Raw genomic sequence first — 59,273 nt, 5'->3', positions numbered from 1 at the left:
GGTGTGTGTGTGAGAGACTTCTGATCTGAAGCCTGCATATGGAGAGTCACGTGACAGCTTTTGTGGGAAGAAATTTCTATGCTGTCTTCAACGAGTGTTAGCTAATAAATTGCCTGTGCCAGACACTATACTAAAGATTAAGGCACGGTTCCTCCCCTTCAGGGAAGTATAATCTCGTACCTTGCAACGTTGCGTGGTTGGGAAACCAACATTAATGTCATTTAGGGGTTTGTTAGAAATGCAGAATCTTCAGATTACATAATGGATCAAAATCTGAGTTTTACAAGGTCCCGAGGTGATTCGTATGCACATTAAAATTTCATAAGGGCTGGTCTTAGGCGTTACAGAGCATAGACAAAATTTATGCCCGAGGCCTGTGTCCGAATTTCTTCACACTTACAAGTGGTTCTCTAACAGGAGATTCCAGGTGACATCTAAGACCCGGTCATTAAGAATCCGGCAGGAGTTCCCTGGTGGCCTAGTGGTTAAGATTCTGCACTGTCATGGGTTCAATCCTTGGTCAGGAACAGAGATCCCGCAAGCCACGGGTGGTGTGGCCAAAATATATTAAAACAAACAGATCTTAAGACTCTGGCACAAAACTGTGGTAGATTTACATAGTGGTGCATGAGATGATTTAAAGTTGGTACATAAATGAACATTGTTCTACTTTAATAGTTATATATTTATTTTGAATATTTATTATGGCAAGCAATGGTGGTAATGAGTTTCCTCTTGACATATGTTTGTAAAAGAATAAAAGGTTAGTTTGAACAGCATTAAGTAAATTAACTACAGGTGATATGAAGATAAGGCAAAAATCATGAAGGTGTTATAATGAGTGAAGTTTGAGAAACATTTTGCTGATCAAGTCACCCACCTGCTTAAACTTTTTCAATGATTTCCCATGTTTTTCAGGATAAAGTTCAAATTGATTAACATGGCATACAAATCTCTGTCTCCAGTACTTTTCTTTATTTTTTAATCCCACCACTCTCCCCCACTTTCCCCCCTTGGTGTCCATACGTTTGTTCTCTACATCTGTGTCTTTATTTCTGCCTTGCAAACCGGTTCATCTGTACCATTTTTCTAGATTCCACATATGTGTGTTAATATATGATATTTGTTTTTCTCTTTCTGACTTACTTCACTCTGTATGACAGTCTCTAGGTCCATCCACATCTCTATAAATCACCCAATTTCGTTCCTTTTTATGGCTGAGTAATATTCCATTGTATATATGGACCACTTCTTCTTTATCCATTCATCTGTCAATGGGAAATTAGGTTGCTTCCATACCCTGGTTATTGTAAATAGTGCTGCAATGAACATTGGGGTGCATGTGTCTTTTTGAATTATGGTTTTCTCTGGGTTATGCCCTGTAGTAGGATTGCTGGATCATATGGTAATTCTAGTTTTAGTTTTTTAAGGAACCTCCATACTGTTATCCATAGTGGCTATATCAATTTACATTCCCACAAACAGTTCAAGAGGGTTCCCTTTTCTCCACACCCTCTCCAGCATTTGTTGTTTATAGATTTTCTGATGATGCCCATTCTAACCTGTGTGAGGTGATACCTCATGTAGTCTTGATTTGCATTTCTCTAATAATGAGTGATGTTGAGCAGCTTTTCATGTGCCTCTTTGCCACCTGTATGTCTTCTTTGGAGAGATGTCTATTTAGATCTTCTGCCCATTTTTTGATTGGGTTGTTTGTGTTTTTAACATTGAGCTGCATGAGCTGTTTATATATTTTGGAGATTAATCCTTTGTCCGTTGATTCATTTGCAAATATTTTCTCCCATTGTGAGGTTTGTCTTTTCGTCTTGTTTCTAGTTTCCTTTGCTGTGCAAAAGCCTTTAAGTTTCATTCGGTCCCATTTGTTTATTTTTGTTTTTATTTCCATTACTCTAGGAGGTGGGTCAAAAAAGATCTTGCTGTGGTTTATGTCAAAGAGTGTTCTGCCTCTGTTTTTCTCAAAGAGTTTTATAGTGTCCGGTCTTACATTTAGGTCTCTAATACATTTTGAGTTTCTTTTTGTGTATGGTGTTAGGGAGTGTTCTAATTTCATTCTTTTACATGTAGCTGTCCAGTTTTCCCAGGACCACTTATTGAAGAGACTGTCTTTTCTCCATTGTATATCCTTGCCTCCTTTGTCAAAGATTAGTTGACCATAGGTGCGTGGGTTTATCTCTGGGCTTTCTATCCTGTTCCATTGATCTATATTTCTGTTTTTTGTCAGGACCACATTGTCTTGATTGCTGTAGCTTTGTAGTATAGTCTGAAGTCAGGGAGTCTGATTCCTCCAGCTCCATTTTTTTCCCTCAAGATTGCCTTTCGCTATTCAGGGTCTTTTGTGTCTCCATACAAATTTTAAGATTTTTTGTTCTAGTTCTGTAAAAAATGCCATTGGTAGTTTGATAGGGATTGCATTCAGTCTGTAGATTGCTTTCAGCAGTATAGTCATTTTCACAATATTGATTCTTCCAATCCAAGAACATGGTATATCTCTCCATCTGTTTGTGTCATCTTTGATTTCTTTCATCAGTGTCTTATAGTTTTCTGAGTACAGGTCTTTTACGTCCTTAGGTAGGTTTATTCCTAGGTATTTTATTCTTTTTGTTGCAATGGTGAATGGGAGTGTTTCCTTAATTTCTCTTTCAGATTTTTCATTAGTGTATAGGAATGCAAGAGATTTCTGTACATTAATTTTGTATCCTGCAACTTTACTAAATTCATTCATTAGCTCTAGCAGTTTTTTGGTGACATCTTTAGGATTCTCTATGTATAGTATCATGTCATCTACAAAAAGTGACAGTTGTACTTCTTCTTTACCAATTTGTATTCCTTTTATTTCTTTTTCTTCTCTGATTGCCATGGCTAGGACTTCCAAAACTGCTGAATAATAGTGGCGAGAGTGGACATCCTTGTCTTGTTCCTAATTTTAGTGGAAATCCTTTCAGTTTTTCACCTTTGAGAATGATGTTTGCTCTGGGCTTGTCGTATATGGCCTTCATTATGTTGAGTTAGGTTCCCTCTATGCCCATTTTCTGGAGAGTTTTTATCATAACTGGGTGTTGAATTTTGTCAAAAGCTTTTTCTGCATCTATGAGATGATCATATGGTTTTTATTATGCAATTTGTTAATATGGTGTATCACACTGATAGATTCACATATATTGAAGAATCCTTACATCCCTGGGATAAATCCACTTGATCATGGTATATGATCCTTTTAATGTGTTGTTGGATTCTGTTTGCTAGTATTTTGTTGAGGATTTTTGCATCCATATTAATCAGTGATATTGGTCTGTAATTTTCTTCTTTTGTAGTATGTCTGTCTGGTTTTGGTATCAGGGTGATGGTGGCCTTGTAGAATGAGTTTGGGAGTGTTCCTTCCTCTGCAGTTTTTTAGAAGAGTTTGAGAAGGATGGCTGTTAGCTCTTCTCTAAATGATATAATTCACCTGTGAAGCCATCTGGTCCTGGACTTTCGTTTATTGGAAGATTTTTAATTACAGTTTAAATTTTATTACTTGTGATTGGTCTGTTCATATTTTCTATTTCTTCCTTTTTCAGTCTTGGAAGGTTATACCTTTCTAAGAATTTGTCCATTTCTTCCAGGTTGTCCATTTTATTGGCATATAGTTGCTTGTAGTAGTGTCTTAGGATGCTTTGTATTTCTGCAGTGTCTGTTGTAACTTCTCCTTTTTCATTTCTTATTTTTTTGATTTGAGTCCTCTCCCTCTTTCTTGATGAGTCTGGCTAGTGGTTTATCAATTTTGTTTATCTTCTCAAAGAACCGGCTTTTAGTTTTATTGATCTTTGCTGTTGTTTTCTTTGTTTCTATTTCATTTATTTCTGCTCTGATCTTTATGATTTCCTTCCTTCTACTAACTTTGGGTTTTGTTTGTTCTTCTTTCTCTACTTGCTTTAGGTGTAAGGTTAGATTGTTTATTTGAGTTTTTCTTTTTTCTTGAGGCATTGCTATAAACGTCCCTCTTAGAACTGCTTTTGCTGCATCCCATAGGTTTTGGACTGCTGTGTTTTCATTGTCATTTGTCTCTAGGTATTTTTTGGTTTCCTCTTTGATTTCTTCATTGATCTCTTGGTTATTTAGTAACATATTGGTTAGTCTCGATGTGTTTGTGTTTTTTACTTTTTCTTCCCTGTAATTGATTTCTAGTCTCGTAGAGTTGTGGTCGGAAAAGACCCTTGATATGATTTCAATTTTCTTAAATTTACTGAGGCTTGATTTGTGACCCAAGATGTGATCTGTCCTGGAGAATGTTCTGTGTGCACTTGAGAAGAAATTCTATTCTGTTGTTTTTGGATGGAATGTCCTATAAATATTGATTAAGTCCATGTGGTCTGTTGTGTCATTTAAAGCTTGTGTTTCATTATTAATTTTCTGTCTGGATGATCTGTCCTTTGGAGTAAGTGAGGTGTTAAAGTCCCCCACTATTATTGTGTTACTGTCGATTTCCTCTTTTATAGCCATTTTATAGCATTTGCCTTATGTATTGAGGTGCTCCTATGTTGGGTGAATATATATTTATAATTTTTATATCTTCTTCTTGGATTGATCCCTTGATCATTATGTAGTGTCCTTCCTTGCCTCTTGTACCATTCTTCTTTTTTTTTAATAAATTTATTTGTTTATTTTATTTATTTATTTTTGGCTGCATTGGGTCTGCGTTGCTGCGCATAGGCTTTCTCTAGTTGCAGCGTGCAGGGGCTACTCTTTGTTATGGTGTGCGGCTTCTCATTGCAGTGTTTTCTCTTGTTGCAGAGCATGGGCTCTAGGCACACAGTCTTCAGTGGTTGTGGCACGTGGGCTCAGTAGTCGTGGCTCACAGGCTTAGTTGCTCCACAGCATGTGGGATCTTTCCAGACCAGGGATTGAACTCATGTTCCCTGCGTTGGCAGGTGGATTCTTAACCACTGTGCCACCAGGGAAGTCCCCTATTTGTAATTTTATTGATTTGAGTCTTCTCCCTTTTTTTCATGATGAGTCTGGCTAATGGTTTATCAATTTTGTTCATCTTCCCAAAGAACCAGCTTTTAGTTTTATTGATCTTTGCTATTGTGTCCTTCATTTCTTTTTTATTTATTTCTGATCTGATCTTTATGATTTTTTTCCTTCTGCTAACCTTGGTTTTTTTTTTTGTTGTTGTTGTTCTTCTCTCTCTAATTGCTTTAGGTGTAAGGTTAGGTTGTTTATTTGAGATTTTTCTTGTTTCTTGAGGTAGGATTGTATTGCTATAAACTTCCCTCTTAGAACTGCTTTTGCTGCATCCCATAGGTTTTGGGTCATCGTGCTTTCATTGTCATTTGTTTCTAGGTGTATTTTGATTTCATTTTTGATTTCTTCAGTGATCCCTTGGTTCCCTAGTAGCATATTGTCTAGCCTCCATGTGTTTGTATTTTTTACAGTTTTTTTTCCTGTAATTGATATCTAGTCTCAGCGTTGTGGTCAGAAAAGATGCCTGATATGATTTCAATTTTCTTAAATTTACTGAGGCTTGATTTGTGACCCAAGATGTGATCTATCCTGGAGAATGTTCTGTGTGCACTTGAGAAGAATTTCTATTCTGTTGTTTTTGGATGGAATGTCCTATAAATATTGATTAAGTCCATCTGGTCTAATGTGTTATTTAAAGCTTGTGTTTCCTGGGGCTTCCCTGGTGGCACAGTGGTTAAGAATCTGCCTGCCAATGCAGGGGACACAGGTTTGAGCCTTAGTCTGGGAAGATCCCACATGCCATGGAGCAACTAAGCCCGTGCGCCACAACTACTGAGCCTGCACTGTAGAACCCATGTGCCACACTACTGAAGCCCATGCGCCTTAGAGCCCGTGCTCCGCAACAAGAGAAGCCACTGCAATGAGACACCTGCGCACTGCACGGAAGAGTGACCCCACTCGCCCCAACTAGAGAAAGCATGCGGGCAGCAATGGAGACCCAACATAGCCGAAAATAAATAACTAAAGTTAAATTTAAAAAAAAAGCTTGTGTTTCCTTATTTATTTTCTGTTTGGATGATCAGTCCATTGATGAAAGTGGGGTGTTAAAGTCCCCTAGTATTATTGTGTTACTGTGGATTTCCCCTTTTATGGCTGTTAGCATTTGCCTTACGTATTGAAGTGCTCCTATGTTGGGTGCGTAGATATTTACAATTGTCATATCTTCTTCTTGGATTGATCCCTTGATCATTGTGTAGTGTCCTTCCTTGTGTCTTGTAATAGACTTTATTTTAAAGTCTGTATTGTCCTATATGAGTATTGCTACTCCAGCTTTCTTTTGATTTCCATTTGCATGAGATATCTTTTTCCATTCCCTTACTTTCGGTCTGTATGTGTCCCTAGGTTTGAAGTGGGTCTCTTGTAGACAGCGTACATATAGGTGTTGTTTTTATATCCATTCATCCAGTCTGTGTCTTTGGTTGGATTGTTTAATCCATTTACATTTAAGGGAATTATTGATATGTATGTTCCTGTTACCATTTTCTTAACTGTTTGGGGTTTCTTTTTGTAGGTCTTTTTCTTCTCTTGTGTTTCCTGCCTGGAGAAGTTTCTTTAGCATTTGTTGTACAGCTGGCTTGGTGGTGCTGAATTCTCTTAACTTTTGCTTGTTGGTAAAGCTTTTGATTTCTTCATCAAATCCGAATGAGATCCTTGCCGGGTTGAGTAATCTTGGTTGTAGATTTTTCCCTTTCAACACTTTAAATATATCCTGTCACTCCCTTCCGACCTGCAGAGTTTCTGCTGAAAAATCAGCTGATAACCTTATTGGGATTCCCTTGTATGTCATTTGTTGCTTTTCCCTTGCTGCTTTTAATATTTTTTCTTTGACTTTAATTTTGGTTAGTTTGATTAATACGTATCTTGGTGTGTTTCTCCTAGGGTTATCCTGTATGGGACTCTCTGTGCTTCCTAAACTTGGGTGGCTATTTCCTTTCCCATGTTAGGGCCGTTTTTGACTATAATCCTTTCAAATATTTTCTCAGACCCTTTCTCTTTCTATTCTTCTTCTGGGACCCCTATAATTCGAAAGTTGGTGCATTAACTGTTTCCCAGAAGTCTTTGAGACAGTCATTTCTTTTCATTCTTTTTTCTTTATTCTGTTCCTCGGCAGTTATTTCCACCATTCTGTCCTCCAGCTCACTTATTCATTCTTCTGCCTCAGTTATTCTGCTATTGATTACTTCTAGTGTATTTTTCATTTCAGTTATTGTGTTGTTCATCACCATTTGTTTGTTCTTTAGTTCTATGTCCTTGTTAAACATTTCTTATATTTTCTCAATCCATGCCTCCATTCTATTTCCGAGACTGTGGATCATCTTTACCATCATCACTCTGAATTCTTTTTCAGGTAGATTGCCTATTTCCTCTTCATTTATTTGATCTAATAGGTTTTTACCTTGCTCCTTCATCTGTAACATGTTTCTCTGTCGTCTCGTTTTTGTTGATGGGTGGGGCTGTGTTCCTGTCTTGCTGGTTGTTTGATCCGAGGCGTCCAGCACTGGAGCTTGCAGGCAGTTGGGTGGAACTGGATCTTGGTGCCGAGATGAGGACCTCTGGGAGAGCTCACACCAATTAATATTTCCTCGGGCCTGAAGTTCTCTGGTAGTCCAGTGGCTCAGGCTCGGTGCTCCCACCACAGGGGCTCAGGCCTGACCCCCGGCCTGGGAACCAAGACCCCACAAGCAACATGGCGTGGCAAAAAACAAACAAACAAATAGAAAAACCCTAAAATAGACAAAGCCCAAGGCAAATAATAAAAACAAAACCAAACAAACAAAAAAAGAAAACACAAAACCTGAGACAAATAACAAAAACAAATCCAAGCAAACAAAAAGCAAAGCAACAAAACAATATGGTTAGCAAAAAACAAAACACCAAAACAAACAAGAGGGCCCTCAAACCATAACCAGTAATAGAAATGAAACTAAACAGAAAACAAACAATAATACAAAATAAAAAAACAAACTAAAAGAAAAGCTAAGAGAAAAGACAAACACTAAAATGACAAAAACAAACAAACAAAAGATAAAAAAGCAAAAAAATAACAAAATGAAAGAAAACAACACAAAAATATCAAAAGAACAAACCACTACCACCAAGAAAACAAAAACAAAAACAGACAACAAGTGGAAAAGAGCAGAACAATAACAGAATAAAAATAAAATAAGAAAAATAAAAAATATATTAGAAAAAAATAAAAATGAAGCAATGACAAAATGAAAGAGGATAACAGCAAAAAATAAAATAAAATTGAAAAAATGAAAAATTCCCTGGTGCCTCTGCTATCAGTGTCCTTGCCCCTACAGTGAGCTACATCCAATCCCCGCCTCCCCAGGAGGCCCTCCGAGACCTCTAGGTAGGTCTCTGGACCTGCTGTGTCAGCCCCACCTCTGCATGTGTTCCTTTTACCAGCATCTGCTCCTGAACCTGGCCTGGAGCACACATGCTCGTGTAGGCCAGGTGGGCACAGGCTTCCACAGGTGTGTCCACAGGGGCCGGGACAGCCAGAGGAGGCTTTGGAGGGTGGTGGCACTTGGCCCGCCTGGACCCATGTGGCCGGAGGAGGCTTTGTCAGGGGTGGCCCATGGGCCACCACAGAGGCTTGGACGGGGGAGGGCTGGTGCTCGGGTCCGCTGGGACCGCAGGACCCTCAGAGGCTTTGGCGGACACGGGGCTCAGGCCTGGGACCTGTGCAACCATACTAAAATTCCTAATATGCTTGAGGCAGGAACAGACGGATGTCAGGAGTTTGGGTCTGGGAATAGTGCTCTGTGGATGGATTGTGCTCTCTCAGCTCCTTGGATTGTGGCCTTAGCCTTAAACCTTGGGGTTATAGTGCTAGCAAGAAGGGCTCCTTTAACAGGAAGGATGATTGAGAGCCACCAGTGTGGGGACTGGAGACAGGAAGGGAGCTTGGCCTACAGGGTCGAAGATTGGGGGTTCCTTGTGTGTAGCGGGGAACCAAGCTTAGGCAATTGCAGGTAGAGAATGTCAAGGAGGGTGGGGTGGGGTGGGTATAGGAAGAAGAAACTGAAGGGAACGGGAGCCAGGCTTTCTAGGTAGCGTCTTGCACATGCACCTCAGGGTGGCAGTGTTGCACAACTGTGCTGATTTTCTGTAGCTGTTTCTGCAGGATCCTTAGGGCCTCACTGCAGCCTGCTCACAGTTAAGAACCTGTCTGTTAGATCTAGCCTGATGGCTGTTTTCTATTTGTTTGTTTGTTTTATTTTATTTTTTCCCAGAATTTGAGGGGAAGCAGGCCCATCCTGTGTACTCTTTCCCTGAGTGAAAAGCAAGGCAAATCCCCATGTAAGAAGGCTTCTGCAAACCTGTCGCAGTCTAACTGAGGTGGCAGAGCCAGATCCTCCCTGTAGCGTTGTGTGTCTAAGTTGAATACGTACCTGAATCACTTGGAAGTATGGTTAGCAGGTGGGTTCTAATTCTGTGTGTAGGTCTTGGTGGGGTACAAGCTCTCTGGTGATGTTGATGCTGCTGTTTCAGCAGCACACTTTAGAGCCATGCTCTAAAGTTCTGCAGAGACTCCTTTTCTGCTCATTCCCCCCACCTTCTCTGTGAAGGGGTAAGTGATTTGGTATAAAACTTTCTGTGTAGACAATTTGAGCCAGGAGCTAAGAAAAAGGTCACTCACAGAAGGCTGGGTCTTGCATATGGGTTTTTGTTCTAATTAGCACAGGCCCAGTGAACACTGGGTATTGATCTGCTTGTTCTTTTTTCAGTCTTGTGATGCTTAGAGGTTTGGGCAGAAAATGGTGATTGTTTCAGATTGAGGGCCACTGAGGAGCCTAAGCCATTGAGCATCTAGGAACAAAAGCATCCTGGAGGGCTTCCCTGGTGGCGCAGTGGTTGAGAGTCCACCTGCCGATGCATGGGACACGGGTTTGTGCCCCGGTCCGGGAAGATCCCAGATGCCGCGGAGCGGCTGGGCCCGTGAGCCATGGCCACTGAGCCTGCGCGTCCAGAGCCTGTGCTCCGCAACGGGAGAGGCCACAACAGTGAGAGGGCCGTGTACCGCAAAAAACAAACAAACAAACAAAAACATCCTGGAGATCACTGTTGGCACTAATGTGTGCTCACTGTGGGCATCTGCTGTTAGGTGATGAGCTGTGTCCTGTTGTCCGTACTTTATAGATGGGGATGCTTAGGTACAAACTGCCCTTAAGTCTCATAACTCGTGAGTGAAGTGGAGCGGGGATTTGAATCTATCCTTTGGCTACAGAAGTTGTGTCCTTAACCAGTATGCTGTGGCTGGTAGAACTCTGAGCCTCGCCCTTCCTCCCCCTCCAATAAAAAGGAAAAATAAAGCCCCCAAGAAGTCTATCAACTTAGTGGAGCTGTTTCTTAGAACCATACCTTTTGCCTCAGGCCTGCCCTGGTTTTTGTAGCTGCTCTGTTTGAGCATCTGCTGTGCAGGGAAGTGTTAGTTATGGCTCCATCTCATGAGAAGCACTGGGTTCTTGTGAAGTTTTTGAAGAAATCCTCTGTCAGACACTAGACATACACAGGAAATGCTGTTTATTATTTTTCATATGCAAGGCACTGTACAGAAGTTGAAAATATGTCTTTTTATGGGGCTTACTCTAATGGGAGGGTCTTGTGTGAAAATAGACATGACAATATGGTTTGCTCTCCCACAGGGACAGTACGTGAAAGTGCCACTGGAGACCAGAGGAAGGCCACCTGTGGGCATGCTAGGACAGGTGGGTTTCAAGGTGTCCAGAGTTAAGGGACCAATGTGTGCTAGGGCATGGGGTGTAAGCAGTGTTGGGATTCAGGGGTAGGTGAAAAGGAAGGTAGGAGAGGTTGGATGGATCATTCAGGATCAGGCTGGAAGAGGGGCTTAGGTGTCCTAGTGTTAGAAGGGAGTCCATTTCCATCATCAGTTTTGATCACTCAGGACCTTGAAGGTGGTTGACTAGAAGCAGGGAGATCAGGAAGCCTGTTGTGGGTAAGACATGAAGGCATAAGCCAGATGGGGGTAGTGAAGTTGAAAAGGAAGGTGTTTGGATATAAGCTGGAAGACTGACTAAATCTGGGCTTATGGAACAGGCTAGGATTTCTTGTTTTCTGGTTAGGCTGCTGTTGTTGCCATATGTCGAGATACAGGGGTAGTAAAAGGAAGACAACTTCAGTTTGGGAAATGGTAAGGTCCTTGAAGAACATAAGTGAACAAACACATCTCAGGGATTGAATAAGGCTTGGTTTATAAGATTTAAGAAGACTTGGTAGAAAAGGGCTGAGGGTGAAATGGGGAACATCAGCATTTATTTTATGGGGTGGCTGACTAAAGAAGATAAGCCCAGGGGATCCTCAGTATTGGGGCTGGTTCCCGATTTGGGGGAAGCTCAGCTTTCCTCCTGGAGTCCTAAATGGCATTAGGAGCAGTCCCATGTGACTGTGTAGCCTTGACAGTGGTCATTAGCTTAGCTTCTTGGTAGCTTCCTCCTACAGCAAATTACTTGTTCTCTCCTGTTGCTCTGGTGATCTGGTCATCAGAATAGGGAAATGTTACACAGACTCTGTGTGTGTGTGTGTATGTGTGTGTGTGTGTGTGTAGGGAGGTGGGGAATAAAAACTGCATTTGCTAATTCTTGTGTTTAGGGAGGGTATTCCAAGTGAAGTCTTCATACAGCTTTGTTCATTCTGCGCTGCTGTATCATTGTGAATGGTACACCTTGCACCCTCATACCTGGATCCCCGAGTCTGATGATCTGACTCCTAAGGATAGGATATCTGGCCTCCTTGGGGCCTGCCTGTTGCTTTGCATCCACCCCCTGCAGGCCAGAAAGAATTTGGGTGCAAGATATACTCAGGATGTGGTCCTAGGATCCTGGTTCCCTAACAGCCTCTGGAAAGGCCCCTTAAGTGCTGTTTTCTGGAAATAAATATCCATATTTTCTTTTGTTGGCACAATTCCATCAAGAGAAGGAACAGCTACTAGAACTCGTTTCCTAAAGTTCTGCTTTTGTGGTTGGCATGTTTTCTGGGCAAAGTGTGACCTATAACCCCTCTTGCACTAGGTGGGAGGGAGCAGAGGGAGGAGTGACGCCTGCTGGTGTCCGTGCCAGAAGGAGCCCTAGGGACACTCGGTGGCTTGTGCTCTTCTGTCCTGTTTAGATGATACTCTTGTCACTTTTTTTTTCATTTTGCAAATTTTTTTTCCTATGAAAAAGTGAGAGATTGAGAAGCTTGGTAGACGAGTCTGTTTCTAAATGCATCTGTCAAATATGGCCCCCCACAGTTCCAGGCCCTTTGTCAGATGGCTGGAACAGCCAGGGATTGTCTGTGGGACCGCTGCTAGGGAAGATGCCTCAGCTCTGCTCCAGGTCGACCACCAGGTAGGGCTGGGTGTCCCTCAGGGCCTGGAGGAGCAGATCCTTGCAGGTCAGGTTCCAGGCTGGAGCAAAGCTGAAGAGCTTCCTCATCTTGGTAGGATTGGTGCGCTCCGCCCGCACTGCCTGGTACTGGTCCTCTGTCAGGACCTTCCCGTACAGGGCGTCCAGCACCCCATCCACGTCTGTGACCCGCGCAATGAGGGCCGCCCGATGCTGCTCCACAAAGTGCAGTGCTGGGGTGGGAGGGAGGGGAGGGGATGAGCTGGGACCAGGGTGGGTGCTGGAGCCTGTCCCTCTTGAACACTAGGCTTTCTTCAGAAATTGCCCTGAATGCAACCCTAAGCGGTGGGGCTCAAGGTGGGCATGCCACCGGGACTCTACATATAGTGGGATGAGTTTAACTTTGTCTCCCTTTCTCCTCCCAACCAGGCTCGGGCCCTGGAGGTGTGTGAGTAGGTGGGTGGGGAGGGTTGGCCTAGCTTTGCGCTCTCTGGGTGCTCTTGGCCTTGGGACAACAGATTTAGGCTGTGCAGGGGTGCAGTGGGGCGGGGCTGGTGAGGTGCCCAGGTAGGTGAGGTTGGGTGTTGAAGGCTTTACTTAGCTGCTGTCTGGCGAGGGGCCTTCATCTCGGTTGGCACGGTTCCAGGGCCTGTAAGAAAATGTTAAGTGGTGTCTCCAAGTCTTTCTGGGGTCAGGGATCTCCTGGTCTGGAAGCCAAGGTCAGTACCAAGCCTTCCCAGCAGGAGATGCTTTTATTAAAGGGTAGGAGGAACAGGAAGCGAAAGCGCGGGGAGAGGCAAATGTTCGGGTTGGGAGGAGGGTACAGATGAGGGCATACTCGTCTGGACCTCTGCGCGGAGGGTGGAGGAGGTGAGCTCCCCCTTGCCCAAGGTCTCCTGCAGCTGCTCCGCCACCTCCTGCATGCCCATGTTGCGAAGCACGAGCGCCGTGAGGTTGGCCTCCAGATAGTAGCTGACGAGCTTGTCGGTGAGGTCCACAGCATCCATGGGCAGCAGCATCCCCCGTGGGATGTGTCCGCAGCCTTCACGCAGCGGCACTGAAAGCAGCTTCATCTTGAACTTCTTGAGCTCCTCTGCAGTCAGGTTCTCCAGCGCATCCAGGCTGGCATCACGCATGCACCCCATGGCTCCCGGGGTCCCCCACTGTAGCTCACTCAGGCTGTCTGCCAAGCAGGAAGTCTGCTCTGCGGCGGGACCTGGAACTCTCCGCCTTCTCTCAACTCCGGCCTCTGCCCCAGAACATTGCCCTCGGGTGTAAGGTTCCCGACTATCCCGTTCCTTCCCATCCTCTCCTGGCTATCAGGGGGTGCCCAGATCGCATCCTTTGGCTGGTCTATGAGGTGGGACCCAGGAGACCAGGTGGAAAGGGCTCATGGGTGGTGCCTGCCTCTCCAGGCTTGGACTAGCTAGCACACATCAGGAACCTGGTTTATTGGAGTGCTAAGGCTTAGAACTGTGGAATTTTAGAACCCTGAAATCTCCATGTTTCCCTAAACCTTAGCATCCTCTCTGACATGTTATAGAATCAGAGTCATAGAATCCTAACAGCCAGACCATGTAGCTTCCCAAATTCTGGGGAATACTGGGGAGAAATGAGGTGTCAAAAAGAGTGTAGAGATAACTGTGTGTGCTTTATCTCTCCAAACCTCAGTTTCGTTATCTATAAAATGGGGATAATAACACTCACTCTTCCACCTAGTAAATATTCCAACATAACATGGGCTACCTGATGGTACCTGAGACCTTGCCAAATGCTTCCTGGGAGAGCCAGAATTTGGTCCCCCAGGAATTGAATTTCTTGGGAAGTGATGACAAGAGACACTTGCAATGGTTGAGAAAATTCTTGACTGGAGGGAAAGTCATGGGTAGAGAGCAATTCTGGGGTCAGAGGGCTTGACCCAGAAGAGCAGATGAAAGGTGGCGTGGGATGGCATTGGAGGCCAAGCTATGCCCAGAATCATTAACTTGACCTTAACATGGCTGGGAAGGCCCTGCTGGTCTGTCCCTGTGGACCTCACCAGCCTTGTCTTGCACCACACCCTGCCCCCCACTCCACCTCTGAGTTCCAACCACACTGGCCTCTCAGTTTCTCAAATCTGCCAGGCTCCTTTGCTTCTCCAAGCCTTTGCACATGCTGTTCCCTCAGCCTGGAGCTCTCTTCCCTCACTTTTTGTCTGACAAACTCTCAAGACTTTAGGTCTTAAGTTAAATGCTACTTCCTCTGGGAGGAAGTATATTAACGTGTATATGTGGAATCTAGAAAAATGGTACAGATGAACCGGTTTGCAAGGCAGAAATAGAGACACATGTAGAGAATGAACGTATGGACACCAAGGGGGGAAAGCAGGGGAGGGGTGGTGGTGGGATGAACTGGGAGATTGGGATTGACATATATACACTAATAAGTATAAAATAGATAGCTAATAAGAACCTGGTGTATAAAAAAAACCCAAAATTCCAAAAAAATATATAATGATAAAGGGATCAATTAACTAAGAGGATACAACATTTATAAATATTTATGTACCCTACCTCAGAGCACCTATATAAAGCAAATATTTAAAGAACTGAAGGGAGAAGTAGACAGCAATACAATAATAGTAGATTCCCATCACCAGCCTCTAAGGCAGTGTGCATACCTGTAGCAATATCCTGCAGCCATGGAATTGCACACTGACAGCTGGGGCCCCCACAGCTGCCTGAGGACTCAGCTCTGGCCTTATCTCCTGTCACTGGCCTGCACCATTAGGCTCACCTGCAGCTGTCCCCATAAACTGTGTACCTGCACCCAGCCAGCTAGATCCCCATTAAGCCTCCATTGCTGTGCGTGTCTGATGTGAGATCCTGCAGGCACAGAATGTACATATACCAACATCCAGGGCCTCTGAAGCTGCCTGTGTACCCTCACGTGGCCCTGGCCCTTGTTCCTGGCCCTGGCCCCTACCACTGTGTGTGTATCCGCAACCAGCCTCTGCCATTACTTAGGCACCAGTTGGTGGTATGTACACACCACCACCAGCTCCATGCCACTGCTGCCTGCCCTTGTATGTAGCCTCTGGACCTGGAGGCACCACAAGGACCCCAATAGCCCTTGTAGCCATTGCAGATACCCCACTATGCTCACCAAGGACCACATAGTTGTCAATGCTGTGGACCCCTGTGGCCTGACCGGGAGAGACATCATGCCCCCATTCCCCACCCTGTACCCAGAGCTGCCACATGCCCCTGCCCTTGGCAGCCTGCGCCACTAGATACAGAGTCACAACAGACTCCAGCATGCTCCCACCCACAGAAGGTCTTTCATTACCAGAGTCAGTCCATAAAGTCTGGAAGAGGTGACTATTTCTTCAGTTGTGCAGACACCTACACAAGACTACCAGGGTCACAAAGAACTGGGGAAACATGACACCTCCAAAGGAACATAGCAAACTCCCAGTAACTGTCCCCAAACAAATGGAGATAATTTAATTGCCTGGCAAAGAATTCAAAATAATTATTCAAAAGATGTTCAGAGAGCTCAAGAGAACACATAAACAATTTAATGAAATCAGGAAGACAATACAAGAACAAAACGACAGGTTCAACAAGGAGACAAAAAACAATCCCATTCACAGAAGCATCAAAAATAATAAAATAAGGAGTAAATTTAAAGAAGTGAAAGATCTATTCACTGAAAATAAGACATTAATGAAAGAAATTGAATACACAAATAAATGGAAAGCTATCCCATGTTCGTGGATCAGAAGAGTTATTGTTAAAATGTTCCTACTGCCCAAAGTCATCTATAGATTAAATGTAATCTCTAGGTTGCCATGGCTAAGGGGTGAGGGAGATGGAGAGAGGTTGGCAAAAAAGTACAAACTTTCAGTTATAAGATGAATAAGTTCTGAGGATCTAATGTAAAACATGGTGACTATAGTTGATAATACTGTATTGTATAATTGCAATTTGCTAAGAGAGTAAATTGTAAGTGTTCTTACCAAAAAAGGAGAGGGGGCAACTTTGTGAAGTGATTGATATGCTAGTGAACTTGAATGTGGGAATTCTTTCACAAGGTATACATATATCAAATCATCGTGTTGTACACTTTAAATACAGTACAATTTTATTGGTCAATTATACCTCAGTAAAACTGGGGGAAGAGAAATTAAAGAAGACCTAAATAAATGAAGACAGCCCATGTTCATGAAAAATTCAATATTGATAGCATTGCAGTACTCCCAAAATTGATCTACAGAGTCAGTCAATTCCCAGCTCCCTTTTTTGCAGAAATGCACACACTGATCCTAAAATTCACATAGAATTGCAAGGAACCTTGGATAGCCAAAAATTTCTTTAAAAAGAAGAACAAAGTTTGTGGTCTCACACTTCCTGATTTCAATACTTTCTACAAAAGTGACAGTAATCAAAGCAGTTTGGTACTGGCATAAGCATAGATATATCTTAATCTAATGAAATAGAATTGAGAATCCAAAAATAAGCCCGTACATCTATGGTCAATTGATTTTCAACAAATTAAATAACAGTCTTTTGAACAAACAGTGCTTAAACAACTAAATAGGCGTGAGACTGGAAGACAAGAGTACAGCCAATTTTGAAAAGGACCCAGGGAACGACCTTGCTCAAGCAGGCTTCACAGATCCCTTAAAACAAAGTGCCTAAAGCTTTCCAGTTCCCTGAAAGATATAGATAAAGGCCTGGCAGACATTCCCAAGTTGCTTTTGCAGGAGGCAGATCCCCACCAGATGAGAACTGCTGACCGCAAGTGCATAGACCCCCACACCAGTTGACGGTTCTTGAAACTTCATCTTGATGCCAACCAATCTGAGAATCGAGCACAAGCTGATCGGTCACCTGCTGCCCCCTCCCTCACACTCGCTTTAAAACCTGTTCCCTGAAAGTCCTTGGGGAGTTGGCACTCTTTTCTGCCTTCTCCCCTGTGCACAAACTATCCTTTTAATAAAAAGCTTTGCTTACCTAAGAGCCTTGTGGGAGTGAAATTCATTTCTATGGTATTGCTGTCCAAGAATCTGGAGAGGGCCTGGTAACAGGCACACGCAAAAGAATAAAGTTGGACTCTTACCTCACAATATATACAAAAATTAATTAAAAATGGATCAAACACCCAAAAGTAAGAGCTAAAACAATAAACTCTTAGAAGAAAACATAGGTAAATCTTCATAACCTGGATTCAGCAATGCATTCTTAGATATGACACCAAAAGAAAATATACATTAATTGGGCTTCATCAGAATCAAAACTTTTGAGCATCAAAGGACAAAAATGTGAAAAGACAAGTCATAGAATGGAAAACATTTTCAAATCATATGTCTGATAAGGATTTCACGTTATGAACGAATAAAGAACTCTTACAACTCAACAACAAAATGACAAACCAATAAAATAAAAGGCAAAACGATCTATAGACATTTCTCCAAATAAATTATACAAATGGCCAACAAGCACATGAAAAGATGCTCAACATAGCTGTTAGGGAAATTTAAACCAAAACCACAATGAGAAACCATTTACCCACTAAGAGGGCTATAATTTTAAAAACATTTTAATTTTTTAAACAGAAAGTGTTGGCAAGAATGTAGAAAACTGGAACCCTCACACACGGCTAGTGGGAATGTAACGTGGTATATAGCAGCTGTGGAAAAGTTTGGCCATTCCTCAAAAAGTTAATCATATAATTACCATATTGTAATAGCGGCCTCCCCAGCCCGAACCCAAACTGTGACGTGCCCTTTCCTCCTCCCTCTCTGGCGCCGGCGGCTGCGCAGTTGGGGCAGGGGCTGCTCCGCTGCTCCTCTCCGCGCTCCGGCTGGGCCTAGCCCACCGGCCTGGCCCCGCACCTGCCGGCCACCCACTGCGCAAGCGGGCAGGCGGGCGGGAGCTCCGCCCTGGGGACACCCGCTCCCAGGCCACGTCATCAGTCATGAACTGATCGGTGAGGCCAGCCCCGGGTTGAGCCCAGGGGGCCCGCCGCCTCAGACAGCGATCCCAGGAAAGGGTGTGTCAACAGCCTCCACGTGGCCACCGGGGTCTCAGCGGCTTTTGCGCCTCGCTTCACCTAGACCTGGAGGACGACGTTGCTGGAGCAACCTGGTACTTCTTCAGACCCGGCGGCTTTCTGGGGTCGCACCTTTCTACTCAGGGTGTGAGACCTGAGAGGCTGGCGCGAGCTGTAGCAGCCCCGCTCAGCCATTGGTCGGTGCCACAGTGGCCCCGCCCCCTCCCCCCTCTGGTATATAAAACGAGCCCGAATTCGGACTGAGGTAAGGTGGATTTTTGAGTCACTAGTCTGCCGTATTCTCGGTCTGCTAGCTTTCCCATTAAAATCGTTATTCCTTATTCCAACAACTCCTCTCCCGATTTATTGGCCTGTCGTGCGATGAGCAGAAGGAGCTTAGGCTTGGTAACAATATGACCTTGCAATTCCATTCCTAGGTTTCTAGGAACGGAAAGCATATGTCAACACAAAAACTGGTACACAGTAGCATTATTCATAATACCCAAAAAGTGGAAACAACCCGAAAGTCCGTGAGAATGGATGAACAAAATGTGGTGTTATCCAAAATGTAATACATGACACAACACTCATGAATCTTGAAAATATGCTAAGTGGAAGAAGCCAAACACAAAAGACCATATATTATAATGATTCTATATATAAATGTGATGGAAGAAATTTTCACATATTGAGTTATGAGGCAGTCATTCTAGCTTATACAGGATTTAACTTGAATTTTATGCTAGCTGAAACAGGATATTCGTAGCCTATCAAACATACATAGTACATCTGCTTTAATCATTAAAGAAAAGGGTACCTGAAGTAAAGAATGTCCTTTTTAAAAATAAAGATTAAATGCCTCCCTTCCTGGGATGTCAGTGCTGCATACTTCTTAGATAAGACTCCCTTCCCAGGTGCCAAGGCCATACTGACTCATTGTATACAGGCTGATCTGTTTTTTTTGTTTTTGTAAAATCTTGAAGGAATGTATTCCTGACTTGTTTGGTGTTCTTTGTTCTGATGAGATATAAAACTATGCGGAAAATGCTTCTCTGGAGCAGTTCCTCAGAGTTATCTGAGAGACCGTCTGCCGGACGATCATCCTCAATTTGGCTCTAATTGGCTTATTGATTATTTCCATCCACATAAGAAATGCCCAGAATTGGTAAATCCGTACAGACAGAAAGCCGATTTGTGGTTGCCAGTGGGGGGAATGAGGAATGACTGCTCATGAGTACAGGGTTTATCTTACGGAAGATTAAAGTGTTCTGGAATGAGTGGTGACAGTTTCACAGCATTGTGAATGTAATAAAAGCCACTGAATTCTAATACTTTAAAATGGTGAATTTTACCTCAATTTTTTTAAAAAAGAAAAATCCTATGGGATGGGTAAAATGATATTCCTACATAATAGCTGAGATTCAGAGGTCAACTCATTTGTCTAAAGTCAAATTAAAATTAAAGCTGACTGAACCTCCCAAAACCTTCCTTCTAATCACTGTTACAACCAAAATAAAAACAGTTAAAAATTAACTCTAAGTCCCTAGTGGGTTTTTGCGTGTTTGTAGGGAGTTGGGGCGGGGAGGGGAGGGGCGGGGGGAGGAGAGGAAGCACGCTCTTGGGCTGGAAGGAGGATTGGGGGGGGTAGGCGGAGCATCCCGATTTGGAGGGCTTAGGGAGGAGGAGGAAGGGCGAGGAGGTCCGTACACTCACGGCCGAGGCCTTGGTAACTGCTTTCGCCCCGCCGTTGAGGGGCGCCAGTCGACAGAGCGCGGTACCTCCTTCCAACGCTTTACCGAGCGCCCCGCCGGCGGCCCCGCGGACAGGTTTGCAGCCTCTTCCCCTCACAGACCCCTCAAAGGCGAGGCCCGATCCCGTACCAGTCGGGCGGGAGGACCCAGCAATCGCTGCCTCGGCCCCTTTCCCGCCCACGGACCCTGGAGCCCCTACCTTCCTGGCAACCTGCCAGCTGCTGGCTCGCCCAACCCACCTGTCTCAGGTTTCCCAAATATTTTACCACTTGCTCTTCCTGGCCCACCATACAGTCCCCCACTTCCCGAAGACAGACTAGGAGTGAGACACCTGCCTTGGCATTATTAAAATAATGAAACTACTATTAGTAGTAATGACTTAATAGAAAGAATATTAATAAACTTATTAGTAATGTAGAGGCCAGTAACCAGGATGCCTTGCCTGCCTGTTTAAGGGGAAACCAACTCAATAAGCAAGATAAATACTTTAATATGACATTTAAAAATTTTTTCAAAATAAAAAACTTAAAAGTACCATGAGGTGCTATATGGGAGGCTAAAACAAAAGGAAAAATCAGTACTCCTGATCCTAGCTTTATTTAAAATGTTGGTAGTTTCGTTATCATGGAATTCTTTTAGTGTTTTTTTTTTTTTTCAATATTACATTTAAAAAAAATTTTTTAGGGGCTTCCCTGGTGGTGCAGTGGTTGAGAGTCCGCCTGCCGATGCGGGGGACACGGGTTCGTGCCCCGGTCCGGGAAGATCCCACATGCCGCGGAGCGGCTGGGCCCGTGAGCCATGGCAGCTGAGCCTGCGCGTCTGGAGCCTGTGCTCCACAGTGGGAGAGGCCACAGCAGTGAGAGACCCGCGTACCGCAAAAAAAAAAAAAAAAAAAATTTTTTTAATCTTCAGTACTGAGTATCTTGAGTTCTGAGTATGTCCCTAAATTTTGCGCTGGAAGTGAGTACTTCAGTCACTGTGCTTGGCTTACCCTAGTGACAGCCCTGCCCTACTGTCAGCTTCAGTGTGGTAGTGGCAGTACAGAAGGGTAGGGAAGTGCAAGTGGCCACCTTCTCCCCAGAGTCTGTGGAGGCTTAGCAAGGAGCTTCCAGAGGTGTAGGCACAGGGGCCTGTAAACCCTCTAGGCGTGTCCCAGCACAAGGTCTCAGTGGAGGGCAGGGAAGGAAGAGTTACACCAGCATCCTGGTTACTGGCCCCTACATTACTAATAAGTTTATTAATACTCTTTCTCTTAAGTCATTACTGCTAATAGTAGTTTCATTATTTTAATAATATAAACTAAAAAGCATCAATAATATTTATATAATACAATACTTATTAAACACCTACCAGCTAAACACTTCACAAAATGATTTCATTTATGCCTCACCACAACTCTGGGAGGTTGGTTCTAATATTACTAATACTATCTGATTTTACAGTGCAGGAAACAGGATCAGAGTGGCTAAATCTCTTGTTTAAGGTCATCCAGCATGTACAGTGGCAGAACTAGGATTCAAATCCAAACTGGCTGACCACAGAGCCTTTACTTGGGAATCACAAAGTACAAAGTTCCTAATCCTCTACCTGGAAATGACTTGGGGATTTCATCTCCAAAGCATTAGAACTCCAATAAAAACCTTAGAAACAAATTGAGATGTTAGGATATCTGCTCTTCCAATGTATCACATCAATGAGTTAAAAAAAAACAATATGATAATTTCCACGGAAGCTCCTTGTAAACTAAGCCTAGAAAGGTATTTATTTACATGTTATACAAAAGTATGCTAACTCCATAGCCCAGCCAAGTGGTGTGGCACCAGCAACCCCCTTCCCTCTGGACAATTTGGGCCAATGTTTGTTGTACACTGGTTAATCTGCTGTCAGTCCACACTGCAAAACAGCTTCTAACCTATATTCTAGATCATTGATCTTCAGTTGGCCACCAGACCTGTGCTGCTCCCCTGGAATTCCTACCAGCCTCCCCAGAACCACTGCTGCTACACCAGGCTGGGAAGGAGGAAGAAGGCTGCCCTCCCCTTTTATGATGACTTCTTTCCAGACCCTTGAGCTAAAACCAGACCACCATGTTTGGCAGCTAAAACTTTGCTGAGGACCTGAGTGATATCACCCAAAGCCGTATGAGGAAGATGGTTTGAGGTGACTCACAGACCTACTGTCTTTTGAATAATCATGCATTTATTTTGATGCAAATTCAAAATGATTGAAATAGCATATTAAACTACAATAGCAGGCTAATTTTGCTCCTAGTGAAGCTAAAAGGAGTAGTAAAAATTTTAACACAATATATTTAAAGTAAATAATAAAAGATCTCAAAGAGGTATTAGAGCTTCAACAGAACCTGGCAGTTGGACTCCTAGCATATGTGATCACCTAAGAATTCCCTTCTACCTGCCCAGGTTGTGCAACTCCTGATCCTAACCAGATATTGCATATTGTATAACTTTCATTTTGGAAAGGCTCTGGATACTTGGGACCAGTTAGTTCCCTGGGTCTCCAGTCCCAACAGAATTAATTCAATCAAGACCAATTTTCCCAGCGCTACTTTAGTGAGGGCCTGGGTGATGGTACGCAAAGCTTTAAGAACACGATTTGAGGTGATTTACAGACTAGTCCTGTTCCTACAGGATTTGCTAGAAACAAATACAAAAGCTTTCTACTTGACCAGGGCTCAATTTTTAAATACACAATGGAAACAAACAAAAAACCATCTGGCTTTCCTATTTCATTTCTCTTTTAGTTGGTGAGTATTTGGTTTTGCTTTTTTTTCCTCAAGAATAATGAGACACACTGCTATTTTCTTTATACCTCTGTCATTTTTTAAACCCAATAATTGTTACGTCATAATAATTATAACAACACAAATAATGAGCCGTAAACATTTCCGTAATCCCAGCAGCCCTGGGCCTGCATTTCTAAGGATGGTGAACTGAAGAAACAAATTTGTGTAATTGAAATAAGCTTTTCCAACCACCGCCACATCTTCTCTGTGTTTTGATGATATAAGAGGTTTTCATTTATTATGTGGCTACTCTGTGCCAAGCACTGTGCTAAGTACATTACATGTGATTTATTATTTCATTGGTACATATTTTGACACTTACTACTCTGTCTTTCATTATGATGTGACCATTTCCTAAGAAGTGCCCTATGTAGCTCCCAGTGAAAATATCAGGGGAGCACAACTTATGCACTGGAGTCTCCTGACTTGTGTCCCAGGCTACACTCTTGCTCATTTGTTTCACCCTCTGCATTGGTACAAGAGCCTTCTATCTAAATGTTTAATCTCTTTAACCATGTAATTCCCTTCCAAAGAATCACCCTCTTAGCTGCTTGACTTCAAGAAGCATCCCAGTTTTATGTCTTGGTGCTCCTAGATATCAGTCCCTGGTTCCAGTCCAACTCTGTCATCAAGGAGGAGACAACATTCCTTCCACCCCTGGGTTTAACCTAGCCCGAAATGCCCTCTTACACCCTCTCTGCCAATGTAGCCTAATGGCTAGGGGTAGAGTTCTGGAGTCTCACTTCAAGGGCAGATCCCAACTCCTCTGCTGACATGACAACTTATGCACTTGGCGATTTGTGACTAAGGCCATTATATCTTGTCCTGGGAACTTCCCCCTTTTCTAAAGATGAAGGTTAGTTCAATTAATTAGCCCAGGAGAATACTGTGCACTCGAAGCGGTCAACAGCCCGGGATCTCGGGGTGGGGATGGGGTAGGGGTGGGAGCGAGGTTGGGATAAGAGACTCCAGATGGGGACAGAATTTAAAGGAAAATGTTTTTTAATAACCTTCTATCTCCTTTCATCTAAGAGCTCCTAAAAAGCAGGCAATAATTTAAGAAATAAGGGAGCCCATCATTGTTTGCCCCCATCTCCCTCTGTCTCCTCTTTCCCAGGCAGCAGGACCTAGACAGCAAATAGTGGAGTTGGGGGGAGGGAAGAAGGTAGGGCGCCAAACTAACATGTTTTGCAAGGAATGTGACTACAGCTAACTACAGGAATTGAGAAAGTGGACCCAAGAATACTAACTGCCAGCCAGCCCGCCGCGTCACCTCCAATCTTCCGGAACCTGTGTCTGGAGCAGACCCAGCTCGCCCACCCCTGCGGATGGGGGTTGGAGGAAACCGGCTTTGCTCCGCCCCCGGAGCTGGGCGGTGACCTGTAGGCGGCAGCGCGCCCTGGGCGCTCTCGCATAGGGCACAGCGCTGGAAGCGCGGATCCCCGTGAGCTCGCGGAGGTAGAAGGTCCGCGGCGACATGAGCTCTGTGCCAGCGTTCCTGAGCGCGGCAGATGTGCAGGACCACCTCCGCAGCTCCAGCCTACTCATTCCGCCTCTGGAGGCGGCTCTGGCCAACTTCTCCAGCGGCCCCGAAGGAGGGGTCATGCAGCCGGTGCGCACCGTGGTGCCCGTGGCCAAACACAGTGGGTGAGTGAGGAAGGCCGGGCCAGGGTCTGGAGAAACTGGAAAGGAGGAAGAGGAGGGGTGAGAATGGAAGCAGCGGGAGGAAGGAAGGGAGGGCTTACCTAACCACTGCTAATAACAGCTCCCACCTGATTTTTGCAACCGTGTCAAGTGGGCGCTTTACAGGAATTACCTTGTTTAATTCAACACACTCCATATATAGGTAGGTATTGATGCAACATTTACTGATGGGAAAACCGAGACTCAGAGAGGTGAAGTGAAGTACCCAGGGTTACGCAGCTAGTAAGTGGCAGAACTGGGGTGACTTTTCTCATCCAGAGCCGGATTCTTGAATGTACTCAGCATACTGCCAAAGGGAATGGCAGACGGATGGGGGTGGGGGGGCGAGGGAGAAGGCCAGTAGGGCATTGAGCCAGGAAAGAGAAACGAAGGGACATGGGGACTTGATAGGATACCTCAGCATTGACCGGAAGGGGTTGAAGCTGCTCTCTCTCTTCTTGTAGTTTCCTGGGGGTCATGCCCGCCTACAGTGCAGCAGAGGACGCCCTGACCACCAAGTTGGTCACCTTCTATGAGGGCCACAGCACCACCTCCACTGTCCCCTCCCATCAGGCCACTGTGCTACTCTTCCAGCCGAGCGATGGCTCCCTTCTGGCGGTGAGCAACTCCCTGGCCAGGGGTGGGTCAGGGCCCCTGTGCACAGAGCTAGGCTCAGAAGTTAGTTCTCTGTTGACCAGGGGGAGTTTTGAGTGTGACCACCCATGACCCTCTCTGAGTGACTGGATGCCAGTGACAGTGAAGGTTATCTGTGACTGTGTATCTGATTCCAGAACTGCCTAAGGATGCATAACCCAGCACCAGAGCCCACTGCTGCTTTAAGTGTGTGACAGTGTGGAAGTAATAATCTCGTCATTCTTGTAATGTTCTTGTCCTATACCGGTTACTCCAAATATACAGCTTGCACAAACCCAGTAGCCAAGGAAACGTTTTTTTAGTGCATCTCTGCAATGTGGAGTTACGTGAGTTACAGAGTAGGGGTGCTCTCTAATACCTGGGAGTTTTTCTCTAAGGGGTACACAATGACCTGTTTTAACATTTAATGATAATATAATATCAAAAAATAGTAGTAGTCCAAATTTATTAAGCACCTTGTGTGCGTCAGGCACTGTTCTAAATACTTTGTATGTGTTAATTCTCTTAATACTTAGAACCACTCTGTGAGGCAAGTAAATTTATTATCTCCATTTTGCAGATGAGAAAACTGAGTCATAGAGCAACTATGCCAAACTTACCAAAATTTACATAGCTCATAGTGGCATGGATGGACTTCACACCCACTCTGTGTAAGTCCAAGGCCTATACTGTCTTAAGACTATGCTCTACTGCCTTTCTCACTGCTGTTTACTGAGCACTTATCATGTACCAGGCAGGAGAAATTGGTCTCATTCAATTCTGACCACACTCCTCTGCGGGAGTTTTTATTACACCCTCACCTCCCCACCCGCTTTCTTTTGAGGTTCCTGAGGCTCAGAGCATTAGAGTCACTTTGCTTGAAGTCACACAACTGGTTAGTGAAAGTGCTTTGTGCCCTCCAGCCTAGCTCTGAGGCCAGCCGGTTGAGTCCTCATCAGGGACAGACTCCTTAATCCAAACCACCCCTGGATCCTTAGACTCTCCTCAGAATTTCTGGTTCCCCAAGGAAGCTGCCCATTTATTACTCCCCTGAAAAGAGTATGTAGCTCTTCCCAGTCTCTGCTCATCCAATGGAAATGGCATCCATACTACCTACCAACAGTGCTTCCCCAGGAAACTGGGACCACCTCAGGCTTTGGAACTAAATGACAAGGCCTGAGATTCTTCCTGAATCCGATCAGTAGCCAAGCAACTGACTTCCATGTCCATAAAATGAGAGTACTGATACTACTTGGTGAGGACCAATTGAGATGATTAATATAAACAGAGAACAGTGCAAAGGATGGGAGTTATTACTAGCAAGGCGTAATTCAGAATCACCTGGGGAGCTTTGAAAAACAACAGTGTGTGGGTCCCATCCCTAGTGTTCAGATTCAGTCAACCTAAGGGTTGTGTCTGGTCATCTGTATCTTCACAAACCTCCCCACATGTGCAGGAGGAGTTGAGAGCCCCTGAGATAGAGTTTCAGGGCCCTTGCACAGATGTCAAGTGACTTACTCTTATTCCTGAAGTTTCTCCTTAATTTGATGTTTTGAGAATCCCAGGGCAAGTAAAGCAAATGGGCAATTCTTGAGGGCTCACCATATGCTAGATGTTTTCATGTATGCCAGTGCATTTAATCTTCACAAAAACCCTCTGAGTGGTTGCCATGATCTTTGTTTTTACAGGTAGGAAATCGGTGCTTAAAGATTAACATATTTTTTCAAAGTTGCATTTCTTTTTTTTTTTTTTTTTTTGCGGTACGCGGGCCTCTCACTGTTGTGGCCTCTCCCGTTGCGGAGCACAGGCTCCGGACGCGCAGGCTCAGCAGCCATGGTTCACGGGCCCAGCCGCTCCGCGGCATGTGGGATCTTCCCGGACCGGGGCACGAACCCGTGTCCCCTGCATCGGCAGGCGGACTCTCAACCACTGCACCACCAGGGAAGCCCAAAGTTGCATTTCTTGTAAGTGGAGGGATTGTATCCAGGCAAAGCCTTCTCTTTATAGAATATTATGATGCTTCCTAGGGCTAACGCTTCTAGAGCTTCTTCTCTCTGCTTAAGTGGTGGATAGGGGTGCCCCTTGTTCACTGTCTCTCCTTTCCTCCAAGGTCATGGATGGAAATATCATAACTGCAAAGAGAACAGCTGCAGTGTCTGCCATCGCCACCAAGGTGAGATTAGTGCCTGGCTGTGCTGAGCTGGTGGGTGGGATTGAGTGTCTCAAGTTTGAATGTCTAAGGTAGAAGTGAGGAGCTCATTTGGAACTTCTTTGGGCATAGCTGGAACTTCATATGCCATATATGGGATGTCAGCTGAGCACAGTGATTCACGAAATGATTGGCTACCATTTAATGAGCCCAAGATTCCAGGTACCTCACATGTGCTATTCCTGATCTTCACACCAACCTTGCAAAGTAGATATGATTATCTTCATTTGCCAGGTATAAGGAATATGGCTCAGAGAGGTTGTGTGAGTTGATCAGGGTCACACAGCTAACAAGTGGCAGAGCAAGAATTTAAAACTTGATCTCTCTGACTCCCAGGACTGCTTTCTTTCCCCTCTACCACACTGCTCCTGGCAAATCAGTGTGGTTGCCCCATAGGCCAGAGTCAGTACTGCACAAGAAGCAGAGGGAGAGATAAACAGATCCAAGCCACACAGATGTATCCATTCAGCAAGTATTGACTGAGATCCTACCACATATCAGGCACTGTTCTAAATGTCAGAGATGTGGTACTGCACGAAACAGAGAGTTACATGCAGAGGGGAGGTGGGACAATAAATAAAATAAAAAATAAAATACATAGTATGATTTGCTAAAAAAAATAATTAACCAACAGCAAACCCCTTTTGAGTTTACTAATAGGCTAGGACTTGCTTTAAAAAAAATAACACGCCCACCCCCACCACCAGTTAGAAGGATGAAAATAAAGCAGAATTGAGAGCATTGGGAAGGGGTGATATTTTAAATTATCGAGGAAAGACCTCACTGGGAAGGTGATATTTGAGTAAAGACCGAAAAAGAAGTAAGTGAGTGAAACAGGAAGAGGGGAGGATTTCTCCAGGCAGAAGGAAAAGCAAGTGATAGAGGTGATGATATTTCTAAGCAGTGCCAAGGCATCCTACAAGAAGAACAGTATTTTTAGAGGCTAGGGTTAAGAAGACGAGGTATCTGTAGGAACAGTTAAAGGCTGGAACTTTCACATTAAAGGTCTGGGAATGCCGGTTTATGAGGCCTGAGCATAAAGGAAATGTGGGGTCTATCGGAGGGTTGGAGGAGAAAAGACCAGGTGTTCAAATTGTGAGTGTGTTAAGGTTTTCTAAACACATGATGGGGAGGGAAGACTGTGGGGATAAACCTGGTAATTATATAGGAAGGGAGTAGACTACAGTGTGCAGCTTGATGAACTGGCTTTGAAAAATTATATGCAGACCCAGTTCAGATTGAAATGATCAAGGGACTCTGAAGTATGTTCCCTGGTAACTTAGGAACAGAGCGACTCTAACAATACTGCCCTACCTTTGAAAAGGACTTTGATCTTTTCCAAAATAATTTCCAAACCATTGTTTGAAATAAATCACTTTTTGGATTTCTGGGAGGAAGGCAGAACAAGTATTACTGGCCTCATTTTGTGCAGAAGGAAATGGAGTCTAGGGTTTCCTGTAGTCAGACAACCCAGGTAGCTGTGCGTCTTCTCGTCCCAGATCAGTAGTTTCCAACCCAGGCTATGCAGGAGCAGCAGCATCTGGGGAATTTTTTTTTTTTAAATTCAGATTCCCAAAACCACTGAATTGAAATCGCTGAGGGTAGGGCCTAAGAAACTGGGTGTTTTGGTTTTTTATGGTATCTGGTTGATTCTGATGATCAACCAGGTTAATTCTTCTGTCAGAGGTTAAAGGTTACTTTACAGGATACTGCAACAATTTCTGAAGCCCACGTGTACTTCCAAGAATAGATTCATATTAACTGAGAACAGAAAAAAAAATTAGTTAAGGAAAAATTACATAATTCTCCTTATTGGACAGGAGCATAAGATTACTAGTCTTGTGGATATTGTCATTTTGAAAACTTTTCAAATCAAGGTTCTTTGAACTATAGTTGATGGCACAAAATGCTATCTCTCCTTCTGCAGCTACAGGAGACATCATCTCTAATCACCTGCCAATATTTGAGACTCCTTTTTGCAAGTGATTAATAATTAAGAATACTTTCATTTTTAAGGTTGCACTCCAGAATCTCAATAATTAGCATTGCAAGAAAGAGCAGCCCCAAGGAGCTCAATTTTTATTAAATGAAATAGAGGAAAGGCAGAAGACGGTCTTATTAAATATGGATGGTTTGAGGAGCAAGTGTTGTCATTCCTCACTGCCAGTTGTTCTTAACTGAAAACAATTTGGCCAGCTGCCCCAGAGACAATTAGCAATGTCTGGAGACAGTTTTGGTTGTTGCAACTGAGGACATAGGGGGTGCTAATGGACAGAGACTTGGGATGCTTCTCAACATCCTATAATGCACAAGACAGCCCACCCACCTGCCAACAAAGAATTATCCAGCCCACATATCAGTAGTGCTGAGGTCAAGAAACCCTGCTGTGTTTCTCATAGGTAATGGTAGATATGTGCCAATTCTGTGCAAATAAGACTGTCTCTGTTTTCCCGGGGCTTACATACCAGTACAGGAAAATAAATTTGTAAACAAACAAGTGCTATGAAGTGGTGAAATCTGTCAGGGTGCTCAGAAAGACTTTACGGCAGAGTTGATCAGAGAACCTCACTCACAAATAAAGACACACATACACCCTTAGCAGGTGCCACAAATGCCATCTCTACATCCCTCTTTAAAGGAAGACGGAGGCTGAGTCAGGATCAACAGAGAGTGGGCACAGCAAATATAGCTGAGAACCTAGGCTCCCAAGGATTCATGGATTCCAGAAGCAACTAACAGCTCTCAGAAGTAGGTGTGGCTTATCACGCCCCTGAGATAGGGTAGCACAGCAGAAAGCATGTGGGCTTTGAGAATGAAAGATGTGGTTTTAGAGCCGCACTGTGCCGTTCAGTAGTCATAGGGCCCTGAGTAAGTTACTTAACCTCTCTGGACCTCAATTTCTTTATCTGTAAGAGGAGGATAACAATGGGAGTATCTAGCTCATAGGGTCGATTGTCTGGACTAAATGAGATTATGAGGCTTAAGCACTGGCATATATTAGGTACCCAATGAAGGCTCCTTCCCTCCCTCCCCACTCTGGGGAAACGGAAATACACAATGACATCTCCTTGATTGCCTGAGAGGTCTTGAAGTTCACCTGATTCTCAAACTGTATTTGATCTTCTCCTGGCTCCTAGAGTCTCCCTTGACCTTTTCTATCTCATTTCTCTCAAATAGTTTTTGAAACCCCCCAGCAGTGAAGTGTTGTGTATCCTTGGAGCTGGCGTCCAGGCTTATAGCCATTATGAGGTCTTCACAGAGCAGTTCTCCTTTAAGGAGGTAGGTCCAGGGAGGGTTGTGGAGGAAGTAGCAGTGACCTTTCTCTGTACTCCTTTGTTACAGTGTGGGTTATGCTGAAATTGTCAGGTTGAGAGTCCCACCATCTAGACCATTCTTTTTTTTAATATAAATTTATTTATTTATTTATTTTTGGTTGCATTGGGTCTTTGTTGTGGTGCACGGGCTTCTCATTGTGGTGGAGTCTCTTGTTGCAGAGCACAGGCTCTAGGTGCACGGGCTTCAGCAGTTGTGGCACACAGGCTTAGTTGCTCTGTGGTATGTGGGATCTTCCCAGACCAGGGATCGAACCCCTGTCCCCTGCATTGGCAGGTGGATTCTTAACCACTGCACCACCAGGGAAGTCCCTAGGCCATTCTTTTTTTTTTTTTTTTTGCTGTACGCGGGCCTCTCACTGCTGTGGCCTTTCCCGTTGAGGAGCACAGGCTCCGGACGCGCAGGCCCAGCGGCCATGGCTCACGGGCCCAGCCGCTCCGCGGCACGTGGAATCTTCCCGGACCGGGGCACGAACCCGCGTCCCCTGCATCGGCAGGCGGACTCTCAACCACTGCGCCACCAGGGAAGCCCCCTAGACCATTCTTTTAACGATTTGCCCAGAAGTCCCACTGGACGTGAAGAGTTGGGGGAAAGGCCTGAATCACCCCCTCCAGTTTCTCAGTTTGCAGGGTATGCCGAAGTACGCAGAGAGCCTACTCGGTTACTTAAAGGATTGTGTCATATCCATTACATACATTCAGGTGTTCTTTTGGCCCCTTTCTATTGTTTCTCTTAGGAGAATCTGGGGTCCTTAAGTATTCAGGCTTAGGGATTCAGGAGCTGGGAATGAGGCCTAGAGAGCAGGAGGCCACAGCATGCCTTCTGCAGCCTAGATGTTAGTCTACTTTTCCCCATTCTGGCTGGCTCACACTTCCTATTATTTTTGATACATTTGATGCTACTTTTATTTTTTTCTATGTGTGTGAGGGGTGGAGTATATTTAAGGTATGATTTCTTGTGATAAAAATAATACTTCTGCTTTGAGAAATGAAGACTGTAATGAAGAAAACAAAAGAAAAATTCCCTTTTATCTGTTTTCAAAGACAAGTAGTTAACATTTCCAATCTCTCTCGTCTGCTTTTTGTAACATAGCTGTATGGTTTTTCTCTGCTTTTTTTATTAAAGTATAATTGACATACGACATCTTATTAGTTTCAGGTGTACATTGTAGTGATTTGATATTTATATACATTTCGAAATGGTCACCAATGTAAGTCTAGTTACCATCTGTCACCATACAAAGTTATTACAATATTATTGACTATATTCTCCATGCTGCACATTATATCCCCATGACTTAATTATTTTGAAACTGGAAGTTTGTACCTGTTAATCCCCTTCACCTGTTTTACCCATCCCCCAACCCGCCCCCTCTGGAAATCACAAGTGGTTTGTTTATTTATTTATTTATTTAACTTATTTATTTATTTAACATCTTTATTGGAGGTTACTTATTTATTTATTTATTTTACAATGGTGTGTTAGTTTCTGCTGTATAACAAAGTGAATCAGCTATACGTATACATATATTCCTATATCCCCTCCCTCCCTCCCCCACCCCTCTAGGTGGACACAAAACACCGAGCTTATCTCCCTGTACTATGCAGGTGCTTCCCTAGCTATCACTTTTACATTTGGTACTGTATATATGTCAATGTTGCTCTTTCATTTTGTCCCAGCTTACCCTTCCCCCTCCCTGTGTCCTCAAGTCCATTCTCTACATCTGTGTCTTTATTCCTGTTCTGCCCCTAGGTTCTTCAGAACCTTTTTTTTTTTTTAGATTCCATATATATGGTTTAGCATAAAGTATTTGTCTTTCTCTGTCTGACTTACTTCACTCTGTATGACAGACTCTAGGTCCATCCACCTCACTACAAATAACTCAATTTCATTTCTTTTTATTGCCAAGTAATATTCCATTGTATATATGTGCCACATCTTCTTTATCCATTCATCTGTTGATGGGCACTTAGGTTGCTTCCATGTCCTGGCTATTGTAAATTAATAGCTAGGACACAATGCTGCAGTGAACATTGTGGTACATGTGTCTTTTTGAATTATGGTTTTCTCAGGGTATGTGCCCAGTAGTGGATTGCTGGGTCATATGGTAGCTCTATTTTGAGATTTTTACGGGAACCTCCATACTGTTTTCCATAGTGGCTTATCAATTTACATTCCCACCAACAGTGCAAGAGGGTTCCCTTTTCTCCACACCCTCTCCAGCATTTGTTGTTTGTGGACTTTTTGATGATGGCCATTCTGACTGGTGTGAGGTGATACTTCATTGTACTTTTGATTTGCATTTCTCTAATGATTAGTGATGTTGAGCATCTTTTCATGTGCTTTTTGGCCATCCGTATGTCTTCCTGGGGAAATGTCTATTTAGGTCTTCTGCCCATTTTTTAATTGGGTTGTTTGTTTTTTTGATATTGAGCTGCATGAGCTGCTTGTATATTTTGGAGATTAATCCTATGCTGGTCACTTCGTTTGCAAATATTTTCTCCCATTCTGTGGGTTGTCTTTTCGTTTTGTTTATGGTTTACTTTCATGTGCAAAAGCTTTTAAGTTTAATTAGGTACCATTTGTTTATTTTTGTTTTTTTCATTACTCTAGGAAGTGGATTCAAAAAGTTATTGCTGTGATTTATATCAAAAAGTTTTCTGCCTATGTTTTCCTCTAAGAGTTTTATAGTATCTGGTCTTAAATTTAGGTCTTTATCCATTTTGAGTTTATTTTTGTGTATGGTGCTAGAGAATGTTCTAATTTCATTTTTTTACATGTAGCTACCCAGTTTTCCCAGCACCACTTATTGAAGAGACTGTCTTTTCTCCATTGTGTATTCTTGCCTCCTTTGTCAGAGATTAATTGACCATAGGTCTGTGCATAGTCGTCATGCCAAGGGAAATGGAGGTGATATTTTATTGTGGTTTTTTTTTTTTTTTTTAAATTTATTTATTTATTTAGGGCTGCGTTGGGTCTTTGTTGCTGCACACGGGCTTTCTCTAGTTGCGGCGAGCGGGGGCTACTCTTCGTTGCGGTGCGCGGGCTCTCATTGTCGTGGCTTCTCTTGTTGCGGAGCACGGGCTCTAGGCGCGCGGGCTTCAGTAGTTGTGGCACGTGGGCTCAGTAGTTGTGGCACGTGGGTTCAGTAGTTGTGGCTCACGGGCTCTAGAGCTCAGTCTCAGTAGTTGTGGCGCACGGGCTTAGTTGCTCCGCGGCATATGGGATCTTCCCGGACCAGGGCTCGAACCCATGTCCCCTGCATTGGCAGGTGGATTCTTAACCACTGCGCCACCAGGGAAGCCCCTTATTGTGGTTTTTTTTTTTTTTTTTTTTTTTTTTGTGGTACGCGGGCCTCTCACTGCTGCGGCCTCTCCCGTTGCGGAGCACAGGCTCCGGACGCGCAGGCTCAGCGGCCATGGCTCAGCGGCCATGGCTCATGGGCCCAGCCGCTCCGCGGCATGTGGGATCTTCCCGGACCGGGGCACGAACCCGCGTCCCCTGCATCGGCAGGCGGACTCCCAACCACTGCGCCACCAGGGAAGCCCCCCTTATTGTGGTTTTGATTTGCATTTCCCTATGCTCCATTGATGTTGAGCATCCTTTCATGTGTCTGTTGCCCATTTGTATGCCTTCTTTGGAAAAATATTTATTCAGGTCCTCTGCCCATTTTAAAATAAGGTTGCTTTATTTTTTAATATTAAATTTTATAATTTCTTTGTATATTTTGAATATTAACCTCTTAAAGATTTAATCATGTTAGATATACACAGTTGTATATACTGTATTTTCACTGCATGTTGTAACACCATCACTTTTCCAGATTACTTAATTTTTGTATGGTATTTCATATTTTTCTATCAAGCAAGATGGTATAGTTAACCATTCTCTTATAAATGGACATATTGTATTGTTCTTCACCTTAGTTAATGAACTTACTCAGACATAACATTTATTTCCATATTTATTATATTTCCTTATGAGAGATTCTTTAGGCCTTATTTTCAGTTGAAGGCTGACAGCTGCCACCACAGACATCAAAATCTGTTAAGCCAGCTAGCAAGTCCCCACCTCCTGGTGATGCCAGTGACCCACCCTCTCCCGCCAGCGCTTCCCAGGAATCTAACCGTAGCTATTACTCTTGGCCTTCTACTCTGCTGCACCATTCACTCCTGAAACCCTTCCAGATTTTAATTCCCTACATATCCTTCAGAGATCAAGCTATTCCAAGCACAGCCCTGCACATCCTGTTTGTGAATCTCATACCTGTTATGACTCCTTTACAGACTCCCAAACATAAACTGTGAGTTTGATACTGACTTTGCCTGTTATCATTTGCATTTTACAGACATGAAAACTTAGGCTGAATGAAGTTAAATATACTTCAGAAACAGTAAGTGACAGCAAGGATTGATTCTAAGCCTGTCTAGCTCCAGAACTTGCTCTGCTAATCATTAAGCTATATAGTAGCTATTAAGCTACTGAGGCTGTGTGTCCCAAGCTAGAAGTGAAAAACTTCCCCCCTTCTTGAAAGGCGAATGGGATAGAGAAAGGTCATTTTCAAATATCTGGCCCAGACAAATGTACATTCACCATACGGAATGATTTAAATAACTACAGCCCTAACCCCAGAGTGGTTCAACTTTTCCTTGCACCCCTGGGCTTAATGAAACATAAACAGCCAAATAATCATGGCACCAATGTCCCTCTTATTACCCCCAACGAAGGTGAGGATATGGAACCGCACCAAAGAAAATGCAGAGAAGTTTGCGAACACAGTGCAAGGAGAGGTACGGGTCTGTTCATCGGTTCAGGAGGCTGTGACCGGGGCAGATGTGATCATCACAGTCACCATGGCAACGGAGCCCATTTTGTTTGGTGAATGGGTGAAGCCCGGGGCTCACATCAATGGTAAGCAGAGTGGCTCCATGAGCCTTGGGTGGCCAGACTCTCCCTTGGCTGGACCAAGGGGGCTGCATCTGCAGAGCTGTTTTACTCATGCAAAATGCTTGAGCTTTTTAATGGCCTCAGAAACATTTGAGTTCTGAAAAAAATGATACTCCAAAATATGAAACAAAAATCACAAACCTGAAACTAATAAATTTAATGAAAGTTTTATAAAGTTGTATCATTATAGCAAATGATCAATTATAGCTCAGTTCTTTTTTTTTTTTTTTTTTTTTGGGGACGCGGGCCTCTCACTGTTGTGGCCTCTCCCGTTGCGGAGCACAGGCTCCGGACGCGCAGGCTCAGCGGCCATGGCTCACGGGCCCAGCCGCTCCGCGGCACGTGGGATCTTCCCAGGCCGGGGCACGAACCTGTGTCCCCTGCATCGGCAAGCGGACTCTCAACCACTGCGCCACCAGGGAAGCCCTATAGCTCAGTTCTTAAATGTTATGAAATTTAAATTACAAAAGCCAAATGACTCACTTGTTCTTTAACAACACTTGGAATTACAAAAACAAATTTTTTAAAATTACAACACCAAAGACATTTAATGTGACAAGTGGATGCTTTTTAATATGTGGGATAGGATGGTTGGGACTCTAAACATAAGAGTTCCTGGGGCCTCTGAAGATCCTCAAATGGCCCTGGGGGTTATAACAAGATCTGGTCTATATTGAATACTTACTATTGCAGGTGCTGTTCTAAATTCTTTGTATGTACTATATCACTGAATCCTCACAACCACCATATGAGGTAGGAGCTATTATTATCATGACCCCCATTTTACAGGTAGGTAAACCAAGGCATGGAAAGATTAAGAAACTTGCCCAAAGTCAGAGGTTCTTAGAGGCAAAACTGGGATTTGAACTGAGGTAATACACCCTCAGAGCCCAAGATCTTAAATGATACCCTATGGTATCTTTCAATAAGAAGACTGGATTCTGATGAGCAAACAATTGGAGACTCAAGAATTTAAACATGGTATCAGCGCCCCATGTTTTAGTGACAAGCACATAGTGTGAACTCAAAATCTAAAATGTCTGCACACACGTGCAAGGGCCAAGTTCATTCACAAATATGTATTGAATCCCTACCATGTGTCAGGCACTGTTCTAGATGCTGAGGAGGCCACAGTAAACCAGCAATCAAGATCACTGCTTTCCCGCTGCTTACATTCCAGAGAAGGGAGGTAGACAACAAACAAGTAAATGAACGGATGAGCTAGATGGTTCCAGCTGAGGATAAGTTCTATAAAGGAAACAAAACGTGGTATGATTGAGGAATGGGCCATAGCAAATTGAAGGTCTCAGCCTGTGTGGGACTGGTGTTATGAATGTGGGTCCAGGGGGTAGGTCTTACTCTTCATAAAGCCAGACTCGAACAGTAAGACCATTTCTGGAAGGACTGAGGGAATCAAGAGAAACCAGTTCTTGGTGTAATGGACAAGAGCTGAATCTTCAGCAAGACTGACTTGACATTTTTTCAGCTTTTTCTTTTTTTTTTTTTTCCAGCTTAAAACAGCACATATTTATTATCTCAGTTTCTGTGGTTAGGAGTCTGGGCATGGGTTAGCTAAGTCCTCTGCTCACACAAGGATGAAATCAAGGTGTTGTTCAGGTGGCAGTCTTATCCAGAGCCCGGAGTCTTCTTCCCAGCCCACATGGTCGTGGCAGGTTCCTTGTGTTTTGGACAAAGGTGCCCTTTTCCTTGGGGCTGCTCTCAGCTCCTAGAGGCTGTCCACATTCCTTTTCATGTGGACGCTCCACCTTCAAAGCCAACAACAGAGACTATCCGTCATGTTGGATCCCTGTCACACTTTGAGTCTCTCTCCAGGAAGGAGAGTCAAGCCATCTCATATCTTTCCCTAGCCTAAAGACGAAATTGGTTTATGTATTCACAGAGGCATTAAATATACTTAAGTATGTTGTAAGTGCAGTCAACAGGGAAACACCAACAACAGATTTTACTTACTTTACAGCTTGGCTAAAGATACGCCCAATTCCAACCCCCCCTGCACGTCCCTCATCCTATCCCTGCAGCCCAACAGCCAGCGTCTGACCCTCACCCATTTTCGCCCCACTGCAGGAAGGCCAAGGCCCAGCCCGAGTCAAGCCCCTCCCTTTGCTACCCGGACCATCTCCATCAGCCTGAGTGGCCTTATGCAGTCCTTCGAGAACTCACCCTGCTTCCAGATTGGGGGCAACAGGAGCAATCAGAAGAGGGGGCTTGAGAAGCTAGGGTTTTTCCCACCAGCTTATGATTTATTTATGAGCTTCATTAGTTGGTGCTTCTGTTCTATAGAACTTCTCACACAAACAGCCTTCAAGATGGACATTTTGACACCACTCTCTTTGAAAATTAGAGTGAGAGAGAACAGCAGGAGAGGGAACAAGTAGAGAAAACTGGATGGCAGTGAGAGAAGGCTTGTAAATGCTGCCTTATATTTGTATAAAGCTTTATAGCAGTTTCCAAAGACTGGCTGGCATGGGCTGGATCCAGCCAGCAGATGTGTTTTTTTCAGACCGTAGAGTGTTCTGAAAATCAAGAACTAACACATGCAAAGAGATTTCCTGCTTCTCTTTTAAAAAAGGAGCAGGGGTAGGGGAGGCTTTCTAACAGTGGCCCTGCATTCTCACATGGCAACAATTAGCTTGAGCTGAACAATAACTGTCTGCTTTAGAAGGGTCTTGCTTTCTTCTCTGTACTCAGTCTCCACCATTTCCAATCCACTTCCTCTGACCAGTTCTGCTCATTTTCATTACCTTCCTGGCCTGCAGGCATTTGGTTGCAGCCTCTGCGTTATTCCTGTGTTCCAGTGCCAGGAGTCATGATTCCTTGGATTCATCATTATGGTTCTCGGCTCTGCAGAGGATGTGAAACCTTGGTGCCAGGGTGCAGCCAGTTTCCTCTTTATTGGGGCTTCTCTCTGACCCTAACACTGGGCTCTTTTCTTGTGAATTAAGGGAGAAGTGGTTGGGGGTGAGGGATGGGAATGATTGAAGAACAAGCAGACAGACAGAAGATAGAGGAGCGTGGGGTCTGAATAAGCTCCAAGTAATGTCTCTAGTTTTAGGGGTTTTGTAAGGAAGTCTCTGTTCCTGATAAGTGGAAGAAGCATGAAAGGCATGTACTGTCTCAGAGCTATAGATGCACTTATTAGATACTTAACCTTGGCATGTACCACTTCTTTGAGCCTCAGTTTGTGTACTTTTTAAATGGGAATCACATGTGAAGTGTGCTTGTGAGGACTATAAATAGTATGTGTGAAACATCCCACAGATAGTAGGCACACAGTAAATGAATGCCAAGTTGCCTCGAAATCTTTTTTTAGTAATGAGAATGGATATGAAATGGAAAGGAAAAAATGCCCAGGTATCATTCTTATTAGTGAATTCAGTCTTGTCGATTGGGAGGGAGTTGGCCTGGGGAAATGGGGCATTCCACATCTGTTCCCATGTGTCCTCTGTCACCTCCTTTTCCCCACCCCTTTCATTCTTTGGAGTGTTTGGTATTCCTTGTGACCATTTCTAGGCTCAGGGTCTGTTTTGCTGTCTCTTAGCCATCGGCGCCAGCAGACCTGACTGGAGAGAGCTGGATGATGAGCTCATGACACAGGCTGTGCTGTATGTGGATTCCCAGGAGGCTGCCCTGAAAGAGTCTGGAGATGTCCTCTTGTCAGGGGTGAGCCTCCTTTCTGGTGGGCTGTTTCCTGGATGGCCTCACCTGGATCCCAGGGTTTCATTAACACCCCCTTCTGTCTGGCCTGCTTCAGACCTCGGTAACCCTTACCTCTTTGTGGGATGACAACTCCCAAACATCTCTCAACCTTTTCTAATCCCCTCCCAGAATAATGTGGCAGTTATGTGGTGATGTGTTTTCCTGTCCCCTTTGCCTGAAGAGAGCGGCTTGATGGACTTTTCTGTTGAACTGGGCTGTCCTATAAAGCAGTAGGATTGGAAGATAGGAGGCTGTTACAGCCTGGAAACTTTCCCAATGTGGCCAACAAATTAGGATTAGGGTTGGCCACTTTCTGGCCTTTTTTTTTTGTAATCAGGGCATAGAGGCAAGAAGGGGGCTGCCAAAATGAGTGTTCAGATAAGAACAGGCCTATTTCCTCACTGACAGTATCCTGGCAGGACATTCCCCTGGCTACAGATTTGTATCTCTGCAATCACAGTATCACAGAGGCAGATGGTACCCGTGCCCGCCTCCGCCCCCCACCACCAAAAAAAAAAGAGGTTTAAGGTGGAGGCTTCCTTCCTGACATCATCCAGTTTGCAAAAGGTCCTTTTATCAAGTTTATCACTTATCCAGTTCAGGGACACCCTGTCCTGGCTTCAGAAGCCGGCCCTGAGCAGACATTAGCCCCATGGCCTGGGTCAGTGTGTGTTCATTTGACAGGCCGAGATCTTCGCTGAGCTCGGAGAAGTGGTAAAGGGAGTGAAACCAGCCCACTGTGAGAAGACTACGGTGTTCAAGTCTTTGGGTAAGAGCCATTGCTCCCAAGGCACAAACTTAACCAGAGCACAAGGTAGGTTTACCCATGGGTGGGAAGAGGAATGGGTCAGCAGGCTCCACAGCTGAAGCATTGTGAAATCTATCACTCAGGTCAATTATTTACGTCGGCATAGTGGTGAAGCCCATGAACTCTGGAACTGGTCAGTCCTGGGTTGGATTCCTTTCTCTGCCACTCCCTGGACACGCGTCCTTGGGCAAGTGACCTCACCTCTCTGAGCCACAGTTTTCTCACCACCTGTTCCCTGGAGTTTTTGTGAGAATTAAGTGAGATGTGTATATAAAACAGTGTGCACACAGCAAGTGTCAGCATTAAGACAATGACACTCAGAAGAAGATATCCTTCAGAGATGGGAGGACAGGAGAAAAAGATGTTTAAAAACAGGGAGCTTAAGAGAAATAGCAGGGAGCCCCAACCTGACAGAGACCCAGACAGGAAGTACAGCCTGAGACCTTTTTTCCCCCTCCTTCCCTACCTTTCTGCTTGCTGATTTTAAGAAGGTCTTCAGTGGGGAGCCCCATTACTACCTGAGTTAGCACAGGCAGAAGCCCAACAAAGAAGGGGCTCCCAGTGGCTGGTTTGCCCCTCAGCCCAGCTCTCCCATCCCACCAGATTTAAGGCAATGGACACACGTGGTAACAGAGCTAATATTCAGCTCCTACACCTAAAATATGAAATACTCTCAAAATGGTGGTAAATATTTGCTGCCCTGAGCCCCCTCAGCCTCACAGACCTTACGTATTTGTTAATGATTAAGCAACCAAAGCTTTAATGCATGGCAGAGTATTAAGAGTACTCTGACCACCCAGCACCCATGCCGGTCAGTCAGTATCCATGCCTTGCCATCTGTTAAATTTTTTTTTTTTTTTGTGGTACGCGGGCCTCTCGCTGTTGTGGCCTCTCCCGTTGCGGAGCACAGGCTCCGGACACGCATGCTCAGCGGCCATGGCTCATGGGCCCAGCCGCTCCGCGGCATGTGGGATCTTCCTGGACCGGGGCACGAACCCACGTCCCCTGCGTCGGCAGGCGGACTCCCAACAATGCGCCACCAGGGAAGCCCTAAATATTTTTTTTTAAACCTCATGCACAGAACGACAGGCAAACACAGTATAAGCTTTATCTAGAGCCTGGTTCAAAGACATCACACTGGTCTAGCTGGGTCTGAAAGTCTCATTGTTCCTAGCAGATCAGAGGTCAGCCGGCTCCCTTCAGGAGACACAGCACTGCATAGCCCTGCTCTACACTTCTGAGCAATTTTTACTTTCTCACTTTTGGGGGCTGGTTTATCGGCACATCCGTTCATCTAGCAGGTGCATATTAAATACCTGCTATGTATCAAGCTCCGTACCGGGCTGCAGTGGTAGCTACAAAGTTAATAAAACCAGCCCCTGGCCTTTAAGAACATATGTCCATTCAAGCTTAAGGTATGTGCCCAAAACTATAAGACAAAGGGTCCGTTGCTGAAGGATTCAGGGTTTGGACTAGACCAGAGGGTCCAACAAACTGCAGACCACAGGCTAAACCCAACCTACCACCTGTTTTTGTACAGCCCACAAGTGAAATGGTTTTTACATTTTCGAATGATTGGGGAAAAAATTAAGAATGTTTCGTGACATGTGAAAATTTAAGAAATTCAAACTAGAGTGTCCATAAAGAAACTTTTCTTGGAGCACAGTCAGGCTCATCTGTTTCCCTGTTGTCTATGGCTGCCCTTGCACTCCAATGGCAGAGTTGAGTAATTGCAAGTAATTGGCCCGCAAAGCCTGAAATTTTTACCATCTGGCCCTTTACAGAAAGTTTTCTGACCCCTGAAGTAACGTCTGAAGGATACATAAAATTTCTTTGGTGGGCGTTTCTTGCCTTGTCCTGCCCTTTGCCAATACTTCAAGCCTGAACTCACCTCTGGGTATCAGTCCTTGTTACCCTGATGGACACTGTATCAGGGGACTGCCAGTTCTGGGATCTGGGCTGTTTGTGGAAAAGTTGTTCTGACAAAAGGTGAACCAAATTTCTGTCCATTCCAGGAATGGCGGTGGAAGACATGGTTGCAGCCAAACTTGTGTACGATTCCTGGTCATCTGGTAAATAAAACGAAGGAACTTTGTGTTGAATGGATGCTACAGCTCAAGGGGTATTAAACTAGTTGTCTCATAATCTCTAGGTTAAATGAGGGAGCCCAGTGATCTATAGTTTTGTGCTTATCCTGTTTTAACCTTAAATAATGAGATCCCCTTTTGTGTTTGTAGTTAGAAAGCAAAACTAAGTGGCCATTCTCTGTTATGCCAGATTATATTAGCACTCCCTTTCCCCTGTATTTCACTACCTTTTGTAATCCCTTGAAATAAAGCTTTTTCCAATTCTGCAGTTCTTGCTTTGGTAACTTCCATCCCTCACAGCAATGAAAGTGAGGGGATGAAATGCTCCCGTTCACTCCCTGCAGGAGCTCCGATGGCTATAGTTAAATTTTTTCTATTTTATTGATTGAGATACAATTTACATATCATAAAATCCACCAGTTTAAAGTGTTCAGTGTGTAAAGTGTTTAGAATTCAGTGTTTTCTAGTATATTCACAGGGTTGTGCAACCATCACCACTGTCTAATTTCAGAACATTTTCATCACTCCAAAAAGAAACCCAGTAGCCATTAGCAGTCAGTCCCCATTCCCCCTTCTTCTCAGCCCCTGGCAACCACTAATCTACTTTCTGTTGTTATGGATTTGCCTTTTCTGGACATTCATATAAGTGGAATCATATATTATGTAGCCTTTTGTTTCTGGCTTCTTATAATTGAAATTTCAAGGAACAGCAGAGCTTCTCTATTGGTCAGAACTCCTTCAGTCACAATCGGTAGAGACCACAACTCAAACTACCTTAAGTTGAATGAATGAGTGAAGAATGGGATTCATTGGCTCTTATAATTAAGACGTACACAGGTAACTGGTTTCAGCTATAGCTGGATCCAGGGGGTCCAAGTGTCATCAGGACCCAGTCTTGCTCTCTCTGTTCCTTGGCTCTGTTTTCGTTGGTGTTGGCTGCATTATCAGGTAAGCTCTCCCCTGATAGTGGCAGGATGGGTGCCAGCAGCTCTTGAATCATAGTCTGTCCTCTTCAGCAACCTTGGCAGAAAGAGACATTCTCTTCCTTAACAGTTAAAAGTTTCAGAATGGAGACATACCGGACCATCTAGGGCCTATGCCCATATGCATAACACACACAGTGGCTAAAGGAAATGGAATATGCTGTTTGGCCAGGTCAGGCCCATATGCTTATTATCCCTGAACCACTGCATCATCCAGGGGGATCTAATTCCCCTATTATCCAGGCCTGGGTCACATGCCCCCCCGCCTTGAAGTCAGTGGTGCAATCAGCCCATCTGACCACATTAGCTAACAAAAGGAAAGGGGTCTCTTACCAAAAAGGGGGAGGACTGTATATTGGGTAGGCAAAATCTACAGGTGTGCACTACAGTATCATTGTTGAAGGGTCATTAGGAATTATCCAGTCCAACCTCTTCAAATTACAGGTGGGAAAACTGAGCTGCAGCAATGCTTTCCTCAGGTCCCCTGGGTTACTAGCAGAGCTGTGTTGTCCGTGTCCTGTCAAAGACCCATTCAAATACTCTCTCTCCAATCCCTAGGCTGGTTATAAGTCAGCAGCAAAGAGAAGCATATTATTTTGCTTCGTTTTCTTACCCAAATTCCTCCTGGCAGGTCCTCTTCATGCTGTAGGTAGCTTACCCAAAAGTTTATCATGTTTGCCAGACTGTCTAGCCTTCGTGCTAGAACAAAATACCCACGTGATCTGCTCTGCACACCTCAAGTGACTATGGAGTCTTCCCGGGGATCTTTTTTTTTTTTTTTTTCCCGGGGATCTTAATGGTCACAACTCTAAGGATGTGTAGAGAAGGGTGTGTGACGATGAGACTATCAAAAGCACCTTAATTTATTCATAGGTTTCTTCTTTCATTCATAAGAGTCCCTACAATAACTCATGCTAGGCTGCTAACAGAAAAGAAATAGTCCTCACACCAAAGATGACTCTCTCCAACTATATTAGAGTTAGGGCAGGAAATGGATCGAAAGTAGTGTTGCAATAAGAAGTTTTTTGCCTTTCAAAGTTAACTCTTTTCCATTTCACATTGCCCACCCACCTCAAATGCCGTGTGAACCACTGAAGTTGGTCAGAATCATAGGAATCAACAGACCAGAGTAATCTGCATCCCACCTTCTGCCTAGGCATCACATTCTGTTCAGCAATATTTATTGAATACCTGCTGTGTGATGGATTGGCACTTGGTACAAGGGATATATCAGTGAATACAGGACAGAGCAAATTCCCTGTCCTAAAGGAGCTTATTACACTGTAGTAGGGCAGAACCTAGCTTCTCTGCTAGGGAAGTGGGCATAGGAAAATTCCCAGGAGCTGGAACTGTTTAATTTGCCTCCTTTGCTCCTTGATATGTAAGACCAAAGGTAATTCTGTTTGGTTCATACACTTTAAGCCAGTCTTTGCAATAATCATCAATAATAGTATTTACCCTTTAAATGGAACAGGAGTTATTCAGAGAATGGTAGATGAGCCTATGGAGTCTGTAAGCTGGGATACCTTAATAAAAATAAAATGCAACTATTGGAGAAAAAAAAACCCAACACCTTCTAACAACCCATCCTGGCCTCACTGTGTTTTATGTTATTCACTGTTATTATATAAAGGGATTATGTTTGCTCTCTCCTTTTTAATCCAGCAATGTTAAGGAAGTTTTATGTGAGGTTTTAAAACCCACGGAACACGCACTCGCTTGAGGTGTTTTCAAATTCATATCCCTTTATCTCATCACAGAACTGACATAAAGTCCAATGGGATGGTCCTGGTGAGAACTTCCAGTCCTGCTGGGCAAACATCCCCTTCCCATATTTCTGAGCAAATTGCTACCCCTCCAGTAGGGCAACATGGACAAATTCCAACTAGAAATAATCAAATCCCATGAAGCAGGACTAAATCCTATAATGCTGAATTCCAGTAACATTTTTGCTGGCCTGTCTTTTCTTATTTTCCCTAAGAGTACCTTTCCATTTACTATTCTATCATCTTCCAAGTAGCAATGCTGGTTGCCAGCTCAAAATTCTTTATGCTACCTCTCATTTGCTAGAATACATTGTCAGGCTTTCTATATTATTTTTACCTCTGACAATGATGTACAAAGCACTGCTGGAAAGCATCCTTTTTGTTAACAGTAGTACTTTCCTAGGGGCTTATACTTCTCCTATATCCTAGCAATGAGTGTCTCATTAGGCAGATTCTGGGGGTTACTTGGAGAGAGGATCCTGGCATCTATAATAAGGACATACTAATAGAGAAAGACTGAGACACTACAAACTTTTTCTGAGTGCCTTCTATGTGGCTGCTGCTTTCATGTACATTATTTCATGTACAACTGCAGTTTACTCCAGAACAATGAAATGCAGTATTTGTGAACATAATCATCCCCTAGTGTAACATATTTGTTCAATGACTGACAACCTTTTCGATCCATTCATTGAGGAAGAATGTGCCAGTTGTTCATCAGATTTAAGCATCTGTATCCTCCATGGTGCCTCTTAAAGTAACACAGACAGCTGTGAATCAGGAAGCATGCTGAAGCTTTTTCTATATTATACACATAATCAATGGTCAATTCCATTTAATGCAAGGCTGGCTATAAAAATCCAGTGAAGCTTAGCTATTCAAGTAGGGTTTCAACTTAAATTTGGGATTTCCATTTAAATAACATCAGCAGCAGTATTAGTGTTGACAGTTTATATTGTAGAACCTACATGTATTCAGACGTGCAGAAATGGTGATAGACAACAGTAACTAAAAGATATGTATATAATAAGCATAAAAGGTAACATTTACTTTTACAATTGAATTTTCCCTACAGAGAACCTAGATTTCTTTTTCCTTTTTTTTTTTTTTTTAAGTTTCAGGAGGCACTTACCCTTAGGAAAAATCATCTAACAAGCCAGCGTTCTTTTCTGTATCCTTCTTTCTCTCCTCCCTGACTCTCTTGCTTAAGCACTGTATTATTAGTCTGCTAGAGCTGCCGTAACAAAGTACCACAGACTGTGTGGCTTAAACAATAGAAATTTATTTTCTTATAGCTCTGGAGGCTGGAAGTCCAAGATCGAGGTGATAGAAGGTTTGATTTCTCCTGAGGCTTTCCTCCTTGGCTTTCAGATGGCTGCCTTCTTGCTGTGTCTTCACATAGCCTATTCTGTGTGTGTGCACATCTCCAGTGTCTCTACCTCTTCAAAGGACAACAGTCATATGGAATTAGGGCCTCACCTTTATGACCTCATTTAACCTTAATCAGCTCTTTAATAAAGGAAATATCTTCAAATACAGTCACATTAGGGACTACGGTTTCAACATAAGAATTTTGGAGGGAGAAAATTCAGTCCATACAGGTACCATACATTCTGTTTCTTTCTTCTCTCTCTCTACCTGCCATCCTCCCTCTGTTCCCAGGCAGGAGTACTATAGACCCATTTCTATTACTTGTGAACATGTGAACATCTGTTGAAGGGTTAGACACATTTAAGTTGGGCATCATGCCACGGGCCAATGGAGGAACTTGAGTCTCCACCAACAGGTAAAGTCATAGAGCTAAGGACAGAACTGGAGTTCGAATCCCTAGCTATGAGGATCAGAAATTAAGCAGCAGCTAATGTGATGAGAGATTATAATTTTAAGTCCAGAGTTAGGAAAGTGAAGAAAGTTTTTCCCTTCTCTGTCATCCATTTAATCCTTTCTGTATTCAAAAATATCAAAAAGATAATTGAAGGGCTTCCCTGGTGGCGCAGTGGTTGAGAGTCCACCTGCCGATGCAGGGGACACGGGTTCGTGCCCCGGTCCGGGAAGATCCCACATCCGTGGAGCGGCTGGGCCCGTGAGCCATGGCCGCTGAGCCTGCGCATCCGAAGCCTGTGCTCCGCAATGGGAGAGGCCACAACAGTGAGAGGCCCACGTACTGAAAAACAAAACAAAACAAAACAAAAGATAATTGAAGAGAAATGTCATTTTCTTATTCCCAGGTCTCCTTGAGTTTCTCATTAGCGGTTTATGTGGACAGGTATAGAGTATTTCTCAGAGTAGAATTTGGGCCTCTTAGATGGACACCTCCAAAACCCTAGAAACCCAGTAGTCTGGTACTGGGTAGAGAGTGGGTAATGCCTGAAATGTTTCCAGTGGGCCACAGCATCACCCCACTGCTGCAGACTCACCCAGTTGACCCAACACTCCATCAGAGGCTGGTGTCGACCAACTGCCCAGGCTGTTGTAGCACCTGCTTCCTTCTGTTTATGGCACTAAGGACTTTCTTCCTGGGACCCAGCTGCATCTGTATGCTCTGAAGGTCCTCATCAGAGCAAAGCAGCAGAGCTTCCAGATCAATCTGCTCTCTCATGAAAATAGGAAGGAATTCTTCCAGGTAGTGGGACTGCAAGAACACTTCCAGGGGAGTAGCATCAACCACATCTTCTCCCATTCCACTTCATCCTCATCCCAAGGCGGATCATCTTCATGGTGGCTTTCCGCTCCCTCTTCATCAGCCTCAGGTCCTCCTTGTCTCTGAAGCAATTCACTGGGCATTTTCAACCCCAACTCCCTCTTGCTGTCTGAGATGTCTTCAGGGCTCAATATTCTGTTCCTTCTAAAAACAACATTTCCTAGACCTGGACGGTTGAGAATGGATTCGTGTTGCACACAGCTGTCCGCCTTTACTGAGAACTGGAGCTTCTCTTTGAAGTCCCCTGAGAAGGGGTCTTCGTCCTCCTCTCTGAACACTTCCATCACATTCTTCTGCCCACTTTGTTCTCTCCTTCCCTAACGGCTCTTGCTGTATCTTTATTCTTCTTGAACTTTATTTTAAAGGTGTCTTTAATGCCCTTTGACAGTGACCCAAATGTGTTGGAAGCAGAAACATTTGAAAGGGATGACCTGGAGAAAGTGTCCTTGGAAGAAGAAAGAGTCCCAGATTCCTCCTTGTTGTAGGTGCGGGCCATCTTATTTTGGTGCTTCTCCTGGAGCCTCTCACACTCTTTGATCTGCCTCCTGGCATTCTTCTGAGCCTGCTCCTTCAGCCTGGTGACCTTCTTGGGGTTCATGATGTTCTGGGCAGTGGCAGCATTATCCAAGAGACCAACACATTCATTCTGCTCTCTGCTGGCAGCAGCATCCAGTGGAGACTGTAAATCGTTGTCCAGGGCAAAGATGTTGGCTCCAAAGTTGATCAGAAATGAGACACAGTGGGCATGACCATTGGAGGCTGCATAATGTAAAGGAGTATTTCCCCAGATGTCACATCTATCAGGATCCCCTCTAGAAGAGAAAATATAAAAAATACGTGCTAATTTTTTTCTCTGAACATGAGGTCTAAAAAATAAAAACTAAAAGAACAAAATGCATGTTAATCCTGCCTTGACACTGTTACAAGATAACTTCTGAAGGTCCACATATGTCACATCCAGACATCACATGGCCAGAAACAGAAAGAGCCCATATCTACCCTGTATCTCCTCGTTAGAAGCAAGGAAAGCTTTCTAAGAAACTCCCAACATGAGCAACTTTCTTGTCTCATTGGCCAGAATTGGGCCACATGCCTAAGGGAAAGGAAATAGAGCTACCTTGTTTATCTTAAATCAATTAGATTTTTCCCCTGTATAGCATTACCCCGTGGTGTGCTGGTAAACGTTAACAACCAGCTCACCCAGGAAAAAAATCAAGCTCTGATTTATATAGCATGCGCCAATTTCTGTGATGTAAACACACCACCATAGCACACTTCAAGCTCATAATGTGACATTACTGGACACAGAATTTGGAAGAGGTGCACAGTCAGTTGAGTATAAATTATTCCCACCACATAGATATCTAATAGATGTGCGTAATCTTAAGAGCAAAGATAACAGTAAAATGTGGTAAAATAATTAGAAAGTAGTAAGTTTTGAGTATTACCTTTTTAATATAGTTTACTAAATTTTAAGTTTATATAATTTTATTTTTAATAATGGATTGTTTATCTGATTCACACTTCCTAAAATTTAGCAGTCATCTCTCCCGAGCTGGTAAGTAGCTGGTTCTGAAACTATACCTTGTACCTTAAAGGATCTTGGTCCCTAGGTAGAAACAGATAGAAACAAAAATCGTAACATGGAGGACACCAAGCTTGTTTCGCAGAGTATCAGGGAAACCACAGATATGCAAACAACTTGCTGACAGCCCCTCCCATTGAGCATGAGTGTCACACGGGCGCACTGAGGGACTAGGATGACAGAGAGCACACTTTGAATGCCGCAGGCTGAAAGTCCACTGCATGTTATGTACTGGACTCCTCCACCTCTGAAATTGTACATGCAACCCATGAAGAGGCGTGAAGGACTGTCTGGCCTGTGCAGGGAACGCTTGAACTCTCGAAACTTACGTTGAAACTTGCACTTACTTTCCATCAGTCATTTCTGAGCACCCTCCCCCTCTTGTTCCCTACTTCCAAGATAAATACTCCATTCAAATGCCAGTCAAGGAGCCAGATCTAAAGCAGTTGCCTCTTGTTCTCCTTGTTTTCAACCCGCAGTAAAGCCTTTTCTCTCTGCAAAAGACTGTTGCCTTGGTCTTTCCATTGCACAGTGGGCAACGAGCCCACTTGCTCAGTTCCAGTTCCAGTACACCACTGCTACCCTCCTCTGAGTCACAGGTAGGGAAGTGAAAACTGAACAAAACTGGTTCCCCATCAGCAAGAAAGAAGAGAAGAATGGGGCTTCCCTGGTGGCGCAGTGGTTAAGAATCCGCCTGCCAATGCAAGGGACACTGGTTCGAGCCCTGGCCTGGGAAGATCCAACATGCCGCAGGGCAACTAAGCCGTGTGCCACAACTACTGAGCCTGAGCTCTAGAGCCCGCAAGCCACAATGACTGAGCCCACATGCCACAACTACTGAAGCCTGCATGCCTAGAGCCCGTGCTCCACGACAATGAGAAGGCTGCGCACCGCAATGAAGAGTAGCCCCCGCTCACCGCAACTAAAGAAAGCCTGCACGCAGCGACGAAGACCCAACACAGCCAAAAATAAATAAATTAAGTAATTTAAAAAAAATGTATTCCAAAAAAAAAAAAAAAGAAGAGAAGAATGGATACTGGGCAGGAAGCAAACAGTGTCTAATACAACTAATATTTGTACAAAGAGTCTACTGATTCCTCAGTTTATTTCCACATAATTATGAGTAGTTCTGCAATGGTTTAAGGTAGAATTGGGGGCATTATTAGATAGCATTATGGCCAGGGACCCCATGCCTGACACAGAATCGGGTACATGGTAGATAAAAAAGATTTGAGGAATGAATATCTACTGGAATACTGCCCCAGGCTTTAACCCCCACCCCTTGCCCTTCTCCTGTGAGGCCTTGAGTTACAAACAGGCACAAATGAAAAGTAATAACTTTTTAAGGTAAAGTAAAGTAATAACTTATTGTTAACTATGGCTCTGACCCCAAGCCACTGTTGAGAACTCTGATAATACAGGTACTAAAGGGCATCTTCCTTTGCCCTAGTCTAGACTCCAAAATCAGGATCTCAGTAAACTTTGGCCAGGCTGGCCCCATGGGATGGCAGGAGAGAGAGCCTGAGAAGGCCTCTTAACATTCCTGGTAAGTAGCAGGTGGAAACAGGAGAGAAGGTCCATGCCCTTGCGACTGGCATGTTAATGCACTGTGGCCCTTCCATTCCTTGCCCCTTAAATTTGGTCCCTGGACCAGCAGCAGCAGCAGCAGTAACATCACCTGCAAGTTGTTAGAACTGCAGAATCCTGGACTGCATCCCAGACCTCCTGAATCAGAAACTGAAGTTTAACAAGATCCCCAGGTTAGGCTCACTGCAGGTTGAGAGCTGTACTAGTTAAGGTGACCCAACCAGTGTCCTATAATTTGGTGAATCAGACTTGTAATTCCTCCATGGGAATCCTTGGCTTCTTCATGCTTTTTGGTTACAAAGCACTTACACATTCTCTGCACCTCCCCCCTACCACCAACAAGCACAATCTTTCTCTTAGAGAAGGAAGAAAAGGATAATTATCAGAGGGGTAAAATAAGACTCCAAGCACGTAATTGATTTTCCCACCAGTACACGGGCAATACACTTTGGATCAGGCCTGCCTCCAAGTCTACTGGTCTCCAACACAATATGGTCTTACGTTAACTCACATCAGCTTTTCCCTTTTACCTGCTGTGAGGCCTCAAGTTCAACTTTTCTAGGACTCAGAGTCCTCATCTATAAATTTAGGATAATATTACCTACTCATAGAACTATTACATGAATCACTCAACATACATATAGCATTAGAAATGTGCTTGGTACATAATGAATACTCAATAAACTTTACCTGTTACCATTTCCCTTGTCTCTAAACTCAAAATCCTTAATTTCATATATTTATTTTTTTCTCACACCCATCTAGTAAATTCCTGCAGTACTGCGATGACTCTTGTGGCTTTTTAACACTTATAGTCTTAATTTGTCAAATATGCCCTGCCCCCCAACTAGATAATATGTTTCAGAGGGCAAAACCTGTGTCTTTTGTCCTTTATATCATCCATATCTCATAGCAGATGTCTCAAACTCAACCTAAAGAAGCCAAGAATGTAATGTAAGTAACTTAATGGGGCCAGGTTTGTTCTTTCAACGAAGTCATAATTAAGTGCAAGTTCCATCTAAAAAGAACAGACATTGATCAGCTGTGGCTGATTGCTACCTTGAATAAAAGCAGACACAATATTGCCAGAGTTTCCATTTTCCAAACAAAGCCAGAAATCCAGAATTTCATGTGAAGCTTTTTGATTTTTAAATGTTGGCTCAAATTTAAGAGAAAAATACAGTGAAGTCCAAATAAAACACATTTGTGGGCTAGACCCAGCCATAAGCTGGCAGTTGGCAACTTCCTTCTGAGCAGAGAGAACAGTGTAAGCAGACGCACATATAGGTGATGTTACATATTTGTGGCACCAGGAGTATACTTCAGTGTGACCAGAGATAAGGGAAGGGAAATAAGTTCAAAGAGGAAGGAAAGAAAATAAAATTGAACCTAAGGAAAGCAAATATATTAAATAACACAGTTCTGTTGCACAGCCTTTTTCCTGATTTAATTGTCTCGGATCAAAGGAAACCTCTTTCAACCTTAAAATAGTTGTATATCTTAGGGGAGCACAGTACCTCACCCCCAAAGATGGAGTTTCACTTCTTATTTATTTTAACCAAACACCACACTCAAAAGACATAAAAGAGCGATTGTAAAACATCTAAGACATTACTGTAAACATAAACATATGGATTAAGTTTGCCTGAAATTAGATTGGGTAAGTTAAAAGAGAAATTATTGAGAGGAGTGAACTGTGGTAAGGATGTTAGAGGTATTAAAAAGTTTGGGTTAAATCTACATGCTTCTGGTCATAAAATAGTGAATTTTCCCATCCTGAGGGACCTTAAATGATCCTTCCTATTGAAGAAAATCTGAGGTGACCCCAAAGACTGTTCTTCTCTTAAGAAACACAAAATTCCAAATTTAAAGATGAAACTGTCAGTAAGCTGATTCATGAGTTTCCCTGGTGCATTTAAGCTATTTCCACTTGAAATAAATTCTGTTTACAGACAACTTTCCAAATTAATGTACAACTTAAATCAAAATGTTTACTATTGACAAGTTGGGGGTCCTTCTAAAATCAGTCCTTGTCTTTCAATCCCTGATATCCTTCACATTTCTTGATAGAACCATTACACATACCTGTCCAGATAGTCACAAACTCATTTGATGATCTGAGTCCAATACTGATGTTGTTCAATGTATCGTTTCCTTCAGCTAAATTCATAAAATTTTGATTTGACTTTTTTCCTATCCTTCTTTTCCCAAAAGATAAACTCAATGAAAAGATTTTAAGTAATCATATTTTGCCCTTGCTTTTTTGTAGATTAGTACATTTGGGCAATAATTTTTAGAGCTGGATTGCTATTATTGTCACAAAATAGGCAATTTGCTTATATTAAATTACTCTGAGAATCTGTTCCATTTCAGTTTCTCCTTTTGAAGTTGATTTGATTTTCTTGGAATTGTTCTCAGAAAAAAAATCACTCCTTCAAGAAATGTTTTTTTACATAGCAAGGAATATTTAGACTCACTAGTAATCAAATAAATGCAAGTGAAAACAATGCACCACCGTCTATTTGCCTATCAGATAGGCAACAAATAAAAAGAATACTACTACTCAGTTTTGGCAGGAGTGTGAGGAAATGAACAATGCTGGAGGAAGCATAAAGTGGTTCAAATTTCCTGGCACAATATGTGCCAAAAGCCTGTAAAACATGGCACTCTTTTTTTTTTTTTTTTGTGGTACGCGGGCCTCTCACTGTTGTGGCCTCTCCCGTTGCGGAGCACAGGCTCCGGACGCGCAGGCTCAGCGGCCATGGCTCACGGGCCCAGCCGTTCCACGGCATGTGGGATCCTCCCGGACCGGGGCACAAACCCGTGTCCCCTGCATCGGCAGGCGGACTCTCAACCACTGCGCCACCTGGGAAGCCCGGAAAAGATTTCTAAAGACACAGAATTAAAATATCTTCCCCCAAGGCAAATAATAGTGCCTTAGAGTTCAGGATCTGTGTGTGTGTGGCTCATAAAGGATCAGCCAACACATGGTGCCAGTTCTCAGGTGAAAAGAGAGCATCTCTGAAGCATTTTCTCCTTTTCTCTAAAAAAGACAATTTTTTACACAGACTAGAAAGAAAGCAAAGTATTTTCACTTTTCCCCTGCCTCTTGCTGCTGTCTGCAAAATCCTACCATAAACAGTTTCCAATCAAAACCATCAGGTTGATATTACCCTCTGCTGCAGATTATTTCTAGGGCTTCCAAGTTCCCATGGTAGGCTGCCAGGAGTGTGGGAGTCATGCCATCTTCATCAGAAAGATTCAGATCTCTCTTGGTAGCCTCTTTCAGAAGTTCCAGGTAGCTATCACTAGCAGCTTGGTGGTAGCGAGTGGACATTTTTTCTGCTCACCAAAGCTTTGTCAAATATCACTCTCCAGGCAGAGCAGAATGTCAGTGAAGCAGCCTTCCTACGAAGCTTGTTAATCAGTGACAAGGAAGAGTGTCAGCCCAGGGCAAAGCTCATTCCAACCTCCCTCCGTGGAAGGCAGCCAGAAAGGTTCACAGCACTGAACTTAGACCTTTTCTTTCTGGAATGGCCATGACACTGAATACCGAGGACTGCTGTGTTCATCTTGAATGTTTTGAGGCACTGTTTTTTTTTTTCTGGCCTTTAACAAGTCCTGAATGTAATATTGGTCATCTAGGCACAGAACGTAGAAAATAATTTCAAAACAACTCAGAACTAGTCTAGTTCCCCAGAGAGGTCTATTTTTTAAAGTGCTATATTGAGGTATAATTCACAAACTATGAAATTCACCCACTTTAAGTGTACAATTCAATGATCATTACTAAATTCAGAGTTCTGTAAGTATCACCATGAAACCAAGCAGGACCCTGTGAGCCTTCCCAGGGACAGGACCCCCTCCTCACCTAGTCCCCCACCTCTTGTTTATAGAAAAGCTGTAGCCTCCTAGGCCTTCCCCGAGTTCTAAAGAGCAAACTTAATCAGAGAAGGGAGAAAAGACAGGAACAAAGGAAAAACCATCAAGCAAAACAAAATAATAACAGTTTAGCCATAAAACAAAGTCAAGGGCCTTTAGTTCCTTCTTGAGGACTATAGATAATATATTGAACCATATCCTTGAGTTGTTTGGCAGATACTAAACCCCTCACCAGGTGAAAAAAGTTAACTGCATGCCGACCACCAGCACGTAGACCCCAGACCAGTTAGAACCAGAAGGTTGATGATTGAGATTCCCAAAATATCCCCCTGTTACCTCACCATCAACCAGTAAGAGAACTGTGGATGAGCTGATCGCACATCCTGCGACCCTCTCCCTTACACTGTGTTTAAAAACCTTTCCCTGAAAGCCATTGGTAAGTTTGGGTCTTTTGAGCAGAAGCTGCCCATTCTTCTTGCTTGGCACTCTGCAATAAATGCTGTATTTTCAGTAGATTGGCTTTGCTGCACTGAGGGTGAGCAGACCCAACTTCTGTTTGGTAACAACCATAATCCAATTTTATAACATATCCATAACCCCCCAAATATCCCTCATGCTAATTTGTAGTCAATCCTCATTCCTACTCTCAGCCCCAGGAAACCACTAATCTGCTTTCTGTCTCTACAGATTTGCTGTTTGTAGGCATTTCATATAAATAGAATCATACAATGTATAGTCTTTTGTGTCTAGCTTTTTTCAGCTTAAAATAATTTTTTAAGGTTCATCCATTTTATAGCATGTAACAATATTTCCTTCCTTTTATTTCTGAATAGTTTCTTCTATACTAATATACCACATTGGCTTTATTCATTCAACAGTTTATGGACATTTGAATTGTTTCCACATTTTGTTTTTATGAATAATGCTGCTATGAACATACAAGTCTTTGTGTGGACACATATTTTCATGTCTCTTGGGTATATACCGAGGAATGGAATTGCTGAATTACATGACGATTTGTTTTTAACTTTTTTTTTTTTTTTTTTCGTTTTTAACTTTTTAAGAAATTGCCAAACTGTTCTCCAAAGTGACTGTACGATTTTCATTTCCATCAGCAATGTATGAGGCTTCAAATTTCTCCATGTCCTTGCAGCATTTGTTATCTGTCTTTTCATTTTCAGCCATCCTAGTGGGTGTGATGTGGTATGATTGTGTTTAAATATTCATTTCCCTAATGAACAACAATGTTGAGCATGTTTTTTTATGTGCTTATTAACCATTCTTACATCTTGTAAAAAAATTCTTTACTCATTTTTTCATTAGGTTGTCTTATTATTATTGAGTTATATAGGAGTTCTTTATATATTCTAGATACAAATTTTTATCAGATATATTTTGAACTTAATGAAAATGAAAGCAAACATTGCAAAATTTACAGGATGCAGTTAAAACATAACTTACGTGGGAAATTTGCAGTTTTTAATGCCTGTGTTAGAAAAGAAGATCTCAAATCCTTAACTTAAACTTCCACCTTACGGAAAGAAGGAAAAGCATAGAAAAATTAGTGTAAATAAAGAGCACAATATAAGACCAAAAACATGGTCCAAATTTATCTGCAATCAAAATAAATGTAAACAGACCAAATTCACCAGTTAGAAGACTGAGGTATGTCTTATTTACAACAGACATCTAAAATATAAAATTGCAAAAAAAATTGAAAGTGAAAAATGTAAAAGTTATATCAATCAAATACTAACAACAAATTGGTACAGCTATATTTATATCAGACAAAAAAATAGTTTAAGCCAAAAATATTACCAGGGATAAAGAGAGATAATACATAATGATAAAAGGAACAATTCATCAAGAAAATATGATACTCCTAAACCTGTATGTACCTAATAGCATAACCTCAAAATAGAGAAAACAAACAGTAGTAGAATTTAATGAGAAAGAACAAATCTGCAATCATAGTGGGAGATTTTAACATAACTCCTTAATGTTATATATCAGTCAGACTAAAGATTAGGAAAGGTATAAAAAAATTGAACACAATTAAGAAGCTTTATCTAACAATCCTATATAGAACACTGCACTCAAAAGAAAATGCATGTTCTTTTCAAGCACACGAGAATATTTATAAAAATTGCCCACTTAATAGAACCGGTGCAGGCCTCAACAAACATCAAATAATAGGCTTCATGTAGATCATGTTCTCTGAAGACACTGCAGTAAAATTAGAAACCATCATCCTTATACAACTGGTTAACAGTTCACATGTTCTCTTGTGATATAACTTTTACATCACTTTCATCATCAAATACTTACCATTTTGCATTGTAATTTTTCTTCTCTTTAATACGTCATAACTATTTCCCATATTGTTATAAAATATTTAATAAGTTTGGATAATAGTCCATGTAATTGATGTGAGGAAGGTATATATTTGAAGTCTGTGACTGTTTATTCCTCTTATCTCTTTTTGTCCAAGTCTTTAGTCCAAGATAAATTATCTGCCCACTCTGAAATAGTACAAAGCTTTCATCTGCAAATTTCTCACAATAATTAGCTCTAAAGGTCAGTGTGTGTTCTTTTTTTTGGTTTCTATGAGAACAACAGTGGAAGCTGTAGAAGCAAAGCCTGGAAGGCAGCATTATTTGTTTGTTAAAAAAAAAAAGGAATTTTTTTAGCCTAGAGAAAGTGAAATACCCAAACATGATTGTGGGCACTTTGAGAACAATGTAACACTGTTGCTCTATCATTTTTGCATGAGCCACTTTAATTTAGACACAATTGCATTCACTAATGTACTCTAAATAGAAAATCTTATGTAACCTGAGAAAGGGCTTCTCAAAGATGGATTAATAGACGAGAACACTCTGTTCTATTATACAGTATTCTATTCTATTCTACAGTAATAGAATGCTAAGTGCCAATCAAACAAGGAGTCTGCTGCCAGACAGAGATGATGATGGTGATATTAATGATAATGATACCAATGATGAGAAGAGCAGAATGATAAGAATTAGGGTAGAAGCAAATGAAAAGGAGGACAGAACAATTATAGAGGAGGGGAATAAGAATTGGAAATGCAAGACAAAGAGGAGAAGGAAGAGTTTCTCAACTCCAGTAGCACTTACGACTTGGACTTAAACTCTCCTATGAAATGTTAAAAAACTGAGCTTTTTTTTTTTTATGGTGAAGATATTGGCACCCTCTGGCATTTCCTTGGGAAAACTTTTCCTTGAGAGAAGAATGGATGGGGAGGGAGAGGGAAAGCAGAAACAAATCTTTATGAATCTGAAGATCCTCCTTACTTCATCCCTTCAAGATGAGGTTGAGAAAGAGGGCTGAACTTGGAGCTAGAAGGCCTAGAGTCCATATGGTCTGGGACAAGTTATACTATCTATTTGAGTCTCTATTTCTTTGTGGATAAAATTGGAGGAAATTGCTCATGATCCTATCATCATCACCTAAGCTTACAGGAATAAGGGTGAAATGAGATTTAAAAAATTCCTTACAGACTATAAAGCATGGTATTACAAACTGGAAGTAGTGTGATTGTGGCTTAGGGGACAGGGAGAGAGCGCTATAGCTCAATAATTGGTCTACTTCCTTATTCCCCAAAGCCCAAAGAAAGAAAAACTGGTAGAAGATGGTAAGGGCCAAGATTAATGAAAATAACTAACACAGATTTACGTATAATGTAGACACGAATTCCTTATGAGGGGTTGGATAATTGTGGGGCAATTGTGACTTTTGACTCTTTTTTTCTTATGGAAATAAGTATTTGAGTCTGTTCCAACAGTATGCTGCTGGACGCTTGGAAGGTCAGAGAAGACCTGCCATATACACAGAGATTTTGAGGATTAGATTTAAGTGGTGATGACCCTCCCTTGTATTGTTCTATTAGCTAGCAAGTTAAGGCCCTCATCAACCATCCTATTGGAATCAACCCTGCTGCCCTCAACTCACTACACTCCTGCAATATTAGTATAACTTTAGAGAAACATCCTGCAAGTGTCTTCTGTGTTGTTCTGGTTGCTACTTAGGTTCAGAGGGGTAGACTCTATTTCCTCCTTTGTTTTTCTAAAACTCTAGAAACTCAGCCTATTACCAGGATCCCCAAGAATGTAATTCTGAGACCCCTTCTGCCGAGACACCACTTCTTTTTGCCAAAGACTCATAGGAAAATGGGGTTAACGAGCTTCCAGGGGCAGCATTTGGAGAGATTCTCTCACCAGTGGGTCTCCTCTTTCCCATAGAGCAATGCCATTTTCAACTCTTCATTGTTGTGTCTATAATTCTGTGACCTCTCCTGCTTTAATAGCAGCTACCTGATAGCTGAGTGGTCTGAACAGGAGTCCCATATACCATGAATGCAA

The 59,273-nt window shown here is 43.1% G+C and overlaps 3 protein-coding genes across 5 annotated transcripts; 1 reads left to right on the top strand and 2 right to left on the bottom strand.

Moving 5' to 3' along the window:
* Positions 1 to 12,334: 12,334 nt before the first annotated feature.
* On the bottom strand, positions 12,335 to 13,552 carry LOC116740924 (apoptosis-associated speck-like protein containing a CARD). 2 transcript variants are annotated; one of them, XM_032607023.1, is made up of 2 exons: positions 13,257 to 13,552; positions 12,335 to 12,609 (listed from the first exon to the last, which is right to left on the bottom strand). In XM_032607023.1, the coding sequence occupies exons 1-2, from the start codon at positions 13,520 to 13,522 to the stop codon at positions 12,354 to 12,356; spliced, it is 522 nt and encodes a 173-aa protein (XP_032462914.1). In that variant the 5' UTR covers positions 13,523 to 13,552; the 3' UTR covers positions 12,335 to 12,353. The 2 variants fall into 2 exon arrangements, with proteins under 2 accessions (XP_032462914.1, XP_032462913.1); XM_032607022.1 differs by having other exon boundaries at positions 12,335 to 12,670; positions 13,264 to 13,552.
* Positions 13,553 to 24,344: 10,792 nt separating this feature from the next.
* Positions 24,345 to 42,653, top strand: CRYM (crystallin mu). Of its 2 annotated transcripts, XM_032607020.1 has the most exons (8): positions 24,360 to 24,614; positions 25,115 to 25,268; positions 27,394 to 27,456; positions 30,670 to 30,771; positions 35,553 to 35,736; positions 39,332 to 39,453; positions 40,174 to 40,258; positions 42,313 to 42,652. In XM_032607020.1, the coding sequence occupies exons 1-8, from the start codon at positions 24,445 to 24,447 to the stop codon at positions 42,375 to 42,377; spliced, it is 945 nt and encodes a 314-aa protein (XP_032462911.1). In that variant the 5' UTR covers positions 24,360 to 24,444; the 3' UTR covers positions 42,378 to 42,652. The 2 variants fall into 2 exon arrangements, with proteins under 2 accessions (XP_032462912.1, XP_032462911.1); XM_032607021.1 differs by lacking the exon at positions 30,670 to 30,771 and having other exon boundaries at positions 24,345 to 24,614; positions 42,313 to 42,653.
* Positions 42,654 to 47,222: 4,569 nt separating this feature from the next.
* Positions 47,223 to 54,458, bottom strand: ANKS4B (ankyrin repeat and sterile alpha motif domain containing 4B). Its single transcript, XM_032606539.1, is given in 4 exon segments — positions 47,223 to 47,809; positions 47,812 to 48,151; positions 48,154 to 48,646; positions 54,180 to 54,458. Coding segments are annotated over 4 exon segments (1,236 nt in total). The 5' UTR covers positions 54,344 to 54,458; the 3' UTR covers positions 47,223 to 47,570.
* Between the last annotated feature and the right edge of the window lie 4,815 nt (positions 54,459 to 59,273).

This window comes from Phocoena sinus, chromosome 15 (assembly GCF_008692025.1).
Source record: "Phocoena sinus isolate mPhoSin1 chromosome 15, mPhoSin1.pri, whole genome shotgun sequence".
Taxonomy (NCBI): Eukaryota; Metazoa; Chordata; class Mammalia; order Artiodactyla; family Phocoenidae; genus Phocoena; species Phocoena sinus.
The sequence above is the reverse complement of the archived record's forward strand: the minus strand, read 5'-3'. Positions and strand labels throughout refer to the sequence as shown.

What these genes read in the sequence shown, in the direction of transcription:
- LOC116740924 (XM_032607022.1), bottom strand. Translation starts at nt 13,522, where the DNA reads ATGGGGTGCATGCGTGATGCCAGCCTGGATGCGCTGGAGAACCTGACT. An exon ending in GCAGCTGCAGGAGACCTTGG is followed by an intron (nt 12,671 to 13,263) that starts GCAAGGGGGAGC and finishes AGTGTTCAAGAG; the next exon opens with GGACAGGCTCCAGCACCCAC.
- CRYM (XM_032607020.1), top strand. Translation starts at nt 24,445, where the DNA reads ATGAGCTCTGTGCCAGCGTTCCTGAGCGCGGCAGATGTGCAGGACCAC. An exon ending in CCCGTGGCCAAACACAGTGG is followed by an intron (nt 24,615 to 25,114) that starts GTGAGTGAGGAA and finishes CTCTTCTTGTAG; the next exon opens with TTTCCTGGGGGTCATGCCCG. An exon ending in TACGGTGTTCAAGTCTTTGG is followed by an intron (nt 40,259 to 42,312) that starts GTAAGAGCCATT and finishes TGTCCATTCCAG; the next exon opens with GAATGGCGGTGGAAGACATG.